The following is a 72,089-nucleotide window of genomic DNA, read 5'->3' as shown; positions in this document are numbered from 1 at the left end:
AGTGAGAGTGGAGCTGGGAGGATAAAAGAGAGTGAGAAAGAGCGAGAGTGATGGTGGAGCTGGAAGGATAAAAGAGAGCGAGAAAGAACGAGAGTGAGAGCAGAGCTGGAAGGGTTAAAGAACAAGTGAAAGAACGAGAATGATAGCGGTACCGGGAAGAGAAAAGAATGAGAGAAAGAGGAGAGTGAGCAAATAGCCGGGAGGATAAAAGAGAGCGAGAAGGGGCGAGAGTGAGAGCGGAACCACGAGGATAAAAGAGCGAGAAAGAGCGAGAGTGAGACCAGAGCCGGGAGGATAAAAGAGCGAGGCAGAGCAAGAGTGAGAGTGGAGCCGGGATGATAAAAGAGCAATAAAGAGCGAGCGTGAGAGCGGAGCCGGGAAGATAAGTGAACGAGAAAGAGTGAGAGTGAGGGCCAAGCTGGGGGGATAAAAAGCAAGAGAATGAGCGAGAACTCGTGCAGAGCGTGAAAGACTAATGAATGAGAGAAAGATGAGAGTGAGTATGTAGCTGGGAGGATAAAAGGGAGCGAGAAAGAGTGAGAGTGGAGCCAGGAGGATAAAAGAGTGCAGGAAAGAGCGAGAGTGAGAGCAGAGTGGGAACGATAAAAGAGCATGAGAAACAGTGAGAGTCAGAGTGCAGCCTGGAGGATAAAAGAGAGCGAGTAAGGTTGAGAGTGCTAGTGGAGCCGGGAGGATAAAGGCGCGTGAGAAAGAGCAAGTGAAAGTGGAGCCGGGAGGATAAAAGAGAGCGAGAAAGAGTGAGAGTGTGAGAGGAACCGGGAAGATAATTGAGCGTGAGAAAGAGCAAGAGTGAGGGTGGAGCATGGAGGGCAAAAGAGGTTATGAAAGAGCGAGCATGTGAGCAGAGCTGGGAGGATAAAAGAGACCAAGAAAGAGTGAGTGGAGCCAGGCGGATAAAAGACAGCGAGAAAGAGTGAGAGTGAGGGAGGAGACGGGAGGATAAAAGAGAGCAAGAAAGAGCGAGCGTGTGAGCAGAGCCGGGTGGATAAAAGAGAGCGAGAAAGAGCGAGAGTGAGATGGGAGACAGGAGGATAACAAATGAGAGAATGAGCGAGAACAAGCGCAGAGCCGAGAGGATTAATGAATGAGGGAATTCAAGAGTGAGCAAGTAGCTGTGAGGATAAAAGTGCATGAGAAAGAGCAAGAGTTAGTGCGGAGGCTGGAGGATAAAAGGGAGCGAGAAAGAGCGAGAGTGAGAGAGGAGCCGGGAGGATAGAAAAGTGTGAGAAAGAGCGAGAGTGGGAGTAGACACGGGAAGATAAAAGACAGTGAGAATGAGTGAGATTGAGAACAGAGCCGGGAGGATAAATGAGAGTGTGAAAGAGCCAGAGTGAGAGTGGAGCCGGGAAGATAAACAAGAGCAAGAAAGAGAAACATTGAGAGGAGTGCGGAGCCAGGAAGATAAAGATAGCAAGAAAGAGCGAGAGTGAGAGCGGAGCCAAGAGGAGAAACGAGAACGAGAAAGAGCGAGAGTGAGAGCGGAGCCAGGAGGATAAACGAGAGCGTGAAAGAGCGACAGTGAGAGCGGAGCCGGGAGGATAAAAGGGACCGAGAAAGAGTGAGAGCGGAACCAGGAGGGTAAAAGAGTGCGAGAAAGAACAAGAGTGAGAGTGGAGCCGGTCAGATAAAGGAACGCGAGAAATAGCGAGAGTGAGATAGGAGACGGGAGGATAAAAAACGAGAGAATGAGTGAGAACAAGCGCAGAGCTGAGAGGATTAATGAATGAGGGAAATTCGAGAGTGAGCAAGTAGCTGTGAGGATAAAAGTGCATGAGAAAGAGTGAGCGCGGAGCCTGGAGGATAAAAGGGAGCGAGAAAGAGCGAGAGTGAGAGCGGAGCCATGAAGATAAACAACAGTGAGAAAGAGAGACAGTGAGAGCGGTGCTGGGAAGATAAAGAGAGTGAGAAAGAGCGAGAGTGAGTGTGGAGCCAGGAGGGTAAAAGAACGTGAGAAAGAGTGAGAATGAGAGCGGAGCTAGGAGGATAAAAGAGCGAGAAGGAGCGAGAGTTAGAAAGGAGCCGGTAGGATAAAAAACAAGAGAATGAGTGAGAACAAGCGAGAGGATTAATGAATGAGGGAAATTCAAGAGTGGGCAAGTAGCTGGGAGGTTAAAAGTGCATGAGAAAGAATGAGCGTGGAGCCTGGAGGATAAAAGGGAGCGAAAAAGAATGAGAGTGAGCGCGAAGCCTAGAGGGTAAAAGGGAGCGAGAAAGAGCAATAGTGAGAGTGGAGCCGGGAGGATAAAAGAGCGAGAAAGAGTGAGAGTGCGAGAGGAACCGGAGAATAACAGAGCGAGAAAGAGATAGAGTGAGAGTGGAGCCGGGAGGATAAAAGAGAGCGAAAAAGAGTGAGAGTTGAGCCGGGAGGGTAAAAAAACGAGAGAATGAGTGAGAACTAGCGCAGAGGATTAATGAATGAGGCGGATAAATGAGAGCAAGAAAGAGCGAGAGTGAGAGAGGAGCTGTGAGCATAAAAGAGTGAGAAAGGGCGAGAGTGAGAGCAGAGCCGGGAGGATAAATAGCGTTAGAAAGAGTGAGATGGAGAGAGGAGCTGGGAGTATAAAAAAACAGTGAATGAGCAAGAGCAAGAGCAGAGCCGAGAGGATTAATGAATGAGAGAAAGACAAGAGAGAGCAAGTAGCGGGGAGGATAAAGGACAGTGAGAAAGAGTGAGAATGAGAGAGGAGCCTTGAGTACAAAGGACAGCGAGTAAGACCGAGAGTGAGAGCGGGGCCACAAAGAATGAGGAGAGCGAGAAAGAGTGAGAGCAGAGCCGGGAGGATAACAGTGTGAGAGAAAGAGCGAGAGTGAGAGTGGAGCCGGGAGGATAACAGTGTGAGGGAAAGAGCGAGAGTGAGAGTGGAGCCGGGAGGATAACAGTGTGAGAGAAAGAGCGAGAGTGAGAGAGGTTCCGCGAGTACAAAGGACAGCGAGAAAGAGTGAGAGTGAGAGCGGAGCCAGGAGGATAAAAGAGCGAGAAAGAGCGAGAGAGGAGCCAGCAGGAAAAACGAGAGCAAGAAAGACCGAGAGATAGAGCAGAGCCAGGAGGATAAAAGAGAGCGAGAAAGAGTGAGAGTGAGAGTGGAGCCGTGAAGATAAACAAAAGCGAGAAAGAGAGACAGTGAGAGCGGAGCCAGGAAGATAAAGAGACCGAGAGCGGAGCCAGAAAGATAAACAAGAGCGAGAAAGCGAGACAGTGAGAGCGAAGCCAGGAAGATAAAGAGAGCGAGAAAGAGTGAGAGTGAGAGCGGAGCCAGGAAGATAAAGAGAGCGAGAAAGAGCGAGACAGTGAGAGCGAAGCCAGGAAGATAAAGAGAGTGAGAAAGAGTGAGAGAGGAGCCGACAGGGTAAAGGAGCACAAGGAATAGCGGGAGTGAGAGTGGAGCCGGGATGATACAAGAGCTCGGGAAAGAATGAGAGCAGAATGAGGGAGGATAAAAGAGCGAGAGAAAGAGCAAGAGTGAGAGAGATGCCGCGATGAGAAAATGGAGTGAGAAATAGCGAGAGTGAGAGAGGAACCGGGAGGATAAAAGAGTGCAAGAAAGAGCAAGAGTGAGAGCGGAGGTGGGAGGATAAAAGAGAGTGAGAAATGGTGAGAATGAGAGCGGAGCCCTGAAGATAAACAAGAGCAAAAAAGAAAGTCAGTCAAAGCGAAGCTGGGAAGATAAAGAGAGCGAGAAAGAGTGAGAGTGAGAGTGATGCTGGAAAGATAAAGAGAGTGAGAAAGAGCGAGAGTGAGAGCGGAGCCGTGAACATAAACAAGAGCGAAAAAGAGAGACAGTGAGAGCGGAGCTGGGATGTTAAAGAGAGCGAGAAAGAGTGAGAGTGAGAGCGGAGCCAGGAGGATAAAAGAGTGCGAGAAAGAACGAGAGTGAGAGAGGAGCCGGCAGGGTAAAGGAGCATAAGGAATAGCGAGGGTGAGAGCGGAGCCGGGATGATACAAGAGCTTGGGAAAGAATGAGAGCAGAATGAGGGAGGATAAAAGAGTGAGAGAAAGAGCAAGATTGAGAGAGGAGCCGTGATGAGAAAATGGAGCGAGAAATAGCGAGAGTGAGAGAGGAACTGGTAGGATAAAAGAGCGCAAGAAAGAGCAAGAGTGAGAGCGGAGCTGGGAAGATAAACAAGAGCGAGAAAGAGAGACATTGAGAGCGGAGCCAGGAAGATAAAGAGAGTGAGAAAGAGTGAGAGTGGAGCCGGAAAGATAAACAAGAGCAAGAAAGAGAGACAGTGAGAGCGGGGCCAGGAAGATAAAGACAGTGAGAAAGAGGGAGAGTGAGAGTGGAGCCAGGAGGATAAATGAAAGTGTGAAAGAGCGAGAGTGAGAGAGGAGCCAGGAGGATAAAAGAGTGAGGCGGAGTGAGAGTGAGAGAAGAGCCGGTAGGATAAAGGAGCATGAGAAAGAGCGAGAGTGAGAGCGGAGCCGGAAGGATAAAAGGGAGCAAGAAAGAGTGAGAGTGAGAGCAGAGCCGGGAGGGTAAAAGAAAGCGTGAAAGAGCCAGAGTTAAAGCAGAGCTGGGAGGGTAAAAAAGCAAAAGAAAGAGTGAGAGTGAGAGTGAGAGTTAGAGTGAGAGTGGAGCCGGGAGGATAAAAGACCACAAGAAAGAGCGAGACGGAGAGAGGAGCCGGGAGGATAAAAAATGGGAGAATGAGTGAGAGCAAGAGCAGAGCCGAGAGGATTAATGAATGAGAGAAAGACAAGAGTGAGCAAGTAGCGGGGAGGATAAAGGACAGCGAGAAAGAGCGAGAATGAGAGAGGAGCCTTGAGCATAAAAGAAAGAGAGATGGTGAGAGCAGAGCCGGGAGGATAAAAGAGCATGAGAAAGAGCGAGAGTGAGAGCGGAGCCGGGAGGACAAAGGAGAGCGAGAAAGAGTGAGAGTGAGATTGGGGCTGGGAGGACAAAGCAGAGCGAGAAAGGGCAAAAGTGAGAATGGAGCCAGGAGGATAAAAGAGAGTGAGACAGAGCAAGAGTGAGAGCGGAGTTGGGAGGATAAAAGAGAGCGAGGATGAGTGAGAGTGAGAGCAGAGTTGGGAGGATAAAAGAGAGCGAGGATGAGTGAGAGTGGAGCCGGGAGGATAAAAGAACACGCGAAAGAGTGAGAGTCGTGCTGGGAGGTTAACAGAGTGAGAGAAAGAGCGAGTGTGAGAGAGGAGAGCAAAGAAAAAGAGAGCAAGAAGGAGTGAGAGTGAGAGTGGGGCTGGAAGGACAAAAGGGAGCGAGAAAGGACAAGAGTGAGACTGGAGCCAGGAGGAGAAAAGAGAGCGAGACAGAGCGAGAGTGAGAGCGGAGCCGGGAGGGTAAATGCGCGAGAAAGAGCAAGAGTGAGATTGGAGCTGGGAGGATAAAAACCAAGGAAATGAGGGAGACCAAGAGCAGAAGCAGGAGAATAAAAGAATGAAAGAGAGATGAGAGTAAGGAAGGTGCTGGGAGGATGAAAGAGCGAGAGAATGATCAAGAGGGAGAGTGGAGCCGGGGTTATAAAAGAGAGTGAGAAAGATCGAGAGTGAGAGCGGAGCCAGGAGAATAAAAGAGAGTGAGAGAGAGCAAGAGTGAGCGCGGAGCTGGTAGGATAAAGGAGCATGAGAAATAGTGAGAGTGAGATAGGAGACGGGAGGATAAAAGAGAGCAAGAGAGAGCGAGAGTGAGCGCGGAGCCGGTAGGATAAAGGAGCATGAGAAATAGTGAGAGTGAGATAGGAGACGGGAGGATAAAAGAGAGCAAGAGAGAGCGAGAGTGAGCGCGGAGCCGGTAGGATAAAGGAGCATGAGAAATAGTGAGAGTGAGATAGGAGACGGGAGGATAAAAAATAAGAGAATGAGCGAGAGTGAGAGCAGAGACTGGAGGATAAAGAATGAGAGAATGAGTGAGAACAAGCAAGAGGATTAATAAATGAGGCGGATAAACAAGAGTGAGAAAGATCGAGAGTGAGAGAGGAGCCGTGAGCATAAAAGAGTGAGAAAGGGTGAGAGTGAGAGCAGAGCTGGGAGGATAAATAGCATGAGAAAGAGTGAGATAGAGAGAGGCAGCGGGAGGATAAAAAAACGAGAGAAAAAACAAGAGTGATGGTGGAGCCGGAAGGATACAGAGAGTGAGAGAGAGCGAGAGTGAGAGCAGTGCCAGGAGGATAAAGGAGCATGAGAAATAGGAGACGGGAGGATAAAAAATAAGAGAATGAGCGAGAGTGAGAGCAGAGACTGGACGATAAAAAAGGGGAGAATGAGTGAGAACAAGCAAGAGGATTAATGAATGAGGCAGATAAATGAGAGTGAGAAAGTTCGAGAGTGAGAGAGGAGCCGTGAGCATAAAAGAGTGAGAAAGGGTGAGAGTGAGAGCAGAGCTGGGAGGATAAATAGCGTTAGAAAGAGTGAGACTGAGAGAGGTGCCGGGAGGATAAAAAAACGAGAGAAAGAGCAAGAGTGATGGCAGAGCCGGAAGGATACAGAGAGTGAGAGAGAGCGAGAGTGAGAGCAGTGCCAGGAGGATAAAAAAGCAAAAGAAAGAGTGAGAGTTAGAGTGAGGGTGGAGCTGGGAGGATAAAAGAGCGCAAGGAAGAGCGAGACGGAGAGAGAAGCCAGGAGGATTAAAAAACGAGAGAATGAGCGAGAACAAGAGCAGAGCCGAGAGGATTAATGAATGAGAGAAAGATAAGAGTGAGCAAGTAGCGGGGAGGATAAAGGACAGCGAGAAAGAGCGAAAATGAGAGAGGAGCCTTGAGCATAAAAGAAAGTGAGAGTGAGAGCAGAGCTGGGAGGATAAAAGAGCACAAGAAAGAGTGAGAGTGAGGACGGAGCTGGGAGGATAAGAAAGCGCGAGAAACAGTGAGAGTGGAGCTGGGAGGACAAAAGCGAGTGAGAAAGAGTGAGTGTCCCCGGAAGTATAACAGGCTGAGAGGAAAATCGAGTTTGAGAGAGCAGACGTGAGGACAAAGGAGAGCGAGAAAGAGTGAGAGCGGAGCTAGAGGGATAAAAGCGAGCGAGACAGTGCAAAAGTGAGAGCGGAGCCATAAGGATACAAGAGCGTGAGAAAGAGCGAGTGTGAGAACGGAGCCAAGAGGCTAAATGAGCGCAAGAAAGAGTGAGAGTGGAGCTGGGAGGGTAAAAGAGCACGAGAAAGAGCGAGAGTGAGAGTGGAGCCAGGAGGATAAAAGAGAGCGAGAAAGAGCAAGAGTGAGAGCGGAGCTGGGAAAATAACAGATAGCGAGATAGAGCGAGAGTGAGGGCAGAGCCGCAAAGATAAAAGGGATCGAGAGTGAGAGTGGAGCCGGGAAGATAAAAGAACGTGAGAAAGAGCGAGATTAAGAGGGGAGCTGGGCGGATAAAAGAGAGCGAGAAAGAGTGAGAGAGAGGGTGGAGCTGGGAGGACTAAAGAATGCAAGAAAGAGTGAGAGTGAGAGTAGTGCTGGAAGGATAACAGAATGAGATGAACAGCGAGTGTGAGAGTCGAGCCGTGAGGACAAAGGAGAGAGAGAAAGAGCGAGAGTGAGACTGGAGCCAGGGGGATAAAAGAGAGTGAGAGCGGAGCCGGGAGGATAATAAAGTGCGATAAAGAGTGAGAGTGAGAGCGGAGCCGGGAGGATAAGAAAGTGAGAATGGGAGAGAAGACACGAGGACAAAGGAGAGCAAGAAAGAGTGAGAGCGGAGCTGGGAGGATAATAGAGCGCGAGAAAGAGCGAAAGTGAGAGCGGAGCTGGGAGGATAAAAGAGAGCGAGAAAGAGTGAGAGGTAGAGCGGAGCTGGGAGGATAAAAGAGAGCGAGACAGAGCGAGAGTGAGAGCAGAGCTGGGAGGATAAAAGAGAGTGAGACAGAGCAAGAGTGAGAGCAGAGCTGGGAGGATAAATGAGCTCAAGAAAGAGTGAGAGTGGAGCCGGGAGGATAAAACAGACGAGAAAGAGTGAGAGCGGATCCGGGAGCATAAAAGTCAGCGAGAAGGAGCGAGAGTGAGATCGGAACCAGGAGGATAAAGAGCACGAGAAAGAGCAGGAGTGAGAATGGAGCCAGGGGGATAAAAGACTGTGAGAAAGAGTGAGAGTGAGAGCGGAGCAGGGAGGATAAAAGACCGTGAGAAAGAGTGAGAGCAGAGCCAGGATGATAAACGAGAGCGAGAAAGAGTGAGAGTGAGAGTGAAGCCGGGAGAATAAAAGAGCACGAGAAAGAGCGAGAGTGAGAGCAGAGCCAGCAAGATAAAAGAGTGAGAAAGAGCAAGATTGAGAGTGGAGCCAGGAGAATAAACGAGAGCGAGAAAGAGCAAGAGTGAGAGCGGAGCTGGGAAAATAACAGACAGCGAGATAGAGCGAGAGTGAGGGCAGAGCCGCCAAGATAAAAGGGATCGAGAGTGAGAGTGGAGCCGGGAAGATAAAAGAACGTGAGAAAGAGTGAGATTAAGAGGGGAGCTGGGCGGATAAAAGAGAGCGAGAAAGAGTGAGAGTGAGAGTGGAGCTGGGAGGACTAAAGAATGCAAGAAAGAGTGAGAATAGTGCCGGAAGGATAACAGAATGAGATGAACAGCGAGTGTGAGAGTCGAGCCGCGAGGACAAAGGAGAGAGAGAAAGAGCGAGAGTGAGACTGGAGCCAGGGGGATAAAAGAGAGTGAGAGCAGAGCCGGGAGGATAATAAAGTGCGATAAAGAGTGAGAGTGAGAGCGGAGCCGGGAGGATAATAAAGTGCGATAAAGAGTGAGAGTGAGAGCAGAGCCGGCAGGGTGAAAGAAAGCAAGAAAGAGCGAGAGTGGTGCCAGGAGGATAACAGAGTGAGAGAAAGAGCGAGCGTGAGAGAGGAACCATGAGCACAAAGGTGAGTAAAAAGTGCGAGAGTGAGACTGAAGCCAGGAGGATAAGAAAGCGCAAGAAAGAGCGAGAGTGGATCTGGGAGGACAAAAGAGAGCGAGAAAGAGTGAAAGTGAGAGCGGATCCAGGAGGGTAAAAGAGACCGAAAGGAGCAAGAGTGAGAGCAGAGCCGGGGGGATAAAGAGCACAAGAAAGAGCGGGAGTGTGGACGGAGCTGGGGGGATAAAAGCGAGAGAGAATGAGCGAGAGTGAGAGTGAAGCCGGGAGGATAAGAAAGTGAGAGTGAGAGAGAAGACACGAGGACAAAGGAGAGCAAGAAAGAGTGAGAGTAGAGCCGGGAGGATAAAAGAGAGCGAGAAAGAGTGAGAGGTAGAGCGGAGCTGGGAGGATATAAGAGAGCGAGAAAGAACGAGAGTGAGAGCAGAGCTGGGAGGATAAAAGTGTGCGAGAAAGAGCGAGAGTGAGAGTGGAACCATGAGCACAAAGGTGAGTAAAAAGTGCGAGAGTGAGACTGAAGCCAGGAGGATAAGAAAGCGCAAGAAAGAGCGAGAGTGGATCTGGGAGGACAAAAGAGAGCGAGAAAGAGTGAAAGTGAGAGCGGATCCAGGAGGGTAAAAGAGACCGAAAGGAGCAAGAGTGAGAGCAGAGCCGGGGGGATAAAGAGCACAAGAAAGAGCGGGAGTGTGGACGGAGCTGGGGGGATAAAAGCGAGAGAGAATGAGCGAGAGTGAGAGTGAAGCCGGGAGGATAAGAAAGTGAGAGTGAGAGAGAAGACACGAGGACAAAGGAGAGCAAGAAAGAGTGAGAGTAGAGCCGGGAGGATAAAAGAGAGCGAGAAAGAGTGAGAGGTAGAGCGGAGCTGGGAGGATATAAGAGAGCGAGAAAGAACGAGAGTGAGAGCAGAGCTGGGAGGATAAAAGTGTGCGAGAAAGAGCGAGAGTGAGAGTGGAGCTGGGAGGATAAAACAGATGAGAAAGAGCAAAAGTGAGAGCGGATCCGGGAGCATAAAAGACAGCGAGAAGGAGCGAGAGTGAGTTCAGAGCCAGGAGGATAAACGAGAGTGAGAAAGAGCGAGAGTGAGAGTGGAGCAGGGAGGATAAAAGACCGTGAGAAAGAGTGAGAGCAGAACCAGGATGATAAACGAGAGCGAGAAAGAGCAAGAGTTAGCACAGATTCGGGAAAATAACAGAGAGCAATAAAGAGCGAGAGTGAGAGCAGAGCCGGCAAGATAAAATAATGTGAGAAAGAGTGAGATTGAGAGTGGAGCTTGGAGGATAAAAGAAAGAGAGAAGGTGCGAGAGTGAGAGCCGATCCGGGAGCATAAAAGACAATTAGAAGGAGTGAGAGTGAGATCAGAGCCAGGAGGATAAAGAGTGCAAGAAAGAGCAAGAGTGAGAATGGAGCCGGGGGAATAAAAGAGAGCAAGAATGAGCGAGAGTGAAAGTGGAGCCAGGAGGATAAGAAAGCGTGAGAAAGAGTGAGAGTGGAGCTGGGAGAAAAAAAGAGAGTGAGAAAGAGTGAGAGCGAAGCCGGGAGGATAAAAGAACGCAAGAAAGAGTGAGAGAGGAGCCGAGAGGATAAAAGAGCACGAGAAAGAGCGAGAGTGAGAGCGGAGCCGGGAGGATAAAAGAGCATGAGAAAGAGCGAGTGTGGCCCCGGAGTACAACAGACTGAGAGAAAAATCGAGCAGAAACAAGGAGAAAAGAGAGCGAGAAAGAGCGAGAGTGAGGGCGTGACCGGGAGGATAAAAGAGCGTGAGACAGAGCGAGAGTGAGAGTGGAGCCAGGAGGATAAATGAGGCCAAGAGGGACCGAGAGTGAGAGCGGAGCTGTGAAGATAAAAGAGAGTGAGAAGCAACGAGAGTGATAGCGGAGCCAGGTGAATAAAAGACAGCGAGAGGGAGCAAGAGTGAGAGTGGAGCCGGGAGGCTAAAAGAGAGCGAGAAAGAGCCGGAGTGAGAGAGGAGCTGTGCGCATAAAAGAAAGTGAGAATGAGTGGGAGTGAGAGCGGAGCCAGGAGGAAAGAAGAGCATGGGAAAGACTGAGAGTGCGAGCACAGCCCAGAGGATAAAAGATAGCAAGTAAGATTGAGGGTGAGTGTGGATTTGGGAGAATAAAATAGAGCGAGAAAGAGCGAGAGCAAGAGCGGAGCTGGTAGGATAATAGAGAGCAAGAAAGAGTGAGAGGAGAGCCGGGAGGGTATACGAGTGAGGGAACGAATGAGAGTCAGAGTGGAGCCGGGAAGAGAAAAGGGCACGAGAACGAGTAACATTGAGAGTGGTGCCAAGATGGTAAATGAGAGCACGAGAAAGAGTGAGAGTGAGTGTGGAGCCTGGAGGATAAATGAACGAGAGAAAGAGGGAGGCCAAGAGCAGAGCTGGGAAGATAAAAGAGCATGAGAAAGAGCAAGAGTGAGAGCGAAGCCGGGAGGATAAAAGAGAGCGAGAAAGAGTGAGATCAGAGCCAGGAAGATAAAAAAACGAGACATAGAGCGAGAAAAAGAACAGAGTAGTGAGGCTAAAAGAATGAGAGAAAGACGAGACTGAGCAAAAAGCTGGGAGGATAAAAGCATGCGACAAAAAGCGATTCTGAGAGCGGACCGGGGAGAATAAAAGGGAGCGAGAAAGAGCGAGAGTGTGTGGGGCCGGAACGATAAAGCTCCATGAGAAAGAGCGAGATCGAGAGCAGAGCCGGGAGGGTAATCAAGCTTGAGAAAGATAGAGAGGGAGAGTGCAGACTGGAGGATAAAAGAGCGCAAGTAAGAGTGGGAGTGAGAGCAGTGCCGGGAGGATAAAAGAGCAAGAGTGAGAACGGAGCAGGGAGGATAAATGAGCGAGAGTGAGAGCGGAGCCGGGAGGATAAATGAGCGAGAGTGAGAGCGGAGCCGGGAGGATAAATGAGTGCGAGACAGAGTGAGAGTGAGAGCGGAGCAGGGAGGATAAATGAGCGTGAGAAAGAGCAAGAGTGAGAACGGAGCCGGGAGGATAAAAAAGTGAGAATGAGAGTGGAGCAGGGAGGATAAAGGAGCACGAGGAATTGCGAGACTGGGAGCAGAGTCTGATCCCAGGGCTGTGGGGCAGCGTTTAAACTAGCGTGGCACAGGGATGGGAACCTGAGTGCAGAGACACAAGAGATCGAAACAAACATAGGAATGAAGAACAGGAAAGTAGAAAACACAAGTGGAAGGCAGAAGAAACAAGGCCTAGCAGCAAATAGGGCCAGAGTATGGAAAATGTGTAAAAATGTCAAAATGACAAGTCTAATGGCACTGTGTCTGAATGCACAGAGAATTCACAATGAGGTAGGCGAGTTAACAGCGCAAATAGATGTAAACGGGTACGATATGATTGCAATTGTGGAGACATGGCTGCAGGGTGACCAAGGCTGGGAGCTGAATATCCAAGGATACATAATATTAAGGAAAGACAGGCATAAAGGAAATGGAGGTGGGGTTATGTTGTTAGTTAAGGATGAAATCAGTATGATAGTAAGAGAGGATATTGGCTCAGAAAATCTAAATGAAGAATGGGTGGAGCTAAGAAGCAACAAGGGGTGGAAAACATTCATGAGAGATGTCTATAGGCCTCCAAACAGTAGTGATAAGGTGGGGGGGTGGTATTAAACAGGAAATTAGAGATGCATGTACAAGGGTGCTACAATAACCATAGGTAACCTTAAACTACATATAGACTGGGCAAACCAAATTAGCAATAATACTGTGGTGAATGAATTCCTGGAGTGTGTATGAGATGGATTTTAGACCAGTATGTCAAGGAACCAAGTAGGAAACAGGCTATCCTAAATTTGATATTGTGCAATGAGAAGGTGTTAATTAATAATCTTGTTGAGCAGGGTCCTTTAGGGAACAGTGATCATAATATGTTAGAATTCTTCATTAGGATGGAAAGTGAAGTAGTCCAATCCGAATCGAGGTTCTTAAATCTAAACAAATAAAATTATGAAGTTATGAGATGTGAGTTGGCTAAGATAGATTGGGGAACTTCATCAAAAGGCATGACAGTGGATAGACAATGGCTAATATTTAAGGAATGAATATATGCATTGCAACGGTTACACATTCCTTTCTGGCGCAAAAACACAACAGGAAAAGTGGCCCAACCATGACTAGCAAAAGAAATTAAGGATAGTATAATCTAAAGAGGAGTCATATAAAGTTGCTAGAAAAAGTAGCAAGCCTGAGGATTGGGAACAGTTTAGAATTCAGCAAAGGAGGACTAAGAGATTGATTAAGAGGGGAAAAATAGAGTATGAGAGTAAACTTGCAAGGAACATAAAAGTAAACCGTAAAAGCTTCTAAAAGTATGTAAAAAGAAAAAGATAAGTGAAGACAAATGTGGCTTTCTTACAGTCTGAAACGGGAGAATTTATAATAGAGAACAAGGAAATGGCAGAGCAATTAAACAACTACTTTAGTTCTGTCTTCATGAAGGAAGGCACAAATAACTTCCCAGAAATACTCGGGAACCAACCGTCTAGTGAGAAGGAGGAATTGAAAGAAATTAGTATTACTAAAACAATAGTGCTGGAGAAATTAATGGAACTAAAAGCTGATAAATCTCCAGGGCCTGATAATCTATATCCCAGGGTAGTAAAGGAGGCGGTCATAGAAATAGTGGATGCGTTGGTTGTCATCTTCCAAAATTCTATAGATCCTGGAACAACCAGCTAGATTGGAGGGTGGAAAATATAACCACACTATTTAAAAAAGGAGGGAGGGAGAAAACAGCGAATTACAGGCTGGTTAGCCTAACATCAGTAGTAGGGAACATGCTTAAAATATCATGTTTTTGATAAACCTGCTGGAGTTTTTTGAGGATATAACTATTAGGATAGATAAGGGAGAACCAGTAGATGTGGTGTATTTGGAGAATTGGTTGACAGACAGGAGACCGAGTAGGAATAAATGGTCTTTTTCAGAGTGGCAGGCAGTGGCTAGTGGGGTACCACAGGGATCATTGCTTGGGCCCCAGCTATTCACATATACCAATGATTTAGATGAGGGAACCAAATGTCATATTTCCAAGTTTTCTGATGACACAAAACTAGGTGGGAATGTGAGCGGTGAGGAGGATGGTAAGAGGCTTCAGGGTGATTGAATGAGTGGACAAATACATGGCAGATGGAGTATAACATGGATAAGTGTGAAGTTATCCACTTCAGTAGAAAAAACAGAATGGCGGAGTATTATTTAAATGGTGATAGATTGAGAAATGTTGATATACGAAGGGACCTGGGTGTCCTTGTACACCAATCACTGAAAGCAAGCATACAGGTGCAGCAAGCAGTTAAGGCAAATGATGTGTTGTGCTTTTGTTGCAAGAGGATTTGAGTACAGGAGCAAGGATGTCTTACTGCAGTTGTACCAGGCCTTGGTGAGACCACACCTGGAGTATTGTGTGCAGTTTTGGTCTCCTTACCTAAGAAAGGATATACTTGCCATAGGAGGTGTGAAGCGAGTGAAGGAGTGACTCATTGTGCACATCCTTGTTCGAAGGGAATGTCAATTCATAGAATCAGTCACAGATTAGTTGCACCTCATTCACAGTCCTCCTGATTTTATTGTCATTATAAACAATCCACGCTGAGACATGGCATTGCTAGAATTAACCTTATGTACATGGATTATTATTTTAAATTATTACTCCCTCTTATTGTATCCAAAATCCTTACGTTGGTAACACGGGCAAGCATCCCCTGCCCCATGCTATGCCCAATCTCAGCCGGAATCAGTGAGTACTACTGTAATAATCGCAGGAACTCGCATAACATTTGCGGCGAAACTAGAATGTTTATTGCAACAGGATTTCTTTAAGTGCAGGATTTCTATTTATTCCTTCACCAAAGACTTTAACAGAACCAAAACTTCTCACTCTGGGAAAAGCTACATAAAGCTGTCCATGCATAAAAACAGGCTCAGGGTATAAATACAACTCCTGTCACAAGACTGGCCCTTGTGACTTGTTTACAGTCATTGGATATGAGAGTCTAATTGGAACTGTTTTCTCCACAGTCGAAAAGGCAGCTTTACATTTCATGGGCTCAATATTATTTGAGGAATACACGCTCTTATTTCCTTGAAACCTGCCTGTTATTACCTCAGCATCTATTATCCTAGAAAACAGCTTCCTAACTATCAATCTTATTCCATTTATTTATGAAGGGTTCCTTTATTTAGGATTCAAGTTTTGTTGCAACATGATAATTGCTCCTTCTTTAAATCTAAGTTTGTGCTGTGAAATGTCCATTGACTTTGGACTATGAAGGGTACAGACTGTTATCATCTTCTTGTCTGTAGCCTCAGTGCTGTCCCATGACCGCTACTAGCTAAAAGGACAAGAGCAGCAGATACATGGGAACACCACCACCTGGAAGCTCCCCCTCCAAGCCACTCACCACCCTGACTTGGAAATATATCGGCTGTACCTTTCACTGTCGCTGGGTCAAAATCCTGGAACTCCCACCCTAACAGTACTGTGGGTGTACCTACACCAAATAGACTGCAGTGGTTCAAGAAGGCAGCTCACCACCGCCTTCTCAAGGGCATTTAGGGATGGGCAAAAGGCCCTCCCTGTCAGATCCTTCCTACACACCAGGAGTCTCACCCCCTCGGCATGTTGCCCTCGAGGTGGCTGTGGTGGGGAAGAGACCGTTGTTCACCTCCTGATGGATTGTGCCTTTGCAAAGAAGGTCTGGAGAGAGATGCAGTGGTTTCTGTCGAGGTTCACCCCGAGCAGTTCTGTGACACAGGACTCTGTGCTCTACGGTCTGTTCCCAGGGACACACACTGAGACAAACATCAACTGCAGCTGGAGGATCAACTCGGTGAAAGACGCTCTTTGGTCTGCCCGAAACTTGTTGGTCTTCCAGTGCAAAGAGTTGTCCCCGACCGAGTGTTGCAGACTGGCACATTCCAAGGTCCAGGACTACGTGCTGAGGGACGCACTAAAGCTTGGGGCAGCCGCCGCAAAGGCGCAATGGGGAAGGGTCGCTGCCTAAGACCTTTCTGCCACAGTGCACCGAGGGACTGGGAACTGTTTAAATCCCCTCGGGCTGTACAGCTCAAAATGAATGTCTGCAAATTATTGTAATATTCATTTATTGTATTGATGCATTTCGTGATACACGTTGTAAAAGTTGAACCTGATTGTATTTTTGTGATGGTGATTTTGAAATGGTTTGAAATGTTGTTGAAGATATTTTGTGAATAAAGCATATTTTTGCAAAAAATATGCCTAGTCAGCAATGCCCACATCCCGTGAATGAACAAAAAAAGTGATGCATTCTTTTAATTCTCCTGACAGCTTTATAAAACTTTATTATTCAAATCTAGCGAATCTTCATTTTTAACACAAGAATAGCTTTTGAATAACAAGTTGTATCAGATAACTGTCTCTACTGTTTTGCCAAAATTAACCAATCCCAACATCTCATAAACCCCTCCCATGATGTCCCAATCCCACTTTTGCCATACCTGTAGCATATTGAAAATTGCACTGTACATTGTGTCAACTTGAGGCTACCATACACACATGTACCAGCAGAGGGAGTCTGCTAGGAAGAGTAAATAATAAAGGATCCATCGTTCATTGTTCTAATTCTGAATGTCTCTGGCTGACTACATAACTATTTATGTCCCAAGATCTTCACAATCCCCATTTCCCTCATCAGTCCCATCCAATCCTTCATGGAAACAATCACACCAGCCAGGATAACTTTGTTGTTTGACTCCCTTTACCTGCCACTGTTTTTGCTCTCCACCACACCCCTCTGCCACCACCCTGCTGCCACTGCTACCACCGCCATCAACCATTGGCAACCATACATGCATCGCACTCCCCAGTCCTCCCCGCCCTTGCTCTGTGCCCCTGCATGTACCAGACTCCACCCAGCAAATAAATACACCAATGTGGCCCTTAAACTAACCAATCCCAACATTCCGGGTGGATAAAATTCAGACATTATTATTATAGAATATTAATGACAAAGCCTGATATTTCTACTTCCTCCAATGGTGGCGCTGCTGTGCCATCTCTCAGTTAAGAGCAGGACCAGGATGGCTGCCATCCTTTTCCAAAGGAAGTGGGAATGAGACAAGTAAATAAACAAAAGATGGGTCTGGAGGAGGTGTGAATGGCAGAATGATGAACATTTTCTGTCTGAAAGCGAAATAAACAGAAAAAGAGAAACAAGAGGTAAAAAATAAAACCATTGTAGTAAAACAAAAAAAAAACAAAATGGGGGCAGATCTAAAAGTGTGGCACTCAATGTTGAGTCCAGAAGGATATAAAGTTCCTAATAGGAAGGTGAGGTTTTGTTCTTCCAGCTTACATTGAGCTTCATTAGAGCACTGCAGCAGGCCAAGGACAGAGAGATCAGTGTGAGAGCAAGATGGAGAATTGAAATGACAGGTGATGGGAAGCTAGGTGTCACACTTGCAGACTGAACAAAAGTGTTCCGTAAAGCAATCACCCATTCTATGTTTGATCTCCCCAGTGCAGAGGAGACTGCATTGTGAGCACTGAGTACAGTATAATAAATTGAAAGGAACATAAGAAAATTGCTATTTCACTTGGGAGGAGTATTTGGGGCCTTGGATGCTGAGAGGTAAAGGGCAAGTGTTGCATTTGCATGGGAAGGCGCCATGGGAAAGTGAGGGGGTGTTGGGGGAGTCATTGAGTGGACAATGGTGTCACGGGGAATAGTCCCTTCGGAATGCTGAAAGGAGAGGGAAGGGGAAGGTGAGTTCAGTGGTGGCACAGTGCTAGAGGTGGCAGAAATGGCAGGGGGTGATCTGTAGAGGATAATGGGGTGGAGGGTGAGGACAAGGGGAACCCTATCGTGGTTCTGAGAGGGAGGGGGGAAAGGGTGAGAGCAGAAGTATGGGACCCTGTCAACCAAGGTGTGGGGTGGAATTCTCAGTTGAGGACAAAGGAAGAAATATCAGAAGCTTTGGTGTGGTGGATTGTATCATCAGGACAAACATAATGGAGGTGGAGAAACTGGAAGAATGGAATGAAATCGTTACAGGAAGTGAGGGGTGAAGTGTAATCAGTGTAGCTATGGGAGTCAGTGGGGGTCCTAGTGAATATTGGTTGTTAGCATATCCTCAGAAATGGAGTCAGGGACGGCTAGGAATGGAAGGGAAGAGTCAGATATGGGCCGTATGATGGTGAGAGAAGGTTGGAAATTAAAAGCCAAGTTGATTAAATTTTCCAGTTCATACTGAGAGCAGGACATGGCACCGATACAGTCATCTTTGTTTCCAAAGGAAGTCCTGATAAAAGGTCATTGACTTGAAAGTTTAGGCTGGATTTTCATGGTCCTGTTCAGGACTAACAAGAATCAGGCAGGAAAATAAAATGGCGGCTGAGTTGCGGATCCAGAAGGCCCAACCCCATTTCCAGCGCGGGCCATTTTTACCAATGTGGGAAAGGGGGTGGGTCAGGAGCCCCACACGCTGTTGTTTAGAAGCTGCTGGCACTATTCTAGAAATCGGCCTTTCAGAACCTCTGGAACTTTCATCGAAGTGACCATGTTTTGGAAGCCCTCCCAAATCACACCAGCAGAGTGGAGGCATGAACCATGGATTGCAGGTGGGAAGAGTCTAAAAGGTGAGTAAAAATTGTGTTGCTCTCCTTTACAGCTCATCATGCAATGTTATAGCTTGAGTTATACCTATGTTTACTGAAGTGAGTGATGACAGTGCTGTGATTGGGAAAGGTAAGTGACCATTAAATAATGAGGCTGCCAGGCTGTTACATCTGACAATTGGCAGGCTATCATGTGAAATAATGGCACTGTAAAAATGGGAAAGACTTCTGATGCATTAGAATAAATTATCCACTGGATAAAGTGCTATTCTGCAATGTACAATATCGAAAGGCCAGCCCTTTGTAAGATCCAGGGTCATTTGTTTAAACTCTTCCCATGGCTTTCATTCATTCATTGCAGTATAGCTCAGTCATCTATTTGGCTGTCTGAAAGCTTTGACTGATGTCTGAGCCAATGGTTGCCTTCTGAGGCACTAGTGGATTCTTTAGTGCAGAGTTTGTTTATTCTGCTGCCCAGGGGAATGTGAGTGTGATGGCTTTGACAGAGTTATGAGCTTCTGAAAAGGATAGTGGATTTTTAAGCCCCTATTCAAGTGCTGTTTGTTTGTTTTGACAGATTTATAAGCTTTTCAATGACTTCCAGATGTTATTATAGACCTTGTGAATTATATTTATTAAATTGGGTAATGGGTGAGTGGGTTAGGGGAGTAGAGGGTGTTGGGAGGGTGAAGGAGGATTTGAAGGGAGGTGAGGGGGTAGGGAGGTTAAGGGAGTGGGAGTGAAGTCAGCTTTACGCTGGTCTGAAGAACTGGACCGATGTTTCTGGGAACTGAGGCGGGCCATTTAACCTGGCTGCCTCAGCACAGCCAGCCTCCATCTCACCTCCCAACTCCAGGCTACCCCAGGAGATGAAAATCCTGCCTTCTGGCACTGCTGGCACGGAGGCGGGCATACAACATCGGGATTAATCCCAACTCCCAACGCCAATGGGAAAATTTCAGCCATTAACTCTATTTCACCCTCTGCAGATGCTGCCTGACCTGCTGAGTACTTCCAGCATTTTCTGTTTTTATTTCAGATTTACAGCACCTGCACTATTTTGCTTTGTCTTGGCTGTAGTTGTACTTTCCTGCAGGAGTGGGACTGTAACTTTGCCAACCTGTTACAAAAAACATGCTAAATGATGTACTGGGGCCATGTCCCTGGTCCATTGGCCTGGGGTCTTGAATCGACTGGACACGTGAATACCTATCAGGCTGCTTTGAGCATAAGGTTGACCGACTTTCCATCCCATCAAATTAAACTGAGCCTGACCATGTCTCCATCATGTCTGTGCATGGGCAGTCTGGCTTTACTCACTAGGTACTGGGAAAACTGGCCCATCAGTTTGCCTGCATAGATTGTTACCATCTCTGTAGCCTCACCACAGGGTCCTGGCTATACTTAGGTAATAGCACAGTCCAAAGAGTGGATCAGAGATATATTCCTTGTTCCTAATGCTTACCTACCTTGGATCAGTGTTAGCATGTTTGTCACTTGAGTCAAAAAGTCATGGGGTCCAAGTCCCACTCCACAGGCTTGAGTAACATAATCTGGGCTGACCATCCCTGTGCAGGAATGAGGGAGTGGTGCACTGTTGGAAGAGAGGTTAAACTGAGGAGCCATATTCCCCCTCAGGTGGATCTAACAGACCCATGTGCCATTCTCTCAAGGAGAACAGGGGGAGTTCTTCCTTGTGTCCTGGCCAATGTTTATCTCTCAAACGACATTACTAAAATAGATTATCTGGTTGTGGGATCTTGCTGTGCACAGATTAGCTGTCATGTTTCCCCATTTTACACCAGTGACTGCTACACACACACACACACACAAACACAAACACACAATCTCTCCAAAGATAATACATCATCAGTAAAAGGCCCTTGGGACTTCCTGAGATTTGGAAGGTGCTCGATAAGTACATGTCTCTCTCTCTTTATCGCCCTAGTGAACACATGGGGCAAGATGAATGGAATGAAATACAGCTAAAAGTAAAATAAAATATAAAAACTTAGGTGACATGTCCGGCCCTGGGGGCCAACTTTTTCCTTTAATTTGTCCTTGGGATGTGAGTATCACTGGCGAGGCCAGCATTTGTTGCCCATTCCTAATTGCCCTTGAACTGAGTGGCTTGCTAGGCCATTTCAGAGGGCCAATAAGAGTCAACCACATTGCTGTGGGTCTGGAGTCACATGTAGGCCAGACCGGGTAAGGATGGCAGATATTCTTCCCTAAAGGAACCAGATGGGTTTTTATAACAATCTGATAGTTCCATAGACATCATTATTATATTTTATTACAGATTTATTGATTATTGGGATATAATTTCTCCCAGTTGCCATGGTGGCAGCCTTCGTCCAGGCCTCTGGATTACTAGCCCACTAACATTACCACTACTCTACTGTTCCCCCTCGTTCAAAGTTGCCACATTAATAGCTCTTTGAAATGATGGAGTAAAGGGGAAACAGTGGGATACTAGCCAACATGTAGTTGTAATAAACTTGATGTACCAGACAGGTCTCTTACTTGAAGCAAATAGCTTTATTTACAGAGCTCTTGTTGAAGCTACATGCTTGAACCAGCTGTGCCCCTAAGATAATCACGTGACCCCTAAAACAATAGGAAAGCAGAACAGTAGTATATTCTAAAAGCTTCAGTTACATTTTCTTCTCAACATTGTTATGAGTTTGTGCTGGGATAGAGTGGGAATGGAGGGCAGGATTCACCCTTCCCGCTCTTTATAAAATGTAAACACTTTCATGTTTATATTTTTCATCTATATCACAGAAAGAAAACCTTCTGTGATATATTCATCAACCAGCTCCCAGCAGGCTGTAAGGCCTTGTTCTGGATAATTACATTAAGGATATAAAATAAAATGTGAGCCTATTCTCTTTCTACTATGCACTTCATTACAATCAATCATGAGAGAGGGTCAGGAGAGGTCGCTCGGTCACCGCGAGGACCTGTTGGTTTCCTTTTCACACTGATTGTTATAAAAGATTTTTTTTTTGAAAAGTCTGTTAAAAATATTCATGTTAAAAATGCTTGAAGAGATTTGAATGTGAACTCATGCGACCGATTTCAAATTGGAATGCAGCTCTGTGCTCACTTCACCTCCAACTAACAGCTGCTGCCTTTAGGAACCTCAAGATGGCAGCATCACCTGTCAGAAACATGGCCCCTTCTAGATAATGCATCACTCTCAGTATGAGCAGTCCTTTACTGAGCCTCTGCATCATTCTCCCTCACTCTCTCTCCCCTGTTCTTCCTTTCAGCTCTCACACCCCCTCTCTCATTCTTTCACTCTCTCTCCTTCTCCCGTTCTCTCACTTAATTCACTTTCAGCTTTTACACTCACTATCTCTCTTGCTCCCCACCCTCGTGCTCTCTTTCAGCTCTCACGCTCTCTCATTCTCCCTTTCTCTCTCTCATGCTTCCTTTCAGGTCTCTCTCTCTCTCTTTCTCTCTCTCTCTCCCTCATCCTCCATTTCTCTCTCTGGGTCCCTTTCAGCTCTCACACTCCCTCGCTCACTCTTTCTCATAGCAACATAGGAACAGGAGGAGGCCATTCAGCCCCTTGAACCTGTTCCACTATTTAACCAGACCATGGCTGATCTTCTACCTCAACGCCATCTTCCTGCACTATTCTTGTATCCCTTGATGATCGCTATCTATAAATCTCTCGACCTCTGCCTTGAACATACTCAATGATTGAGCCTCCACAGCCCTCTGAGATAGAGAATTCCAAAGATTCACCAATTTTAGTCCTAAATTGCTTACCTGTTATTCATGCTCTCTTCCAGCTGTCACACTCTCACTCTGTCTCTCTCGTTCTCCCTCACTCTGTCTCTTGTGTTCTTTTTCAGCTCTCCCACTCATTTTTTCTCTCTCTCTCTCGTTCTCCCTCACTCTGTCTCTCATGCTCTCTTTCAGCTTTCACTCTCCCTCTCTCACACTCCCTCTTTCACACTCCCTCTCTCACTCTTTCTCATGCTCCCTTTCAGTTCTCACTCTCACTCTTTCATTCTTTCTCATACTCACTCACACTCTCTCTCTCATGCTCCCTTTCAGATCTCACTCTCTCTCTCTCACTCTCTCTCTCTCTCTCGCTCTCTCACTCAATGTGTTGTCCCTCATTTTATCTTTACCATTAAGAGTCTTGTAGGCCTCACTTCCTTGTTGACACACCAAGTTGCCTGGTCATGCACAATCAATCTTCTTGTGTTTTGTTGTTGAACTTAGCACAGAAAGTTATGGTTGGCGTTTAATTGACAAGTGATTCTTGCAATTTCATTCACTAACACGGCTTAACCTGCATCCTCTAATTTAGACTTAATTCTCATGGGAAATACTACTGGGCCTCTTGTATTGCCCACATACCCATGATCCCTGAGCTGCTAGTCCAGCACCATAACCAACACATTGTTGCATTATTGATTATTAACCAATTGGACACTTGAAGAAAGATCTAAGCCTCATGACAAAGAATGTTAGATAGCCTTTTGGGATCAGTCACTCTTAAGGACTTTTCCTACTGAGATGCAAAGGCTGGATTAGAAGGGAAGATGCTTAATTCCTGGAGTGCTTTAAAGATTCACCACCCTCTGAGTGAAGAAATTACTCCTCATCTGTTTTAAATGGCTTACACCGTATTCTGAGACTCTGTCCCCTGATTCTAGCTAGGGGGAACATCCTATCCACATCTACCCTGTAAGAATTTAGTAAGCTTCAATGAGATCATCTCTCATTCTTCAAAACATGAGAGAATGCAGGCCCAAACTGGCTTGGGATTGAGATAACACTGGTTCCTCTCTCTTCCACTGACTGCTTCCAAATGATTAATTTCAATCACTCCCTTTGGGCTGCTCTCCCAATTCCAGTTGAACGCCGATCCTATTGTGAATTGCTGGAAACAGATTTAGAATATTTCTATGGGCGCCTTGACTCACTGAGCCAGCTCTGCCATTTTATTCACCCTGCCCGCCCTCTTACCTTTTTAATCCCAATTTCCTGCCCTTTCTCTCTATACCGAGGAAAGAAGCATTGTGGGGGCAGGAGATTCCTCATTACGCGTGCACTTTGGACCTGATCACAATTGACCCCCCCGACTTCCAACTCCCAGTTTGACCACATTGTAAAAATACCCTTAATAATGCTTTTCATCCTCATCCCTTTAACACCTTGAGCCATTTTAGTCATGTGGCAGGCACCAAAATGTCAATCCTTGATATTGTTCTCTTTGGGGGAGACGGTGGTGTGGTGATAATGTCACTGGACCAGTAGTACAGGGGCCCAGGTTAATCGTCTAGCAGTATGCATTCAAATCCCACTACGACAGCGGGTGGAATTTAAATCCAATTAATAAAACCTGGAATTGGAAGCTACTCTCAGTGATGGTGACCATGAAACTATCATTGATTGTTGAAAATCCCATCTGGTTCACTCATGCCCTTTAGGGAAGGAAATCTGCCGTCCTTACTGGGTCTGACCTACATGTGACGCCAGACCTACAGCAATGTGGTTGACTCTTAATGGCCCTCTGAAATGGCCTAGCGAGCCACGCAGTTCAAGGGCAATTAGGGATGGGCAACGAATGCTGGCCTTGCCAGTGACGTCCACATCCCCATGAAACAATAAAAGGCGTGAGGCCAGACCCTTTGGCAGCTCATTGGATCGGCCATGACTGCAGCCCAGGCCTCACCTTGGAGGAGGCAAAGGGTTAATGAAATGGCCAAATTGGATTGAGTTGGGCATGAATATATTTAGCGGCTACAGAAGCTGAAAGATGACGGACGCACCACTCAATCGACACTCAATCCAGTTCAAAAGCGGCTCCGATTTCTTTTCAAACAGAAACTCTGCGCCCTGCGAGGATTTAAATGCTTTCCTGGTCAGAATGTAGCTCTGGTTCTTGTTGTGTAACCCTTCCCCTCCCCCTTCCCCCTCCCCTCCCCCCACCCCACCACAGCACGTCACAGGAGCTGTCTTCGGCTTTTCATATCCTTAATTACCTGCTTCCCGATTTAGAAATGATTCAATCCCCCACAGAGCGTCTCGGAAAAAAAAAAATCCCCTGACAAGTCAGGGGAAAGTGACACCAAATGAGATTTACATCAATGCCGCACATTCTCCTAATTACAGATGTCTTTGCCAAGTACAAAACACAGCTACCTGAGCAGAGTCTCACATTGATATTTCAGGCTCTTTTTCTTAAAGGTGAAATAGAAACACAACCCGTCCAATGGGAGCCAAATTCTGACTGGCCTGTCAGATTCCAGCACGTCCTGCCCCTTCTAACCCAGAGCTTGCTGCGTGCAAGCCCCCTTTGACCCCCACTTTTCCGATCACCTTCTCCTCCCCACCACCCTGCCCCACCTCGCAATATTTCACCACATTGAAAGGGGCAAGCTGCTGTAAAGTGCATCTGAGGTCACGAAAGGCGTGACACAAACGCAAAAGCAAAATGCTGCGGAGGCCGGAAATGAAAACAGAAAACGTTGGAAATACTGGCAGCGTCTGAGGAACAGAGTTAATATTTCAGGTCTTTGACCTTTCATCGGGACAAATGCATGATTTTTTTTGTTCTTAAATAATAAAATTATTCTAATATATAATGCCTAATTATTCCTTAGGAATGTAAATATCCAGGATGAATTCTTTCTTAATTATGATGTAAAGCATATATACCCGTGAGTAACACATAAGCAGGGTCCCCTTGTGGTAATATTGGCTCCAAGATAAAATGTCTGCTGAGGTACCATCGGATGGCAGAACAGGTGAGAGGGGCTTCTTTTATTTATTCATTCACGGGATGTAGGCATCGCTGGCTAAGCCAGCATTTATTGCCCACCCTTAATTGCCCTTGAGATGGTGATGGTGAGCTGCCTTCTTGAACTGCTGCAGTGCATCTTGTAGATGGTACACACTGCTGCTACTGTGCATTGATGGTGGAGGGAGTGAATGTTGAAGGTGGTGGAAGGAGTGTCAATCAAGCAGGCTGTTTTGTCCTGGATGGTGTTGAGCTTCTTGAGTGTAGTTGGAGCTGCACTCATCCAGGCAAATATTCCATCACATCCTGACCTCTGCCTGGTAGATGGAGGACAGGCTTTGGGGAGTCAGGAGGTGAGTTACTCGCCACAGAATTCCCAGCCTCTGACCTGCTCTTGTAGCCACAGTATTTATATGGTTAGTGTAGTTCAGTCTCTGGTTAATGGTAACCCCCAGGATGTTGCTAGTGGGAGATTCAGCGATCATAATGCCATTGAATGTCAGGCGATGGTTGGAATCTCTCTTGTTGGAGATGGTCATTGCCTGATACTTGTGTGGCACAAATGTTACTTGCCACTTGTCATCCTAAGTTTGGATGTTGTCCAGATCTTGCTGCATAGGGACTGAATTGCCTATTCCTTTCCTTATGTAACCACTCTCCTATGAAATTGAGTTGATTGACCCTTGACAGACTCGATAACCTACCGAGCCTCTCCTGATGCCTTCCTGATCTCCCTTACTAATGGAAAGCGCCATGTGAGGAACTAGGGCAGGTTTCTAGCTGCCAACAGGAGGTGGGTTTCGGTGCAGGTGGACAGGTGTTGGTGGGGGGCGGGTGGGGGATGCGGTTAAAGAACTGAAAAATGGCATCAGGTCAGGAACCAGACATGATCTCACCCACTTCCTGGTTGAGCCCGAGTGGGTTTGCAGATGAGCGGGGCGACCCATGCAGCTGTTGGGTCATGTAAGTCATTAAAACATGCAGAGACAACTGTAACTTTAAGCCAGCATTCTGGGTTTCCCACGCTGTGTGAAATCCACCCGGGTCATTGAGGCAAGTGCACAGTGGGGAAAGCTTCTTCAGCGAAACTGACAAGCTGGGGAGCCTCTGATCAGTTTCACTGAGGTGCTCCAGCCATGGCCGGGTGAGAGGCTGGGGTTCAAAGCAATTCTTCGGAGCGTGTGCTCTCGCTGCGGGACAGGCGATCTCCAACCTCTTGGTAGTCAGCTCGCCTGTCCTGCACTTCACTCACCTTGATGCGCACGTCACGGCTGCCAGCCATAACCGTGGCGTGGGAACAGCTTCATGCAGCCCCACCTTGAACCTCTGAACAGCACTAACAACATCAACAGGGCCAGGGCAACTCCGGCTGCCATTTCCTGAGCCACATGCTGCTCTACAGGACCGAGAGGTTGGGCACAGAGATCCAGTTTGAAGGAGGCGAGACCACCCCCTGCCCCCCCTTCAAAGGGTCTACAGACAGAGTGTCAGTAATCTTGACATGTCTGAGCCTCACAAGGCTCAGGTGTCACAGCAGATGACCTGCAGCTTCCTGGACCGAGAGCTCCTACTCAACGGAGCAAGTGGGCAAGTCTGACGGTGTCCATCAGTGGAGGGCCACCACCCACGACCCCCACCCGCCCCAACCTCTGGGTCTCTGCCTCTCCCTGAAGTTCTGCCCCTGTAGGGGGAGAAAGTAGAGAGCTGTGAGTGGGAGAGATGGACTGCGTGGAGAGGAGGGAAGGACAACATTTGTGGAGGACGACTGTGAGGAATGGGTGTGAGTTGGCACAAAGGTGAGGGTGAGTGTGAGTGTGAGCGCTGGCTGCTTGGCTGGACTTGTGAGGAGGTGCCTGGAGAAAGAGGAATGTGTCCAGCTGCAAGGTGTGTTGTCCTGAGGAGAGTTATGCAGGAGAACGCTGGACAATTCAGAGTGTGGGGCGTGGCATCTGAAAGTGTTATGCCACTTACCTGCCTCGTCCTCCCGAGGTCCTGGAACCTCTCGGTGCACTGTCTCCAGGTTGCAGGGAACACAGTCTTGCTGCTTGATTATTTCCACTCACCCCACTTGGTTAGAGAGGCAGCCCTCTTCCTTCTGACTTTGACAAACATTACCTCATTTCCACCCCTCAGCTCCAGGAGCAGCACCTACTGGTAACAGTCCGAAACCCAGTGTGCAACCTCCCCAGGTTTCCCTCCACTCCTGTGGCTATTGAGGCCACAGGAATCAATGTACACTCCAGTCATTGTGACCCCTGTCAGGCTCCCTTTAACTAAAAATCCTCCCTTTGACCGATTCAGTGTGTCACTTCACCTGTCCTCTCTGATTGGTCAGGAAACCTGGAAACAGGGTGTGAAAGCTCAGTTAAAAAGCCCGGGAAAAGTCAACTTAGAATTGCTAATTGATTCCTGGCTCGTAACTGGCCTCCTCAGTGCACAAAGCTCTGTTTAGATAAAATTCTGCTCGATATTGTTCAGGCTAAAATGACTAAAGCTTTGTTTTCATAGAAACATAGAAAATCGGAGCAGGAGTAGGCCATTCGGCCCTTCGAGCCTGCTCCACCATTCATTATGATCATGGCTGATCAGGGAGAAAGATTGTACAGAAGCAACCAGCAGATTACATTATTTGGCATATCTTTATCCACAGCTTGTTCCAAAACAATAAAAGTTTTACAGCCTTTGCTATCGTCTATAGTGACTTGAAACCATGTTTAATGAAAAGCTTCCATATGCAAGACATGCCTCACAGCATTCAACCTCGACGCTAACCTGAACACTGGCATAAGCATGCATCATGGGGCTTGAATGAGAGCCCAGACTCTCATAAAAGGATTAACTCTGTTTACACAGCTGGGGAAAAGTGTGGACTTTGCTTGATTTACATATATGAGGTTATAATAAGCTTTTTGTGATCTCTTTTGTCAATGGCTTAATGTTTATTTGTACAATGGTTAAGGGATGTCAAATGCTTATAGCTTTTGTTATTGATACTTTAACGGTCTGGCTGATTGACACTTGTATAGGGTTCTAGCAACAGCAGTTTTCTTTTCATAAAATTATGAATGGGTAGTTTTTGGCAGTTTCACACATGCCATTGTTACTATAGGGGTCATTGGTTCTGTATAGAGTGTATACTGGGTGAATGGGCATGGAAGGGCCATGAGTTGGCATGGGTGCAATAAGGGACCATGGGGGGGGGTGGTGGGGGAGGGCATGAGATGGCATTTAGTTGGCATGGGGAGTGGGTGGGGGATGATGGGGTGTGAAGTGCGAGGGCCTAAAATATATCCAAACTACTGGGACCAAGCCCCAGATAAACGAGATGGGCCTTTTAACCACCCCGCCTTGGCACTCGCCTTTCTCACCTTTAACCTGTGCCCAGGATTGGCGGTTCTGACTCTATCCCACACACGCTTCCCCGGATGGAAAATAATGGGTAAAGGGGCACTTTATACCAAGGTGGGTTTGCCAAGTTGGGAAACTTCCCGACTCCAGCTACCAGCCTCAGTAGCAAAAAATTGGCCCTAGGTGTGGCCTAACTAAGGTTTGCTGCAGGTTTAGCACAACTGCCCATAATTAATTTTCAATTCTATCTCTCTAGAAATAAAGCCTCGTTCTGGGTTTGATTGTTTATGACCTTGTTGACATGTGACACAACTTTTACTGATTGATGTATTTGTACTCCGAGATCCCTTTGTTCCTGCGTCCCACCTAAACTTGCACCGTCCGAATAATAAACCTTGCTACCAAAATGTATCTGCTCCCCTTTATCTGTGTTGAACTTCATTTACCAATTATCTGCCCATTTCGCAAGTTTATTAATGCACTCTTGTAAGTGACCCTCAGCATTGACTACCCCCTGCACTCCACAATTTGGTGTCATCTTCAAATTAGAAATTATTTTTTCGATTTCACAGCCCAAATCATATTATGCACTTTCCTGTCTATCCCTTCATGGTCCTATTCCCATCATAGCCTTCATCCATCTTATCGCAGGCGTCTCGTGCATTCAGATAAAGAACCTTTAATTTCATTTCATTACTTCTCTCACCTATGTACAATTTTAGCTAAGCACCCTGCCACTTCCTGCCCCATTCAGCTTGTCTTTACCCACATCATTGATACTGTTCCGATGCCTCGAGCTTTCTCTTTGTATTGTATTGTATTGGTAGGGGGGAGGTGGAAGAGGTCAATTCAGAAATTCAAAACTGGGATTGTGATGGGTAAGGGTAGTGAGAATAATGGAACCAAGGAGGGTTGCTGGAGTTAAGATACAAATCAGCCAATTGCATGGCAGAACAGGTACGAGGGGCTGAATGGCCTCTGCCTGTCCCCACACTCCACATAAGGTTGGCCATTCTCTGGGTTTTGCAACTTGAGGCGAAAGCTTCAATTTGGCCCAGCCGCTGGTAATTTTACACTTACCACAAGGTGGTGCTTTGGTCCTGTTGTTTACTCCAGCTTGGAATCTTTTCTCTGATGCATGGCTCAGTCTCCAGCTTCCTTGAGCGGATTTAAAAAGGTGCCCGGGGAGAACTCAGATTAACCTTGGTGGATGGGACAGGGATTGTTTAAGGGTTGTTTTAACCTCGCATGGGATTGGCCTGGTCCTCCCTCATTTCACTTCTGTTTTTCAGTTATCCTTATTTGCAATAGTGAAGCAAGAAAGTTTGAGTGTATTGAGATATCTTTTGTTTGTCCTGGGCCAATCCTAATGTTCTGTTCTGTTGCATTCACAATAAGGTAGACGAATTAACAGCGCAAATAGATGTAAATGGGGACGATATGATTGCAATTGTGGAGACATGGCTGCAGGGTGACCAAGTAATGTAACCCCACTATTGAAAAAAGGAAGGGAGAGAACAGCAAATTACAGACCGGTTAGCCTAACATCAGCAGTAGGGAAAATTCTAGAGTCTAATGTAAAGGATGTGACAATAGAACACTTTGAAAATATCAACGGGATTGAGAATTGGTTAGCAGACATGAAACAGAGAGTAGGAATAAATGGATCCTTTTCGGAGTGGCAGGCGGTGACTAGTGGGGTACCACAGGGATCAGTTCTTGGGGGCCTCAGCTATATATCAATGATTTAGATGGCACAAAACTTGGTGGGAATTGTCTTGTTTTGTGTTTCTTTTTATAATGATACACACAGGCCGTCGACATTGTAGCTGAGATAACTTTATTGATAACACATTTTCCTAACATGAACACATATCTGCAGTGCCTGAACTCTATCAAGACTGGCTCCAACATGTGCTATCTGACCTTCAACCCCAGGTCAGGTGACTCTGTATATAGTACAGAGTACCGTATAACATCTAATACTGGAGCCCACTATCACAATCAACTATTGGCATGACATTTCCCTTTTTTAAAAAAAACTTTTATACAACTCAAGTATACCAACTCTCATCTATTCTTTCTCACTCTATTTTGATCAGTCTGTTTTGTCTTTTGCTCATCTCTATATCTCTATGGTTTTTTCACAATTCATCCACTGGATGTTCTGAATGGTGACAGAGGTGATTTTGAAGGACGAGGGGCCTTCTCCAGCTCTGTGTCACTATCACCCCTGGATAGTTTGTCTGGTTATCTGTTGCTTCACTGATGCATTCTGGTTTTGATCTTCAGCTACACTTTCCGGCTCAGAGCAGGGTTGCGTTTCATTTATTTTCCGTAAGAATTTCCGGTTTCTCCTGTACTGTTGTCCATTTGGAGTCTGCACTATGTAAGACCTTGGTTCTCCTGTGATTCCTGTGACAGCAGCAGGATTCCAGGTCCCTTCAAGCTGAATCCTCACCATGTTCAGGTCAGGTAGAGGTTGGGCGCCTCGATCAAAGTACTGTTTCTGCTTCTGCTGTCTCAGTTTGAGCAGGTCCTGCACACTGTGGAGGTTAACAGTTGGGGTGCAGTTGGAAGCTTAGTTCTTAGTCCTCTCCCCATCAGGAGTTGTGCTGGAGACGATCCAATGCCCTCTAATGAGTATTCCTGAAATCCAGCAGAGCCAGGTTGAGGTCTCTTCAGTCTGCCTTTGCCTTCTTCAACAGGTATTTTAAGGCCTGCACAGTACGTTCTGCCATTCCGTTGGATTGTGGATATTTGGGACTTGACGTGGTAAAACTCTCAGTCCTGTGCAAATTTGTGAAACTCAATGCCTGAGAATTGTGGACCATTATCTGAGATGAGCACTTCAGGTATGCCGTGGCAATCAAAATTGATTTTAAACAATTTATTATAGTGATGCTCTTACAATCATTTCTCAGCAGCACAGACTCAAAAAAAACTTTTGAGTAATAAACTACTGCTAGTAGGTACTCACTGTTGTCAAATGTGAACAAGTCCACTCCAATTTTCTGCCAGGGTCTCTCTGGAACACTGCACTCACATTCACCATTTTCCTCATTTGTGCTTCCATTCCGAGCTAATACATTACATCTTGAGCACTTCTCCTGCATGTTTCTTTGCCGAGGTGACTTTCATGTATGCGCTGCAGCATTTCTTTCCTCAGTGTTGCAGGAATTATGATCTTTTCTCCCTTGAAAAGTATTCCTCCTGCCACATTAAGTTCCTCACGAAAGTACAGCAGAAGGGGCTCCGCTTCGATGTGTGGGCCAGCCAGTTTGCACAATCTGCTGCAGTTTTCTCAGGATGGCGTCGTTCTTGGCTGTTTCCCTGATCTCATCCAGTTTGGTTACAGCCACAGTTAAGTTCTTTGTCAGCATGTAAACCTGTGCTTCCATTTCTTTAGCCTCTTCCTCCATGATGGGTAGGTATGCACGTGACAGGGTGTCTGCAATGTACATTTCCATGCCTGTTTATATTTAACTCTGAGCTGGTATTTCTGTAGACGCATTAGTCATCTTTGGATTCTTGGTGGTATGTACCTCAGGGGCTTTTTGAGTATAGCTTCCAAAGGCTTATGATCAGACTTTATCTCCACGTCTTTGCCATAGACAAACTGGTGGAAGCAATCTAGGCCAAACACAATTGCTAGCATTTCTTTCTCTACTTGCGCATACTGCTGCTGTGTTTCAGTCATTGCCTTTGAAGCGTATGCGACTGGTGCCTCATTTTGCAAGAGGACAGTTCCCAGGCCAGTCTTTGAAGCGTCCACTAAGATCTTGACTGGCTGACTGACATCGTAACACTTTAACACTGGTGCCTGGGTCAGTGTTCTCTTCAGACTGGTCAAAGCTTCCTGGTGACTTTGTACCCAGTGCCATTCCACGTCATTTTGTAGAAGTTCTCTGAGAGGTGCCGTCAGATCTGACATGTTCAGAATGAATTTCCCAAGATAGGTCACCATTTACAAAAACCTCTCCAAGTCTTTCTTACGTTCTGGGGTGGCATGTTCATGACTGCTTTGATTTTACACTGGTCTGCCTTCAGTCCGTCACTTGTTAGCACATGTCCCAGGTACTTGATTTCATGAAGACCTATTTTGCACTTTTTCTTCTTCAACTTGAGATTTCTTTCTCTAGCTGTGGCCAGCCTGCCTCAGTCTGTGGTCGTGTTGTTCTCGTGAGGCTCCCCAGACTAGCGCATCGTCGATATAGGTTTCCACGCCCTCTAACCCTTCAAGCAGCTGCTTCATTGTTCCGTGGAACACCTCTGCTCAATCAATACCAAAAGGTAAGTGTAAAAACCTATATCGCCCATATGGTGTGTTGAAGGTACTGTAATAGGAGCTGCGTTCATCCAGTTTGACCTGCCGGAAGCCTGAACTCCCATCCAAGACTGAGTAGTATTTAGCATCAGCTAGTTTACACATGATCTCTTCTACTGTGGGCCGCTTGTAATGATCTCTTTGTACTGCCTGGTTTAGGTCTCTGAGATCCAGAGAGACTCAGAGATTCCCATCTGATTTTTCTACAATTACAACTGGTTAACCCACTTCCTCGGTTCTTCAATTTTCTTGATGATGTGAAGTTTCTCCATTCTGTTCAACTCTGCTTTCAGTCGATATCTCAACATCACTGGTATTTTTCTGTGTCATGGTTTCATCAATCTTGATGGTGTGTTCCCTGGACATCGTTCAGTGGTGACAGTCATTATTCTCTTGATTAGCTTCAGATTTTCACAAGCTTTGATTCCAAGAATGGGTTATGCATCAGTTTTCACCACTAAGAATGGAAGTTCTTGAGACTGTTTTTTGTCGTTTAATTTGTGTGCACTTGCCTCCTACAGCATTTTCTTTTACCTCTATAAGTAGACAGCTTCACTTTTGTTTTAGTTAACTGTTTTTCTTTGCTTATCTCATAATACAGGCTATTGGGAATGGCATTTGCTTGTGCACCTGTGTCAAGCTTGAAATTCATCATCATGTTGGCAATTTTTAAATCAACCTTCCATTCATCATCTTTGGAATTTGTTGTTACTGCACCAATGAAAAGTTCAGTTTCAGTGTCTGTGTCAATCGTGTGCACTTCCTTCGATTTACACATCTTAGCGAAGTGATTTAGTTTATCATTGTTCTTACACTGCTTTCCATAGGCTGGGCAATTATGTGATAAATGCCCTGTTCCACATCAGCTGCATTAAATGTTTTAATAGCAGTTTTGTTCTTTTTACCTTCAGGCTGCCTATTTGTTCTTTCCCGGGGCTGTTTCTGTTTAACTGCATCCAACTGCTTGACTGTGTATGGCTTATCATCTTCTGTCATTTGTTTAATCTGGCATTTCATTGTCTCTGCCACTCTGCAGATATTTATTGCTTTCTCCAGCGTGGGATCAACTTCTCTCAAAAGCCGTTCTCTCAGAGAGTCATTTGTGATCTTGCAAATTATTCAATCTTGGGTGAGTGATTCTTCAAGATCTCCAAATTCACATGATTTAGCTTGTTTTCTCAGCTCAGTTACATACTGACTAATGTCACTGCCTTGCCTGCACATAAAAAGTCGGTAGCTTTCATACGTGATGTTTTCCATTATTTATTTCAAGTCATTTTGTTTCTCATCACTTTCAAAACGTGAATGTGTTTTAGACTTTTAGGGCTTCTGCCCCTGCAAAGTGAAGATGGAAGACTGTACCTGAGAGTCTTTTTTTATCACTGCCCCTCATGTGAGGTACATCTCGAATTGTTGCCGAAACCACCTCCAGTTTTTGGCGAGATTGCCCTCCAAACTGAGCTCTGCCGGTGGTTTCAGAACCTCCATTGTTGCATTTAGTTTACTTCTGACACCATGTCTTGTTTGTTTTTTTAACTGATGCACACAGGCTGTCGACATTGTAGCTGAGCTAACTTTATTGATAACACATTTTCCTAACATGAACACATATCTGCAGTATCTGAACTCTATCAAGACAGACTCCAACATGTGCTAACTGACCTTCAACCCTCAGGTCAGGTGACCCTGTATATAGTACAGAGTACCGTATAGTATCTAATACTGGAGTCCATACCCACAATCAGCTAATATCATGACAGGAATGTGAGCGATGAGGAGGGTGTTAAGAGGCTTCAAGGCGATTTGGACAGGTAGAGTGAGTGGGCAAATACATGGCAGATGCAGTATAACGTGGCTAAGTGTGGAATTATCCACTTCGGTAGGAAAAACAGAATGGCCGAGTATTATTTAAATGGTGATAGATTGGGAAATGTTGATGTACAAAGGGACTTGGGTGTTCTTGTCCGCCAATCACTGAAAGCAAGCATGCAGGTGCAGCAAGCAGTTAAGAAAGCAAATGGAGGAGCCCAGCACATCAGTGCAAAATACAAGGCTGAAACATTTGTTTCAATCTTCAGCCAGAAGTGCCGAGTGGATGATCCATCTCGGCCTCCTCCGGAGGTCCCCAGTATCACAGGTGCCAGTCTTCAATCATTTCAATTCACTTCCTGTGATATCAAGAAACGGCTGAAGGCACTGGATACTGCAAAGGTTATGGGCCCTGACAATATTCCGGCAATCGTACTGAAGACTTGTGCTCCAGAACTTGCCGCACCCCTAGCCAAACTGTTCCAGTACAGCTACAACACAGGCATCTACCCGGCTATGTGGAAAATTGCCCAGGTATTTCCTGTAGACAAAAGGCAGGATAAATCCAACCCGGCCAATTCCCGCCCCATCAGTCTACTCTCGATCATCAGTAAAGTAATGGAAGGGGTCATCAACTGTGCTATCAAGCAGCACTTGCTTAGCAATAACCTACTCACTGATGCCCAGTTTGGGTTCCGCCAGGGCCATTCAGCTCCTGACCTCATTACAGCCTTAGTTCAAACATGGACAAAAGAGTTGAACTCCTGAGGTGAGTTGAGAGTGACTGCCCTTGACATCAAGGCAGCATTTGACCGAGTGTGGCATCAAGGTACTTTAGCAAAGCTGGAGTCAATGGGAATCAGGGGGAAAACTCTCCACTGGTTGGAGTCATAACTAGCACAAAGGGAGATGGTCGTGGTTATTGGAGGTCAGTATTTCTCAGCTCCAGGACATCAGTTCCTCAGGTAGTGCCCTCGGCACAACCATCTGCTTCATCAATGACCTTCCTTCCATCATAAGGTCAGAAGTGGGTATGTTCGCTGATGATTGCACAATGTTCAGCACCATTCGCAACTCCTCAGGTACTGAAGCAGTCCATGTCCTAATGCAGAAAGACCTGGACAATATCCAGGCTTGGGCTGACAAGTGACAAGTGACATTCATGCCACACAAGGGCCAGGAAATGGCCATCCCCAACAAGAGAAAATCTAACCATCACACCTTGACATTCAATGGCATTACCATCACTGAATCCCTCACTATCAACATCCTGGGGGTTACCATTGACCAGAAGCTGAACTGGACTAGCCGTATAAATACTGTGGCTACAAGAGCAGGTCAGAGGCTGGGAATCTTGCAACAAGTAACTCACCTCCTGACTCCCCAAAGCCTGTCCACCATCTACAAGGCACGAGTCAGGAGTGTGATGGAATACTCTCCACTTGCCTGGATAAGTGCAGCTCCAACAACACTCAAGAAGCTTGACACTGTCCGGGACAAAGCAGCCTGCTTGATTGGCACCACATCCACAAACATTCATTCCCTCCACCACCGATGCACAGTAGCAGCAGTGTGTACCATCTACAAGATGCACTGCAGCAATTCACCAAGGCTCCTTAGCAGCACCTTCCAATCCCACAAACACTAGCATCTAGAAGGACAAGGGCAGCAGATAGATGGGAACATTACCAGCTGGAAGCTCCCCTCTAAGCCACACACCATGCTGACTTGGAAATATATCACCGTTCCTTCATTGCCGCTGGATCAAAATCCTGGAACTCCCTCCCTAACAGCACTGTGGGTGTACCTACACCACATGGACTGCAGTGGTTCAAGAAGGCAGCTCACCATCATCTTCTCAAGGGCAACTAGGGATGGGCAATAAATGCTGGCCCAGCCAGCGACACCCACATCCTCTGAATGAATTTTTAAAAATGGTACGTTGGCCTTCATTGCGAGAGGACTTGAGTACAGCAAGGATGTCTTACTGCAGCTGTACAGGGCCTTGGAGAGACCACACCTGGAGTATCGTGTGCAGTTTTGGTCATAGAGGGAGTACAGCGAAGGTTCACCAGACTTATTCCTGGGATCACAGAATTGTCGTATGAGGAGAAATTGGGCCAACTAGGCCTTTACTCACTGGAGTTTAGAAGAATGAGAAGAGATCTCAATAAAACGTATAAAATTCTGACAGGGATGGGCAGGCTGGATGCAGGGATGATGTTTCCTCTGGCTGGGAGATCTAGAACAAGGCGTCACAAACTCAGGATACGGGGTAGACCATTTAGGACTGAGATGAGGAGAAACTTCTTCACTCAGAGGGTGTGAACCTGTAGAATTGTCAATCACAGAAGGCTGTGGAGGCCAAGTCACTGAATATATTTAAGAAGGAAAGACATACATTTCTGGACTCTAAAGGCATCAAGGGGTGTGGGGAGAGAGCAGGGGTATGGCGTTGAGATAGAGGATCAGCCATGATCATATTGAATAGTGGAGCAGGCTCAGAGGGCCAAATAACCTATTCCTGCTCCTATTTTCTATGCTTCTATGTTGTGTGGTTGAGGTCTAGACGGGGGTTTTGGGGATTGTCTATTCTTTCAAAGTAAGCTGCTTGAGTCTGTAGTTTCTCCAAACCATTACTTCTATTTACAGCAAGTATTTACACATTTGGACCTCTACACTAGGCTGGAGCTTCTCCTCCTTCCAGATCTCTCTTACTTCCCAGTCATGTGATCTGACATCATGTATGTTTCTAACGTTAACCCTTTATTCTACACCTAATGGGACTCTTTAGTGACATTGTGACTTGTCAGGCTGGTGGTGTGGGACATCGTGACTGGGCTATTGTCACAGAATTTCTTCACTGCTTCCTCAGTGCAGAGGTTAAAGTGGCTTCTTAATGATATTCTACCATTTGGGGTCAGCTGGTGAAGTGGGGGTGGAATGGAATTTACTTGACTATTTGATCTTGTGCTAACCTTAACCCTAACCTTAGCTCTAAGCTGGTGTCTAGATATTCAGGCTCTGCTGGTAGTCTGCAGGTAGATATACACATACTCACACGCTCACACAAACACACATACACATGCACACACAAACACACATGTGCACAGAAACACACACACACAGGCACACAAACACACATGTGCACATACACACATATATGCACACAAAGATACACACACCAATGCGCACGCACACACACACATACACAGATGTACATGCATACATGCACATGTGTGCAAACGCAGACATGCGCACACACATGCACATAAACACATGCAAGTACACATGCATGCACACACACACACACAGTAGATAAACACAGTCACAAACACTCACAATCTCTGACACACAATGTACACAGCTACAGATAGTGAGACAGGGGCATATGTATACACGTACACAAATAAATATACAAACATGGATAAAAATAAAGTAAATATAAATGTAGGCAGGGACATGGTTGCATTTTAACACAGATGCACACAGACACAGACATACACACAGACACCATAGCCCAGAACTTCTGTGGAGTAACAATCACTGTCAGGTTGCCTCTCGGCTCCTTTTCACTTACCCGGGTCGAGAACTGCACATTTCCTGCCCAGACTTCCGACCCGGACCCCCTGAGAAACGTGGAGCGTTGCTGCTCCTGGTGTCCTTCCAGTGCAGAGCAGGATCATCGCAGGAAACAATGGCACACCCCCCCCACTCCCCCCGGTTTGACGGTGCTAGCTGCCATATTCCGGTAAGTTTAAATGTCCCAAAGACTCTTTGACAGGAAAGAAGCTAAGTGCGTAAGGTAAGTGGGCAGGATAGGTTGTGTGGGGGTGGTGGGGGGGATGGGTGTCACAGTGTCAGGAAGGGTGGGAGTTGTCTGGTAGTGGGGGGGGCAGTTGGGGGCTCGGGGGCAGGGCAGGGCCAGGTGGTGTTGGGGGTGGCATTGGGAGTTCAAGTGCAGGGGCTGTTCAGGGCAGTGTTCGAGAATCAGGTGGGGGGTGGGGGTGCGGTTGGGGAGGTGCGGGGGATTGGGGAGGTGTGGGGGTATTTGGGGGTTCAGGTGGAGGGTGGTTGGGGGTGAGGGCAGTACTTGGGGGGTGATTGCGGGTTGCGCAGGGTTAGTTGTGGGGTCAGCTGGAGGTAGGGTGGTCGGTAAGCAGGTGGATAGTTGGGGGATCTGGTAACCAGGAAGTTGGGGGGGTCGGTGAGGTCTGGTGCTCAGGGGTGAGGCGTAGTCAGGGGTGGAGGGGGTTCGGTGGTTGGGTAGTAATGGGTCGTCGGTGGGGGCCATGGGGTGTGAGGGTGGTCAGTGTTTCGGGGGCAGGGTGGGGTCAGGCGGTCAGGGGGAGTGAGGGCTGTCAGTTGCAAGGTGAGGGTGGGCACCTCTGGGGAGAGTGGGGTGAGCATTGCTGTGGGTTCTGGAGTGCTTTGACACTCCAACTGATTTACTTACAGAGCTTTGCTGGTTTTAGCCCTGCTGTGAAAAAGTCAAAGTAAATCCATGTAAAAACATGGATGAGGATAAGGTGAATTGCCGAAATCTGTGTGGTTCTGGCCAGCCACAGAGCAATCTGGGTCAGGTAAAACGGCCAATCAGAAGTTTAAACGTACTAGGGGTGTAATAACATCTGGACCTGAGAAGGGTCCCACACCTATCTTCCGGGGTAACTCTGGTCTCCGACCATCCAGAGACAGGAGGGTCTGGGCCAATACCTGCAGACATGCAGAAACTATTATGGATCAAGATAAATATATTAGCACAAAAACACTGTCTCGTGCACATCAGTTCAAATGCCAACTCTCTTGAATGCAGCTGCATACAAAAGCAATTACACAGAGAGAGAGACTGACTCAAGATACATCTATAAACTGACTCAGTCACACATAAATCATCAGCCCAACCAGGTGTATCAGGGAGTGTTGGGTAGAGCTGCAGTACCATGACTGAACCATCAGAGGGCAGGAGAAGCTGTAGGGACAGGGATGGGCCCAATGCCTCTACCTCCAGCAGAGCCCTGCTTCCAGCCCTGCAGCCATCTATTAAAGGACTCCTCCTACCTGCCCTGCTTGCCACAGATTCTTAAATTCATTTCTCCACAAGGAAGTGCTTTCCTGTCATGATGAATTGTGTAATAATGCTCAAACCTTGTATAATCAGTGATCTGTAATTCAGAAGTAAAGAGAGAGAGATGATCAAAGTGGGCACACCCTTTAAAAGTCCAATCAAAGGCAAACGATTCTCTTATCTGTGCTCCCAAAGATCCTCTCTTTTTAACAGTATTGGCATGGCGGAAGGCCATTTCAAGAACATAACTGAACATAAATTCACTGAATTGATTTGAACTCAATTATAGTGTAAACAGGTTAATTCAAGGTTTGAACAACTCTGTCTTCTCCTGTCAGGATAGTCCTCACTCTAACACAAAAGAGCCTGAAACCTATTGACCATTCTATCTAGGAGCCAGTATTACCAGCACACTTTCTCTCTAAATTCATTAACCCCTGAAGGGACGGTGACATTCAACATTATCAACTCCTTCTATGATCAGAACCAGTAGTCAAGTCAACTGAGAGCAAAGCAAGTCAAGACACAATTCTCAGACTGATCCCAGTAGAGATCAGTGAATACTGTTGTAGGGTGTTGGTTATGGTTCGTTAGGGCTGAAGAAGTCTTCGTAGTCATACGTAGGTCTTTATTGACTGTTAGGACTATTTACAAATATACAGTAAGGGGTACAAGCTAGGAGCTGCCTCCATGCTGGCTGGTACACACGGCTCTGTCCAACAGTAGACTGACCCTTGGTGCAGGTTATGTGCTCTCTCACATCACTGTGTGGGCAGTACTGTGCTCAGTCCCACATTAACCCTATACGTACCAGTATGCTACAAATACTGGGAGCAGGATTTTCTATTTTGGAGAGGAGGTGCAGTGGTGGGCAGGTTTGGCAGTGTGTGTCCCGGTGAGCCGTGTAGCAGGAATTCACACCCACATTCGCAAGCTCATCAAATATGCGTAGGCGAGTAGCTCTCTGAATCACATGAGGGGGACGGTGGTGGGAACTGATTCGTCCACCCCGCCATTACCTAATGGGGTCAAGGGTCCGGGCGCCACATTTAAACGCCACCTGAACACACACATTCACTCTCTCCAGCCCAGCTGTGTAGAGGAAGCGTTTCGATATGGCTGCGCCCGAGACAAAACCCTGCACCAAGGATCAGCAATGACTCCCTTGTGGCCCTCATCCGTGGAGTCCGCCAGCATCGGGATGTCCTCTACCTGAGGGATGGCTCTAGGGGGCCCACCAGCCACACGTTGCCGCCCTGGGAGGCGATTGCAAGGGAGGCCAGCTCATCAGTCGCCCGCCCGAGAAACACAATCTAGCGCAGGAAGAGGATGAATGATCTCACCCGCTCCGCCAGGGTAAGTCATCCTTCAGCTCGCTCCAATCTTACACTCTCATAATGGCAGAGGGTCACACTGCTCAGGGGCCTCACACAATATTAGCGGGGGAGACATCAGCTCTGATTGTATCGTGGACACTTTAACATCACCAGAATCTCATCTATCGTTCTGCACAAACTCCATCCTCAGCCCTCACTGGGGTGGAGGGCTCAGCCCACGCAGCGGGCACACACGCTCCCCAGCCTCTCCTCCATCTCTCCTCATCACATCCCATCCATTTGTCTTCATGCAGGCCAAGCTTGCCTACGGCAGGAGGGGGAAGGACACCAGGTGGGAGGAGGGGCGGCCAGCATCCTGGAGCTGACCAAATTCGAGGAGGATGCTGTCAAATTGGCAAGGGAGGATGGAGATCACTCCTGTGGGGGAGGCGAGATCGGCCTCTCCCAGCAACCCAGTACGGATGAGCCCTCCGTAAGCTGATCACATCCAGACATTCTCAGGGAGTGAGGTGTGACGTTGTATTCAGCCTGTTCATGAACTAAATCTGTCTTCTCTCTCTTACAGGCAGCAGCAGATCCAGACAGACCAGCACATCCAACATAAGCCCCAGCCCCAGGCCACCTCAGAGGAGGATGATGAGAGTCCATTTGAAGAAGACCAGTCACTGCGTTCACCTGCACCCTCCTCCTGCACAGAGACACACACCCCAGTGGGTCATAGTTCTAGATTCGGCACGGGGGTCACATTCCGGGGGACACCTCACTGACATGTCTCCACAGCAGTCGGGGGCAGTGACAGCCCCAGGTCTCTGGCACTCGGAGGACTGCTGGAGAACAGGTACCCGCTGAGTCTGAGTCAGATGAAGCAGCCGTCACAAAGATGCTGGAGATACAGCGACCGGCGGCGGAACATCAGGCAGAGATGCGGGAAGCAGTTAACAGGCCAGAGCGAAGGGTAGAGGAGTCCGTCCGCATTCTCCCTGATATCATGGCTCCGACATACGAGCGCCTCGAGGTCTCCATGGGAACGGTGGTGGCCATCTTGGAGACCCTGGTCCAGTAGATCCTGCCGGATTTGTTCTCAGGCCTGCACTCCATCGCTATAGGCATTGGCAGGGTCCATCAGTGGCTAGGCAAGAGGGGGGTGCAGGGCACCTTGACCACCCACTCCAGGTGCCCCTTCTCCTCAAGGAGTCAGGCAGGGGTCCTGCACACCCACAGGGAGGAGGACCAGCAGCTGGACACCCCAGTGCCATCCACTCAGGTGACTCCAACAGTGGCCAGGTGATCCCAATCCCCTCTGCCTTTGACCCCATCACCTCCAGCTGCTCAGGCCCAGGAGGCTGCACCTGCCCTGCAGCAGGACACCCACAGCAGGCCACAGCTCTCAACCCTCTCGACGATGCCTACTAAAGTCATCAAGGACAACAGGGCATAGCAGTCAGCAGGCTGCCTCCACCTCCGCTGCGGATGTCAGGGATGCACCTAGAGGTTTCGGTAGGGTTAGGAAAATTAAGAAGCTTTCAAATTGCTTCTGGGTCATGAATGCACCCTTGCAAATACATTTGCTGTTCATGAAAATGGTCTTGTCATTTGAAAGTGTCATATACAACTATGTGCCCTCTTATTGCGAGGGTGAGCCAAGCTCCCACTCAGTGATCGCCTCCCTTTGTGAGCCTCACATTCATGTGATGTGTAGCTGGGTCATGATAGTTACTCGACCCCTGAGTTATGTCAGGGAGGTGTGTCAAAGTCTTCAATGGAGGTGTCTGCAAAAACCTCTACTCCTTACAATACAGCATGGAGTTCGGCATCCTCACTAGCCATGGAGGGGTAACTGTAATTGTCTCTCCAATGGAGAAGGCTGCCTTCATTGGAAGTGCCAAAGCACAAGACCTCCAACCGTATCTCTGTGTCCGCTAGAAGTTTCTCATTAAGGTGGTGATAACTGCATCAAATCCATTGACACAGCGTTTGTACTGTCGTGTCCTCTTTCACTTCCCAGAGCGCATGGGTTCACCACTGACCTATCCAAAGGTTAGAGCCTGGTGAATCATGAGGGTTGAAGGGGAAAGTCCGAATGCTGAACTTGCTCTCAATGTTACTGGTTGTAAAGGCCTTTCAGTGCACTGCCATGGCACTAAGGGACAGAAGGAATTTGGCCGTGTCCCATTGCCTGCACCTTACTCCTCCTGGAGTCTTGTGGTTAACAATGTGGCACGGGTGCATCTTACGTGTTGTGTTTCTTCGAGGGCATCATCACATGGAAGCTGACCACCTCCCTCTTCAGATTCCTGCCCTTCCTGCTCTTTGTCGTCCGAGGAACTCTCATTTCTCCCTCTGGCAAGGGTTCTCCCCACTTTGAAGGGCCAGGCTGTGAAGGCGTAATGAGACCGTGGTTACACAGGACACCCCCTGTGGAGAGCGCTGCAGAGCCCCACCTGAGCAGCCCAGACATCAAAAGCACAAGATGCCAATGGTCTGCTTGATGATGGATCGTGTCGAGCTGTTGTACCTCTCCTCTGAGTGACTTAGGGGACGACGTATGACTGTCATGAGTCATTGTTTGAGTGGCACCCCTTGTCCCCAAGCAGCCATCCTTGTAACCGCTGAGGCCTTTCAAGTATGTGAGGCACTTGGGAGTAACTCAGGATGTGGGTCACGGGGACTCTAGGGAAGCCTGAGATAGCTGCGAAACCCAGGAATCTAGTGGCCTGGCTAGCTTCATCGAGTGTGAGCTTCACATAATGATGAGCCTTACTGTAGAAGGCATCTGTCATCTCCTTGACACATTTATGTGCTGAGGATTGTGAGATGCTGCATAGGTCCCCTGTAGACCCCTGGAATGATCTGCAGGTGGTGACCTTCAGGGTCACTGGCAGGGGATGCCCTCCCAGTCCATGGGGTGTTACCTCCTCCCACTGAATGTGGCAGATATGATCCACCACCTCTCTTCTCAAGCACAGACATCATGGCATTGCCTCTGGCTCATCTCCAGACCCTTGGTCATGCGAGTCACCTCCATGGGATGGGGCTATCCTCTGGGTGTTGTTTAGGGCCCCTGGGGCATGGACCTGAGGCTGGGCCTCCTCCCGAAGCTGGGCGAGGCAGCACCAGGCCCTTCTCCCCCTCCTCAATTAGAGCACTGCTATCAGGAAGGCAGCATTGAGCACAGGCTCCATTATTAAACCCTCCTTCTCCCTGTGGACTGATAGATCCAACAGATTAATGAAGACGGGGCAAACACAGTAGCCATCCCACTCACAAACACAAAGTCACTGTCACGCCTTAGAGCTACGAGTTTTTCACTGATACAGCCTTGTATCTGAGCCACAAACTCACAGATCAAGGTGACCACGATGCCGACCCTGATATTTGACACCTCGATCCCACAGAGCTTGTGAGTGGTTTGCACATATTCATGAAATGGGCCACCTCAGCAAAGGCACTCCGGCAATCTCTGGCCTGGTATGCCGATGAAGGTTAGCTTACTCTTCAGCAATGGCTGGATGCCCTTTGGCCCGTTACCCCCGCCAATTGGAGAAAGCACATTAGAGGCTTTCATTGATGATCTGGCTGATATGTAGCTGCTGTGCCCCCTCAATGGTTGCCTGCGTTTCCATTCTCACATCCCTCTCTGTTAATGCTGAAATGGAGCAATGGTATTGTGAAGCCAATGACTCCTGCAGTCTCTTGTCAAGGTGCACCGAAAGGCAGTGGCTCCAATTGCACCTCCTCAAGGCAGTCTTCCTCTTTTCTCTCAGCTTGGACTCTGTTTCAATGTTGTGACTGAGCAGTGTGAGGGTGCCCCCTGGAAGGGCCCCTGGGTCCAGCCGTGGGCTCCTCCCACACTGCCTCAGACCTCTCCCGTGCAGATTCTGTTCCAGTTTCAATTTTAAGCTGCGCAACAGCTTCGGGCTTTCAAGATGGCTGCATTTTTATTTTGACTCTCCCCCTGTCAGTGTTCAGGCCCCTCCAATCTTCCTGGAACCTCCGGTTATTCTCCAGCCTCCCCCAGTCATCCTCTTCCCATTGCCATTGTGGTTGACATCCCAACCCACCCCCCACCCGAACCCATCACCGTTAATGTCCCCATGCCCAATGTGGGTCTTACTCCTCCCCATCTCGAGGCTGTGTGCACAGCTACATATAGAGGAGACCCCCCCCCACCAGTAGATTTTCAAATACCCACCCTCTGAATTAAGTATCCCCCTTTACAGGCTGTAGATGCCTCTCCTAACCCTGACCATCCCATCTGCAGCCCCTACCAAGACAGACAAGCCACTGACTATAAAACCCAAGCTGTGCCTTATCCCAACTGAGTACACAGGCCTTGCCCCTCCCTAGCGTGGGACAATGATGTGTGTGCCATGCATAGCCCTGTAACATGGCTCGCAAAGCCCCAGGACAGCCTTTCACCTCTCACCCCAGCCTCTTGGCCCCAGTCCTAGGACTATGACTTTCTTTCAATGAGTTCTCCCATTCCTTCTTTACCGATCACAACACTGTCTCCCTCCCCTCCCACCTCCATGAGTCTCTCTGCAACCCATTCCTCTTGTGTCACACTACCATAACAACCCCCCGGCTTCCCCCGGCTCCAGCCTGGTATTGTGAACTCTGTGTGTATCCCCTCGCAGAGGTTGGTTAGCCCAGTTGGCTGGATGACTGCTTTGTGATGCAGAGTGACACCAACAGCACGGGTTCAATTCCTGTACGGGCTGAGGTCATCCATGATCCTTCTCAACCTCGCCCCTCGCCTGAGGTGTGGCAACCCTCAGGTTAACCTCACCACCAGTTGTCTCTCTGTGATAGGAGGGCAGCCTATGGTCCTCTGGGTCTGTGGTGACTTTCATTCTGTTCAATTCTCATCCGTTCCCCTCTGTGTCTGTATTTTAGTCTCCCATATCAAGCTCCAGCTTCGTCACCCTTGGACTCCCCTCTGCTTGCCATTGTCTCCCTCCCCCCACCTCCAACCCCACCATTTCCCATTGCACCCCGCCCTCCGTATTCCTTCTTCCCCTTCCCAACCTCAACATTGCCCCCATGTCTCCCAAACCCCCCTCTAATCCCACCATTTCCCACTGTCCCTGTGTCTCCTTCCTGCCCTCCCTAATCCCACCATTGCCCACTGTCCCCACGTCTCCTTCCTCCCCCCCTCTAACCCCACCATTGCCCACTGTCCCCGTGTCTCCTTCCTCCCCCCCCTCTAACCCCACCATTGCCCACTGTCCCCGTGTCTACCTTCCTCCCCCCCGTTCAACCCCACCATTGCCCACTGTCCCCACGTCTCCTTCCTCCCCCCTTCTAACCCCACCATTGCCCACTGTCCCCACGTCTCCTTCTTCCCCCCATCTAACCCCACCATTTCCCACAGTCCCCATGTCTCCTTCCTCCCCACCTCCAAACTCGTCACTGTCCATTGACCCCATGTCTCCTTCCTGCCCACCACCCCTCCCCCTCTGCCTCCGCCCAGTCACAGTGCTGGTCTCTGTCTTGTATGCAGCCTTGCCTGAGCCCCACGGAACACACCCTCCCGGAGTACAGAGGGAGCCAGTGAGCAGACCAACCTTACAGCCCCCACCAGTGAGCGTCTCACTGTCTTTGATGAGATCCCAGAGCAGCGCTGTTACAGGTGGGCTTTGAATGAATCTCAAAGTCACGAGCAAAGTGAAGGCTGACAGGAATCGTTTGGCTAAAACAAATATGGGTCCATTACAGGCAGAGTCAGGAGAATTTATAATGGGGAATAGAGAAATGGCAGAGAAGCTAAATGATTACTTTGTGTCTGTCTTCACTGAGGAAGATACTAGGAAATCTCACAGATTTAGGATCCAAGGGACTACGGAGAATGAGGAGTTGAAAGAAATTAGTATTAGTAAGAAGGTTGTATTGGAGAAATTTATGGGAGTGAAGGTTGATCAGTCCCCGGGACCTGATATTCTGCATCCCAGAGCGTTGAAAGAGGTTGCTATGGAGACAGTGGATATATTGGTGAGCATTTTCCAAAATTCTATAAATTCTGGAATGGTTCCTGAAGATTGGAAGGTAGCAAATGTCATCCCACTATTTAAGAAGGGAGGGAGAGAGAAAACAGGGAACTACAGACCTGTTAACCTGACATCAGTAGAAAGGAAAATGCTAGAATCTACTTTAAAGGATGTGATAAATGGAAACTTGAATAACCATGATCTGATTGGGCAAAGTCAGCATGGATTTGCGAATGGGAAATCATGTTTGACGAGCTTGTTGGAGTTTTTTGAGGAGGGTACTAACAAAATTGATAAAGGAGAGTCGATGGACATAGTATACATGGATTTTCAGAAGGATTTTGATAAATTCCCCCATAGGAGGCTGCTTAGCAAAATAAAAGCACATGGGCTAGGAGGCAATATGTTGTCATGGATTGGTTAATAGGCAGAAAACAGAGAGTAGGAATAAATGGATCATTCTCGCGTTGGCAGGCTGTGACTAGTGGGGCACCGCAAGGATCAGTACTTGGGCCCCAGTTGTTCACAATATATGTCAATGATTTGGATGTGGGGACCAAATGTAATATTTCCAAGTTTGTGGATGACACTAAGCTAGGCGGGAATGTGAGGAAGATGTAAAGTGGCTACAGGAGGATTTAGACAGACTTAGTGAGTGGGCAAGAACATGGCAGATGGAGTATAATGTGGAAAAATGTGAGGCTATCTACCTTGGTAGAAGGAACAGATGTGCAGAGTATTTCTTAAATGGTAAGGGATTAGAAAGTGTAGATGTACAAAGGGACCTGGGTGTCCTTGTCAGTAAGTCACTGAAGGTTAACATGCAGGTGCAGCAAGCAATTAGGACGGCTAATGGAATGTTAGCCTTTATCACAGAGGATTTGAGTACAGGAATAGTGAAATCTTGCTTCAATTGTATAGAAGCTTGGTTAGACTGCACCTGGAGTACTGTGTGCAGCTTTAGTCCCCTTACCTCAGAAAGGATATTATTGCCAGAGAGGGAGTGCATTGAGGGCTCACCAGACTTGTTCCGAGGATGGCAGGACTGTCTTATGAAGAGAGATTGGGGAAACTGGGCCTGCATTCTCTAGAGTTTAGAAGTATGAGAGGTGACCTCATTGAAACCTACAAAATACTTAAAGGGCTAGACAGGGTAAATGCAGGTAAGATATTTCCCCTGGTTGGGGCGTAAAAAACCAGGGGTCACAAATTTAAAATGAAGGGGAAGCCACTTAGGACTGAGATGACGACAAAGTTCTCTGCTCAAAGGGTTGTGAATCTTTGGAATTCTCTACCCCAGAGGGCTGTGGCAGCTCAGTCATTGAGTATGTTTAAGGCAGAGATTGATAGATTTCTGGTTAACAATAATGTAAAGGGTTATGGGGATTGTGTGGGTAAAAGGCATTGAAGTCTTCAATCAGCCATGATCATATTGAATGGCGAAGTAGGTTGGCTGGGCTGGATGGACCTTCTCCTGTTCCTATGTTCCTATGCACAGTACTTATATCCAAGCATGATTCAGACCGGTCTAACTTCCCGCTAGAGATGGGAGGGGCAAGGTAATTCCGATGAGTCGTGTTTTTAATGAGCATTCATGATGTGGTAATGCTCGCAAATGGCGTTCCCAACATGGAGCAGTGGGAAACGTGACCCGCCAGCAGCCCTCCATGAATGTGATGAGATGAAAGTTGCAAACTGATTTCCCTCTGGTGGGAATAGATTTTTGGCCTCTCTAGGAATTTTATGCTCCCGCCCACAACGAAACCAGCCCGAAGCTGGAACGGAAAATTCCACCCTGGGAATGAGTTACAGACTGGAATCTAATCGATGGGTTTGGGTGGTTTATATATAGAATAACAGATACCCGGGAGTGAGTTATAGACTGGAATCTAATCGAGGGGTTTGGATGGTTTATATATAGAATAACAGATACCCGGGAGTAAGTTACAGACTGGAATCTATTCAAGGGGTTCGGGTGGTTTATATATAGAATAACAGATACCTGGAAGTGAGTTACAGACTAGAATCTAATCGAGGGGTTCGGGTGGTTTATATATAGAATAACAGATACCTGGGAATGAGTTACAGACTGGAATCTAATCAAGGGGTTGGGTGGTTTATATATAGAATAACAGATAGCCGGGAGTGAGCTACAGACTGGAATCTAATCGAGGTGTTTGGGTGTTTTATATACAGAGTAACAGATACCCGGGAGTGAGTTACAGACTGGAATCTAATCGAGGGGTTTGGGTGTTTTATATATAGAATAACAGATACCCGGGAGTGAGTTACAGACTGCAATCTAATCGAGGGGTTTGGGTGTTTTATATACAGACTAACAGATACCCGGGAGTGAGTTACAGACTGGAATCCAATTGAGGGGTTTGGGTGGTTTATATATAGAATAGCAGATGCCTGGGAGTGAGTCACAGACTAGAATCTAATCGAGGGGTGTGGGTGGTTTATATATAGAATAACAGATACCCGGAAGTGAGTTACAGACTGGAATCTAATCGAGGGGGTTTGGGTGGTTTATACATAGAATAACAGATACCCGGGAGTGAGTTACAGACTGGAATCTAATCGAGGGGTTTGGGTGCTTTATATATAGAATAGCAGATGCCTGGGAGTGAGTTACAGACTGGAATCTAATCGAGGGGTTCGGGTGGTTTAAATATAGAATAACAGGTACCTGGGAGTGAGTTACAGACTGGAATCTAATCGATGGGTTTGGGTGGTTTATATATAGAATAACAGATACCCGGGAGTGAGTTACAGACTGGAATCTAATCGAGGGGTTTGGATGGTTTATATATAGAATAACAGATACCCGGGAGTAAGTTACAGACTGGAATCTATTCAAGGGGTTCGGGTGGTTTATATATAGAATAACAGATACCCGGGAGTGAGTTACAGACTAGAATCTAATCGAGGGGGTTTGGGTGGTTTATACATAGAATAACAGATACCCGGGAGTGAGTTACAGACTGGAATCTAATCGAGGGGTTTGGGTGCTTTATATATAGAATAGCAGATGCCTGGGAGTGAGTTACAGACTGGAATCTAATCGAGGGGTTCGGGTGGTTTAAATATAGAATAACAGATACCTGGGAGTGAGTTACAGACTGCAATCTAATCGATGGGTTTGGGTGGTTTATATATAGAATAACAGATACCCGGGAGTGAGTTACAGACTGGAATCTAATCGAGGGGTTTGGATGGTTTATATATAGAATAACAGATACCCGGGAGTAAGTTACAGACTGGAATCTATTCAAGGGGTTCGGGTGGTTTATATATAGAATAACAGATACCCGGGAGTGAGTTACAGACTGGAATCTAATCGAGGGGTTCGGGTGGTTTACGTATAGAATAACAGATACCCGGGAGTGAGTTACAGACTGGAATCTAATCGAGGGGTTCGGATGGTTTATATATAGAATAACAGATACCCAGGAGTGAGTTACAGACTGGAATCAAATCGAGGGGTTCGGGTGGTTTATATATAGAATAACAGATACCTGGGAGTGAGTTACAGACTGCAATCTAATCGAGGGGTTCGGGTGGTTTATATATAGAATAACAGATACCTGGGAATGAGTTACAGACTGGAATCTAATCAAGGGGTTGAGTGGTTTATATATAGAATAACAGATACCCGGGAGTGAGCTACAGACTGGAATCTAATCGAGGTGTTTGGGTGGTTTATATATAGAATAACAGATACCCGGGAGTGAGTTACAGGCTGGGATCTGATCGGGGGGTTTAGGGGCCTTACATATAGAATAACAGACACCCGGGAGTGAGTTGCAGGCTGGAATCTAATCGAGGTGTTTGGGTGGATTATATATAGAATAACAGATACCCCAGAGTGAGTTACAGACCTGAATCCGATCAAGGAGTTTTGGGTGGTTTATATATAGAATAACGGATACGTGGGAGTGAGTTTCAGACTGGAAACTAATCGAGGGATTCAGAGGTTGATCTATAGAATAACAGATGCCCGGGAGTGAGTTACAGACTGGAATCTAATCGAGGGATTTGGTTGGTTTATATATAGAGTAACAGATACCCAGGAGTGAGTTACAGATTAGAATCTAATCGAGGTGTTCGGGTGGTTTATATGTAGAATAACAGATACCCAGGTGTGAGTTACAGACTGGAATCTAATCGAGGGGTTAGGGTGGTTTATATATAGAACATATACTGGAGTGCTGCTTTGGTCTGCACTGGAGTGCTTCAGTTGGAGTTTGGTGAGAGGGGGAGTACAGTGAAGAAGGGAGGAGGGAGCCTTTCATTTTCTACCTTTCCTCCGTATGAAGAGTGGACGCCTTGGTAAGTAGGATCTGGTGAGCATTTCTTCTGTCCTTAATATTCTCTAAACTAGAGGAAGGAAAAGTAAAGGGAATAATTTAAGCTTAAGCCATAACTTAATAACTTAAGCTTGGCCAAGTGGAATGCTCCTTCTGTGCGAAGTAGGAAGTCAGGGACACTTCCAGTGTCCAGGGCAAGCACATGTGCAGGAAGTGTCCCCAGCTGCAGCCACTTGAAATCCACATTTCGGAGCTGGAGCTGCCACTGATTTCACTGTGGAGCATCTGCAATGATGTCATCTTCGTGGGTAGCATGTACAGTGAGGTGGTCATACTATGGGTAAAGAGTACACAGGCAGAAAGGGATTGGGTAACCGCCAGACGGAGTAAAAGCACTAGGCAGGTAGTGCAGGTGACCCCTAGGTCCATCTCCCTTTCTAACAGATTTTCCGTTTTGGATACTGCTGGGGGAGATGGTTTCTCAGGGGAATGCAGCAAGAGCCAAGGCTCAGCTGCACAGGGGCTGAGAAGAAAAAGAGTGGGAGAGCAATAGTGATAGGGGATTCTATCGTAAGGGGAACAGACAGGCGTTTCTGCAGCCACAGGTGTGACACCAGAATGGTATGTTGCCTCCCTGGTGCCAGGGTCAGGGGTGTCACTGAGCGACTGCAGTACATTCTGAAGGGGGAGGGTGAACAGCCAGAGGTCGTGGTACATATTGGTAACAACGACAGAGGTAAAAAGAAGGGTGAAGCCCTGCAAGCAGAATATAGGGAGCTAGGAAATAAATTAAAAAGGACCTCAAAGGTAGTAATCTCAGGATTACCCCCAGTGTCACGTGCTAGTGAGATCAGGAATAGGAGAATAGACCAGATGAATGCATGGCTGGAGAGATGGTGTAGCGGGGAGGGATTTAGATTCCTGAGGCATTGGGACAGATTATGGGGAAGATGGGACCTGTACAAGCTGGACAGGTTGCACCCCAGCAGGACCAGGACCAAAGCAGAAAATGCTGGAAAAACTCAACAGGTCTAGCAGCATCTGTGGAGAGAGAAACAGAGTTAACGTTTCGAGTCCATACGACTCTTCTTCAGAGCTAAAGAGAAGTAGAAATGTGATTAAATTTATACTGTTCAAGGTGGGGTGGAGCAGGTGAAGCTGGATAGAAGGTTTAACCTTCTGTACTCAGCAAAGGACTCAGTTTCATACCTCCCTCCCTCACCTCAATGAATTTCGGGCTCAGCACGATGCTGAACTCTTCTTCCACCGCCTTCGTCTCCGTGCTCACTTCTTTGGGCCGGAGTCCTCCATCCGTTCAACGGATGCTTTTACCCACCTCCAATATTCTCCCTCCACCTGGACCCCTCCCTCTGGCCTTTTATCTGCTCTTGATCTTCTCATCGAGAACTGTCGGCGTGACATCGGCCATCTCAATTTCTCTGCTCCTCTCACCCACTCTAACCTGTCTCCTCCTGAACCTGCCGCACTCCGTTCTCTTCGGTCCAACTCTGACTTTGTTATCAAACCTGCCGATAAGGGTGTGGTGTTGTTGTCTGGCGTACTGACCTCTACCTCGCAGAGGCTGAGCGCCAACTCTCAGACACTTCCTCCTACCTCCTCCTGGACCATGGCCCCACCACCGAACATCAAGCCATTGTTTCCAGGACTGTCACTGACCTCATCTCTTCTGGAGATCTTCCCTCCACAGCTTCCAACCTCATAGTCTCCCAACCTTCCTCTCCCTCCCAGAACCATGACATGGCCCCCCTTGTCCTCACTTTTAACCCCACCAGCCTCCACATTCAAAGGACCATCTTCTGCCATTTCCGCCAACTCCAGCATGATGCCAGCACCAAACACATCTTCCCCTCACCCCCCCGTCAGCATTCCGTAGGGACCGTTCCCTCCGGGACACTTCTCCATCACCCCCAACCTCATCCCCCTCCCACGGCACCTTCCCATGCAATCACAAAAGGTGCAACACCTGCATCTTTACCTCTTCCCTCCTCAACATCCAAGGGTCCAAACATTCCTTTCAGAAGAAGCAGTGCTTCACTTGCACCTCCTTCAATTTAGTCTACTGCATTCGCTGCTCCCAATGTGCTCTTCTCTACATTGGGGAGACTAAATGCAGACTGGGTGGCTGCTTTGCAGAACACCTCCGGTCTGTCCGCAAGCATGACACAGACCTTCCTGTCGCTTGCCATTTCAAAACACCACCCTGCTCTCATGCCCACATGTCCGTCCTTGGCCTGCTGCAATGTTCCAGTGAAGCTCAACACAAACTGGAGGAACAGCGCCTCATCTTCTGATTAGGCACTTTATAGCCTTCCGGGTTTAACATTGAGTCCAACAACTTCAGACGATAAACTCTCTCCTCTATCCTCACCCCTTTTTTAGATCCCTTTTTTCTACATTCATTTTTATTTTTATCCACTTATTTTTATTTTTATTTATTTATTTATTTATTCATTATTTTATCCCCTTTTTTTAATCCCCCCTTCCATCCCATTTTCTATCCTTTTTTTCCCCACCACCGTCTTCTCCCCCTACCCCATCCCCAAAAGGGCCATCTGTTACTTGTTCCATGTTGTTCTTTTCAGAGTGTTACCCTTGTTCTGCTATAATCATATTTTGCTTCCTAACCTTTACTCCACCATCAACACCTTTTTTAGCACTAACCGCAACCATTAACAATCCCTTTGTCTTTTAGTTCATGACATCTTTGCCTCCTTTGCCCCCGCCTATCACTGGCCTTCTATCCAGCTTCACCTGCCCCACCCCCCTTAAACAGTATAAATTGCATCACATTTCAACTTCTCTTTAACTCTGAAGAACGGTTAAATGGACTTGAAACATTAACTCTGTTTCTCTCTCCACGGATGTTGTCAGACCTGCTGAGCCCTTCCAGCATTTTCTGTTTTTGTTTCAGATTTCCAGAATCTGCAGTATTTTGCTTTTATCTTAGGACCAGGACCAATATCCTCGCATGGGGTATCTGCTGGTACTGTGGGGGAGGGTTTAATCTAGGCTGGCAGGAGGATGGGAACCTGAGTGGGGAGAGAGGGGAACAAAGGAACAAAGACAGGAATGAAAGACAGAAAAGTAAAAAGTAAAAGTGGAAGGCAGAGGAGACAAGGGCTAGCAGCAAATAGGGCCAAAAAATGTGTAAAAATGTTAAATAAAACAAGTCTAAAGGCATTGTATTTGAATGCAGGGAGTATTTGCAATAAGGTAGATGAACTAACAGTGCAAATAGATGTAAACAGGTATGATATGATTGCGATTGTGGAGACATGGCTGCAGGGTGACCAAGGCTGGGGACTGAATATCCAAGGCTGCTCAATATTTAGGAAAGACAGGCAAAAAGGAAAAGGAGGTGGGGTTACGTTGTTAGTTAAGGATGAAATCAGTGCGATAGTGAGAGAGGATATTGGCTCAGGAAATCTAGATGTAGAATCAGTCTGGGTGGAGCTAAGAAGCAACAAGGGGCAGAAAACATTAGTGGGAGTTGTATATAGGCCTCCAAACAGTAGTGGTAAGGTAGAGGACAGCATTAAACAGGAAATTAGAGATGCACGTAACAAGGGTGCTACAGTAATCATGGGTAACCTTAAACTACATATAGACTGGGCAAACCAAATTAGCAATAATTCTGTGGCAAATGAATTCCTGGAATGTGTACAAGATGGATTTTTTAGACCAGTATGTCGCGGAACTGACTAGGGAACAGGCTATCCTAGATTTGGTATTGTGCAATGAGAAGGGGTTCATTAATAATCTGGTTGTGTGGTGTTCTTTAGCGTACAGTAACCATAACATGATTGAATTCTTCATTACAATGGAAAGTGAAGTCAGGTCCTAAATCTAAACAAAGGAAACTATGAAGGTATGAGGCATGAGTTGGCTAAAATTGATTGGGGAACATCATTAAAAACTGGATAGACAATGGCTAACATTTAAGGAATGAATGTATGCATTGCAAAGTTAGACATTCCTTTCTGGCTCAAAAACACAACAGGAAAAGTCGCCCAACCATGACTAACAAAAAAAATTAAGGATAGCATTAGATCCAAAGAGGAGTCATATAAAGTTGCTAGAAAAAGTAGCAAGCCCGGGGATTGGGATCAATTTAGAATTCAGCAAAGGGGAACCAAGAGGGGGAAAAGTAGAGCATGAGAGTAAACTTGCAAGGATATAAAAGCAGACTGTTAAAGCTTCTATAAGTATGTAAAAAGAAAAAGATTAGTGAAGACAAATGTAGGTCCCTTACAGATAGAAATGGGAGAATTTATAATAGAGAACAAAGAAATGGCAGAGCAATTAAACAACTACTCTTTCATTCTGGCTTCATGAAGGAAGACACAAATAACTTTCCATAAATACTAGGGGACTGAGGATCTAGTGAGAAGGAGGAATTGAAGGAAATTAGTATTACTAAAAAAACAGTTTTGGAGAAATCATTGGGACTGAAAGCCAATAAATCCCCAGGGCCTGATAATCTACATCCCATGCTAATAAAGGAGGTGGCCATGGAAATAATGGATGTGTTGGTTGTCATCTTCCAAAAATCTGTAGATTCTGGAGCACTCCCAGCAGATTGGAGGGTGGCAAATGTAACCCCACTATTGAAAAATGGATGGAGAGAGAAAACAGGGAATTACAGACCAGTTAGCATAACATAAGTAGTAGGGAAAATGCTGGAGCCTATTATAAAGAATGCGATAACAGGACATTTAGAAAATATCAAAGGGGTTACACAAAGTCATCATGGATTTATGAAAGGGAAATCATGCTTAACAAACCTACTGGAGTTTTTTGAGGACATAACTAGCAGAATAGATAAGGGCGAACCAGTGGATGTGGTGTATTTGGATTTTCAGAAAGCTTTTGATAAAGTCCCACATGAGAGGTTAGTGTGTAAAATTAAAGCACATGGTTTTGGGGGTAATAGATTGGCATGGATTAAGAATTGCTTGGTAGACAGGAAACAGAGAGTAGGAATAAATAGCTCTTTTTCGGATGGGCAGGCCTTGACTAATAGGGTACCGCAAGGCTTGGGCCCCAGCTATTCACAATATATATCAACGATCTGGATGAAGGAACCAAATGTAATATTTCCAAGTTTGCTGATGACACAAAACTTGGTGGGAATGTGAGTGATGAGGAGGCTGTTAAGAGACTTCAAGGCGACTTAGACAGGTTGAGTGAATGGGCAAGTACATGGCAGATGCATGGCAAGTACTTATGTGGATAAGTGTGAAGTTATCCACTTCGGTAGGAAAAACAGAATGGCAGATTATTATTTAAATGGTGATAGATTGGGAAATGTTGATATACAAAGGGACCTGGGTGTCCTTGTACACCAATCACTGAAAGCAAGCATGCAGGTGCAGCAAGCAGTTAAGAAGGCAAATGGTATGTTGGCCTTCATTGCGAGAGGATTTGAGTACAGGAGCAAGGATGTCTTACTACAGCTATACGGGGCCTTGGTGAGACCACACCTGGAGTATTGCATGCAGTTTTGGTCTCCTTACCTAAGAAAGGATATACTTGCCATAGAGGGAGTGCAGCGAAGGCTCACCAGACTCATTCCTGGGATGGCAGGATTATCGTATGACGATTGATTGGGTCGACAAGGTCTGTATTCACTGGCGTATAGAAGAATGAGAGGGAATTTCATTGAAATGTACAAAAGTCTGACAGGGATGGGCAGACTTTTTAAAAATTTATTCATTTGATGTGGGCATCACTGGCTAGGCCAGCATTTGTTGCTCATCCTTCATTGCCCTTGTTTAGAGGGCATATATGAGTCAACCACATTGCTGTGGATCTGCAGTCACAGATAGGCCAGACCAGGTAAGGACAGTAGATTTGCCCTGAACTAGATGGGCTTTTTATGGCAATTAGCTATGCTTTCATGGTCATCATCAGACTTTTAATTTCAGATTTTCATTAAATTCAAATTTCACCATCTGCTATGATGGGATTTGAACCTGGTTCCCAAGAGCATTACCCTGGATTTCTGAGATGGTCAGTGACAATACCACTGTGCCACCACCTTCCCCAAGACTGGATGCAGGGATGATGTTTCCTCTGGCTGGTGGGGTCTGGGACAAGGGGTCACAGTCTCAGGATACGGGGTAGGCCATTTAGGACTGAGATGAGGAGAAACGTCTTCATTCAGAGGGTGGTGAATCTGTGGAATTCTCTACCACAGAGGCTGTGGAGGCCAAGTCACTGAGTATATTTAAGAAGGAAGTAGATAGATTTCTGGACTATAAAGGAGTCAAGGGGTACAGGGAGAGAGCGGGAGTATGGCATTGAGGGAGAGGATCAGTCATGATCATATTGAATAGTGGAGCAGGCCCGAAGGACTGAATGCCTTACTCCTTCTCCTATTTTCTATGTTTCTATGTTAATAACAGATACCCAGGAGTGAGTTAAAGGCTGGAATCTAATCAACGGGTGCAGGGTGGTTTATATGAAGAATAACAGATGCCCAGGAGTGAGTTACAGGCTGTAATTTAATTGAGGGTTTGGGCAGTGTATATATAGAATAACAGATACCCGGGAGTGAGTTACAGGTTGGAACCTAATCGAGGGGTTCGGGTGGTTTATATATAGAATAACAGATACCCGGGAGTGAGTTACAGACTGGAATCTAATCGAGGGGTTCGGGTGGTTTATATATAGAATTACAGATTCCCGGGAGTGAGTTACAGACTGGAATCTAATCGAGGGGTTCGGGTGGTTTATATATAGAATTACAGATTCCCGGGAGTGAGTACAGGCTGGAATCTAATCGAGGGGTTTGTTTAATTTATATTTTTATAATTTATATTTATAATTAGCTCTACCTTTGCTGCATACAGCATCAAAACCTTGTCAATAAAATATTGCTTAATGACTGTGTTATACACATAGCTGACTGAGCTTACATAACCCAAGCTGACATTCCAGTGACATACTGAGCGAGGGCTGCATTCTCTGAGGTGCCACCTATTGGATGAGAAGATGAGCAGTTGAATTGTTACATGTTTGATTATGTGTGCCTGTTGGCTGTTTTATGCTCATGGTGCGTGATTAGTTAAACCTGAGTGTGGATTCAGAGAAAATTAAACAAAATGTAGCGAGAGCTGGAAGCCAAAGTTAGAAACATGGAGTAGACAATTTAACGCATTGAGTAAAACTCTTGTAAATAAAGGGTGGAATTCTGCCATCGGGACTAAGTCCCCTGGTGGCAGGTCACCCACTGCGGAGGCCGACATGAAATCACACCCTACTTCTAGCCCCAACGTAGTTAATTATGCATCCAGGGGTTTTGTACCATCTTCCATTCTGGGGTGGGCTTGATGGCACATGTCTGGCCGTCACATGTGGGCACCATATCAAAAAGGTACCAGGACCTCCACAATGTCAGACCAGAAACAGAGAGATGTCTGTAAGGTTATCCACCAACCCAGCTCTGAAATTTAGTGACACCCCCCTGCACGTCCTCCTGGGCCATGTCGAGATGTGCAGGAATGAGCTGTACCTGCCCGCTGGGAGGAAGTGGTCAAGCAGGGGTACCAACGCTGCATGGACACAGGTGGCCATGCCGTCAATGTCCAGGGGGTGTGCAAGAAGTTGGCAACACAGCGCTGGAAGAGAATGAACAACATTATCCATTCTGCCAGGGTAAGTCTCATCCGATGACCGCATAAACCACAAAGACTCCAGAACGTCAGGGTCCCAGGCCCAGTGGCAATGGCACGTCCGACCTTACAGACCCACAGCAGTGCATCCACACTGCAGTGGAGTGCCCACTGTGCCCCCTTCACCCTTCAGCACACATGGAACACTGCATGGAAGGGGGTGGGGGTTGGTTGGGGGTGGCAAGGGAGGTGGATGGGGAAACGGCTTAGTCACAGAGGGAACCAGCAACCTCTGCAAATCACATGCTTGTCTGAGCCTTCCCCTTGCATGTGGATTTGCTCAGCGCTCTGGAGGGAGCTGGACCACAACGCTTCTGCCCAATTTGCACCGGTGATGACCTGCCACAAAAGCGGGCTAACTTATGAGGGGGGTTATGATAAACGAACCAATTTCCACTGCTCCAATCCATCTCACATGCAACTCCTCTCAAACATGTTCTCTTCTGTGAGCAGGAGAAGCTCCATCACAAACGCGGAGAACGTGAGAAGACGGGAGCGGTGGGGGGGTGACTGTTTTTCAGATCGCTGACGGAATTCGAGGAGATGGCATTCGAGCTCACAGGAGTGGAGCAGGACAGAGCCATTGGCGATGGGGAGCTCAGCCTTGGGCATTCACCGAGTAAGGATTCATCCATTCAAAACAAACCTGAGGGTCGTATGTGCCTCCATGTTGGAGGCAGCTGATGATGTTACTTGCACTCTTCTGTCTCACTGACAGGGTGCCTCCAGGAAGCAACCAAGGCCCGAGGAGGAGGAGGAGGAGCAGGACTACCCATCAGGCCTCAGCCCCAGACCCAGCTCAGAGATATGCCAGGAGGGAGTGGAAGAGGAAAGCTCCTCACACCTGTAGAGACATCACAACAGTCACTTTCACCCTCCACCAGCTCAGGGACACACACCTCGGTGGGTATTAGTGCTGGTTTAGGAAGGGTCTCACAATCTGGTGGTCACCACATGGACATGTGTCCGCTGCAGGAGGAGGCAGCTTCAGCTGAGCTCGCTGGCACTCGGAGGACTGCTGGGGAAGGGGCATCTGTGAGGTCCGAGCCAGGTGATGAGCCTCTGGATTCGGCCTTCCAACTCATCCTGGAGAGTCAGCAAGAGGTGGGGGAACATCATGCAGAGCTGTTGGAAGTATTCAACAGGGTGGCACAGGAGTCAGAGGAGTCCGTCTGTCTGCTCTCTGATGAAGTGGTGCCCACATGTGCGCGTATGGAGGTCTCCATGGGGAAGATGGTGGATGCCATGGAGACCCTGGTCCAGCAGAACACCCAGTATCTGCCGGACATGTGCGCGGACCTGCACTACATCGCTGTTGCCATGGGTGAGTTTCCGCAGCGGCTATGCACCCTCCAAGTGCTCCTTCCCTTCAAGGAGTCAGGCCGGGGCCCTCGGGCACCTGAAGGGAGGAAGAGCGGCAGCTGGACACCCCTGGGTCATCCACTCAGGAATCTCAGAGGCTGTCTTCTCCCTCCGAGTCGCCTTTGCCTGTGACCCCCTCAACCTTGTCCTCTGTCACCGCAGAGGGAGCAGCTGGCCCACAGGAGGACAGCCAAAGCAAGTCGGGATCCTCCAGGTCTCTGCTCTCCCGAGGACCCACACCGAATTCATCAGCAGTAACAGGGCCAACCATTGCACAGGCTGTCTCCACCCCTGCTGCAGATGTCAGGGCTGTTTTGAAGTGGCAACATAAAATCAAAAACATTTGATCTCAAGTGGTTTCATGGGTGAACACGGTCACTGGATTAGCTGCAAATATATTCACTCTCACTAAATAATGTCTACAGTTGTCATTCAGCATCATTATATGGGCTTAGTGAGACTTCCCTCTACCCCATCACCCACCCTCTCCAACACTAGCAGTTCAGCTACACGCAGCCAGCCCATGAGTGATTCTGGAGGGGGAAGTGTGTGTGTGTGTGTGGCAGAGCCTCTCGGAGCCCTGTGCAAGCACTCTCCCAAGCACGTGGATCCTTCATCCATCACACACATCTAACTATCCCAAGCGTTTCCAATGCTGCTGCTGGGGTTCTCTTTCAGTTGTCCACCTGAGCTGACCTGACTCGAAACGTTAACTGTATCCCTCTCCGCAGATGCTGCCAGACCTGCTGAGTTTTTCCAGGTATTTTTGTTTTTGTTTTGGATTTCCAGCATCCGCAGTTTTATGCTTTTATCTTAGTGAGCTGACCTGCATCTCCGCCCACCCACTGATCCCTCTCCCAGGCAGCGCTGTGCCCATCCAACACGAGGCTCCGCTCACTTTCGATATCACAAGGATGACAGTGTCAGATTTCTGAGGAGCTCCTCCACCATTTCCCCTCCCCAAGACACCCATGCCCTTTCCCTCATTATAATAGACTCCCCTGGTATAATCTTCAACCTCCCCACCATCACCATCCAGCCCAAACCCTTCTCATTTCAGGCTGTCCAGGTGAACGTGCACATTCCCTACCTTCCAGAGAACCCCACCGCCATGGTGGACAGCATCGGAAGATCCGGCTGATAATTCTGGGCCTCCCTCCGAAGCTCCCCCTTCCCCCCCTCACCTCCCCTCCCCCCCTCACCTCCCCTCCCCCGCCTGCCATTGATCCCTCCGGTGACGGTATGGGAGAATTCAGACCAAAGTTCCTGCGCCCACAGAGCTGGTGTGTCATCTCTGCATAGATCCAAGATATCAAATGTACAACAAAATCCCACTCCCGTGCCTTTTCCCCATAGGTCTGCAATGTTTTTTCCCATTCAAATTTTTATTTGATTCCCTTTGGAAAGTAAGTATTGAATCTGCTTTCAACACCCTTTCAGGCAGCAGGTTGTGGAGCTTTACAATTTATGGTGGAAAAAGGACCTTTCCTCATGTTCTTTAGCCAATCACCTTAAATCTTTTTCCTCTGGTTACTGACCTTTCTGCCACTGGAGACAGTTAGCCCTCGTTCACTCTATAAAAAGCATTCATAAATGAGGAGAGGCAATATAAACTGAATGGTGCAATTTTAAAGAGGTTACAGGAGCAGAGAGACCCATGGGTTCATGTACACAAATCACTGCAGGTGTCAGGACACTTTGATAAAGCTGTTAAAAAAAGCATATTGGATCCATGACTTTATAGATACATACATAAGGTCCAAAGCAATGAAATTAGGGTATACCTTAAACAATCACTGGTTAGGACTCAGTGTTGTGTTCACTTCTGGGTGCCACGCTTTATGACAGATCTCAGGCCCTTGGAGAGGGTGCAGAGGAGATTTCCCAGAAAGGTGCCAGGAATGAGGGACGTCAGTTAGATGGGGGAAATGAGAGAAGTTGGGTTTGTCCTTAGACTAGAGAGTGTGAAGGGGATATTTAATAGAGCTCATCAAAATTACAATGGGCTTTGGTGTATTGGAGAGGGGAAACCTATTCGCACTGGCAGGAGAGTCGGTAACCAGAGGACCCAGGTTTAAGGTAATGGACCATGGAAGCGGAGGGGGATTTTCTTTTACACAGCCAGCTGATATGATCAGGCATGCTCTGTCTGAAAAGGTGGTGGAAGTGGATTCAATAGTAACTTCCAGAAGGGAATTGATTCTCAAGGGGAAGATTTACAAGGCTACATGGGAGAGAATAAGGGTGGGCCTAAATGGATAACTCTTTCAAAGAGCTGACACAGGCCCAATGGGCTGAATGACCTCCACTTGCACTGTCCCATGGCACGGGCTGAAGAAGAGCAGGGGAGCTCGCCCTGGTGCCCTGGCCAATATTTATCCATCAACCAACAGCAGTGAAACAGATCATGTCGTCACAATCACATTGCTGTATGTGGCAACTGGCTGCTGCATTTTGTACACTGCACTTCAAAAGTCCTTCAGGGGATGTAAAGTGCTTTGAGATGGGAGGTTTTAGTGACAAGTTTCGGCTGGAGAAGCTGGGGTTGTTCTCCTTGGAGCAAAGGAGATAGATCGAGGGGTGATTTGATCGAGGTGCACATGATGATGACAGGCTTGGATAAGGTAGAGAAGGAAAAGCTGTTCCCATTGGCTCATGGTACAAAGACTAGGAGGCACAGATTTAATGTTTTGGGAAAGAGATACAGGGGAGACGTGAAGGAGAACATTTTACACAGTGAGTGGTAATGACCTGGGACTCGATCACTGCCCACAAGGGAAGTGGAAACAATCAATGATTTGAAAAAGAAACTTGATGGGGATTTGAAGGGAATAATCTCTCAGGGCTATGGGGTTAGAGTGGGGGAATGGGACTGACTGAATTGCTCCCTGGAGAGCTGGCATAGTCTCGATGGGCCGAATGGCCCCCGACTGTACCATAAAGACTGTATTAGTTCACATGCTGAGGTTGTGAAAGGGCTACAGAAATGCAAGTTCTATCAACACCGCCCCCCCCCCCCTTATTGAGCTAGTCTCGTTCAACTACAGTAATTAAGCCCATCAGGTAATGCACTGGAAATTACAGCATGCTGTCAATGCCTGGGGCACAGGAAGCTTCAGTTGTTGCACAGTAAAACTTAACATCAACCTGTCTGATGGATGAATAAAGAAAACACTCGCTTGCACGGAACTTTAATTTTCATTGTCAGGGGTATGGAAGGAACAATTACTCAAGGGCGCCAAATAATTTTCTTGTTTAATAGAATTACTGATCCAGCACAAGAACAATAAAAGAAAATAAAAGAGATTGTGATTCCACCACCCCCCCCAGATAATGTAATAGGGAAGCATCAGTAGATCCCGACTGTAGGTTGATGGTTGTTTGGAATCTGGATCGCTGCAATCTCTTGTATCCCTCAGTCCTCCACTGGCATCCCCTCAACACAGGTATGATGCGCATTCCCAAGCATTGGATGCTTGGTTGTTGTTCACTTGACATTGTGACCAGGTGTATAAACACCCAAAGTGTTCAGAAGATGTACGTTTCTTTGCTCTTACAACCAGGAATCAATCCCACTTGAATGTGTTAAGAGCAATTGGAACAGTGTTAAGTGTTCTGACAGTAACAGATAATAACAAAAACATATTGCAACTATCCAGCACTGTCATGGCCATGTAAAAGGCATTTCCTTAAAGTGGTCCATCAGCTAAGAATTTATGTCTGTATATATTTTTTTATTCATTCATGGGATGTGGGTGTTGCTGGCTGGGCCAGCATTTATTGCCCATCCCTAATTGCCCTTGAGGTGATGGTGGTGAGCTGCCTTCTCGAACCGCTGCAGTCCATGTGGTGTAGGTACACCCACAGTGCTGTTAGGAAGGGAGCTGCAGGATTTTGACCCAGCAACAGTGAACGTACGGCGATGTATTTCCAAGTCAGGATGGTGAGTGGCTTGGAGGGGAACTTCCAGCTGATGGTATTCCCATGTGTCTGCTGCCCTTGTCTTCCTAGATGGTAGTGGTCGTGGGTTTGGAAGGTGCTGTCTAAGGAGGCTTGGTAAGTTCCTGCAGTGCATCTTGTAGATGGTACACACTGTTGCCACTGTGCGTCGGTGGTGGAGGGAGTGAATGTTTGTGGATGTGGTGTCAATCAAGTGGGCTGCTTTGTCCTGGATGGTGTCCAGCTTCTTGAGTGTTGTGGGAGCTGCACTGATCCAGGCAAGTGGGGAGTATTCCATCACACCCCTGACTTGTGCCTTGTAGATTGTGGACAGGCTTTGGGGAGTCAGGAGGTGAGTTACTTTCCACAGGATTCATAACCTCTGACCTGCTCTTGTAGCCACAGTATTTATATGGCTAGTCCAGTTCAATGGTCAATGGTAACCCCCCAGGATGTTGCTAGTGGGGTATTCAGTGATGGTAATTCCATTGAATGTCAAGGGGTGATGGTTAGATTCTTTCTTGTTGGAGATGGTCATTGCCTGACACTTGCATAGTGTGAATATTACTTGCCACTTGTCAGCCCAAGCCTGGATATTGTCCAGGTCTTGCTGCGTTTGGACGTGGACTGCTTTAGTATTTCAGGAGTCACAAATGGTGCTGAACATTGTGCAATCGTCAGCAAACATCCCCACTTCTGACCTTATAATGGAAGGAAGGTCATCGATGAAGCAGCTGAAGATGGTTGGGCCGAGGACACTATCCTGAGGAACTGCTGCAGTGATGTCCTGGAGCTGAGATGATTGACCTCCAACAACCACAACCAACCTCCTTTGTGCTAGGTATAACTCAAATCAGTGGAGAGTTTTCCCCCTGATTCCCATTGACTCCAGTTTTGCTCGGGCTCCTTGATGCCACACTCGGTCAAATGTTGCCTTGATGTTAAGGGCAGTCACTCTCACCTCACCTCAGGAGTTCAGCTCTTTTGTCCATGTTTGAACCAAGGCTTTAATGAGATCAGGAGCTCAGTGGCCTTGGCTGAATCCAAACTGAGCATCAGTGAGCAGGTTATTGCTAAGCAAGTGCTGCTTGATAGCACTGTTGACGACCCTTTCCATTACTTTACTGATGATGGAGAGTAGACTGATGGGGCAATAATTGGCCGAGTTGGATTTGTCCTGCTTTTTGTGTATAGGACAATACCTTGGCAATTTTCCACATTGCCAGGTAGATGCCAGTGTTGTAGCTGTACTGAAACAACTTGGCTAGGGGTGCGGCAAGTTCTGGAGCACAAGTCTTCAGTACTATTGCTGGAATATTGTCAGGGCCCATAGCCTTTTCAGCATCCAGTGCCTTCAACCATTTCTTCATATCATGTGGAGTGAATCTTATTGGCTGAAGACTGGCATCTGTGATGCTGAGGACTCCGGAGGAGGCCAAGATGGATCATCCACTCGGCACTTCTGGCTGAAGATTGATCCAAATGCTGCAGACTTATCTATGTATATAGCCCACCTTTTAATTTGTGAATGGTTCAATTTAAAAATAACCCAGCAGTCAAGCTTTATTCTGAAATAAGATAAAGATTAGTTTACTAAACTATATCAGAAAGGGGAGGCAGTGGCGTAGTGGCATTGTCACTGGGCTCATACTCCAGATGCCCAGAGCAATCATCTGAAGACTTGGGTTCAAATCCCAACATGGTAGATGGTGTAATTTGAATTCAATAAGGTCTAATGTTAACCATGAAACCATTTTTATAAAAACCCATCTGGTTCACTAATGGGAATGAAATCTGCTGTCCTTACCGAGTCCAGCCTACATGTGAGTCCAGACCCACAGCAATGTGGTTGACTCTTAACCACTCAGTTCCCCAAAGCAATTAGGATGGACAATAAATTCTGGCCCAGCCAGTCATGCTAGTGCTGTAGATCTGACAGCATCTGCGGAGAGGAATACAGTTAACATTTCGAGTCTGTATGACTCTTCATCAGAACTAAGGGAAAATAGAAATGAGGTGAAATATAAGCTGGTTGAGGGGGGGTGGGATCTTTGGCAATCTCTTCTTTGCCTCCACCTATCACTGGCCCTCTTTCCAGCTCTACCTGTCCCTACCCCTCTCAACTAGCTTGTATTTCACCTCATTTCTATTTTTCCTTAGTTCTGATGAAGAGTCATACGGACTCGAAACGTTAACTGTCTTCCTCTCCACAGATGCTGTCAGACCTGCTGAGTTTTTCCAGCTATTTTTGTTTTTGTTTCAGATTTCCAGCATCCGCAGTATTTTGCTTTTATGCTAGTGCTGTAGCTGTAATGGAACAGCTTGGCTCAGGGTGTGGCAAGTCCTGGAGCACAAGTCTTCTTTAAACAAATAAAAACAAGCTATTGCTGAAAGTTACTTCGGTAAAAGTTATTAAGTAAAATATAGATACAAAGCTTAAAATGCAGATAAAGAAAAATAGATATTTAAACATGAGATTTCAAATCAGTCTCTGTGAGAGATTGTTGGGGGTCTGTTGCTTGAATTCCTTATTCCCAAAGTTAAGGGGTTAAAACTTGAGATTTGGTTTAGCAGTTGCAATAGCTTCTGCAGTTGACTGGTTAGTGTTTGCCTCATTCAGGTGGATTCAGCAGGTGTTCAGGGGAGAGAGAAGGTTTCCTATTCCTCACTAATTCTACGGTTACGGCACTTGCAGGTTGCCTGGACTTCTTCAGCAGAAAACAGCAGTTGATTTCTTAAAACACTTTCCTCTCTGATGTCCCTTGGCCAAGAACCCTTTCTGAAGTTGTTTCTCAGAGTTCTTCCTGGGGTTCTTCATGCAAAATGGCTGTTTGAAGCCTGTCTTTATACAGTCCCAAAATTTAAAATGGCTGCTATCACAAATTGTAGAACCAGGCTTCCATATTGGGTTAGTTTGGGGGCATAATCCCATCCATTGAACCTTTTAAAGGTCTCAGCCATTAACTGAATGGTTCCCATTTACCCAGGTTTGAGGAGATAAGAAAGAGGTGTTCAGATCTCCAACGAAGCCACAATGAGTTTCTGTTTACCCTGGATGGAAATTGAACTTCAAATGTCTTCACATGCCTGAATGCGTCCACCTGCAATCCACTTGGATCTTTCTGGAAGCTTGACCACACTGCAGTTGATAAGGTCAGGTGACTGTTGGCAGCCATCTTTAAGGCTTCTTGTGTCCATTTAAAAAGAAAGATTTCATTTTTTAACAAAATCTAGAATATCACAACTATGCGTTCATGACAAGCACCTTCAGCATAGAAAAACATTACAAGGCGCTTCACAGGGGCATTCGTAAACATAATTTCACACCCAGCCACAAAAGGAGGTGTGAGGACAAGCTTGGTCAAAGCGATGGGCTTTAAGGGGTATCTTAAAGGAGAACAGAGAGGTAGAGAGGCGGAGAGGTGCAGGGAGGGAATCCCAGAGCTTAGAGCCCAGGCAGTTGAATACACCGCCATCAATAGTGGAGTGAAAAATCAAGGATGCTCAAGAGGCTGGAGTTAAATGATCACAGAGATCTCAGAGGGTGTGTGGTTAGAAGAGATTACAGAGATAGGGAGGGGCAAGATCATGGAGGGATTTCAAAATCGAGAGATTAATGAACCAGGAGACATTATAAATTACCAAGTACAAGGATGATTCATGAATGGGACTTGTGCTAGTCAGGACAGAGGCGGTGGAGTTTTGGACCATGCATCACCCCACACCCATGCCTCCACCACCCACAAGCTGCTTCATTATAGTTCGCCAGTGATGGGTTCATTCATCCTCATTGTAATATTTGCGGCAAGCGTTCTGAGCTCACTCGGCAGTCCCTAAACTCTCATGTGTAATGTACTCTTCAGGAAATAAGTGTTCCTGTGTGTAATGGACTCATTCCCTAAGTCAAGCCCCTCCAGATATATGAACCTCTGCTCAACCCAACTGTGCCTGCCATTCCAGGCTATTGGGCAGCAGTATTTAGGCTGGGTCATAAACTAGGCATTTGACACAATCCTGTCGGTCTTCCACCTGGAAAGGTAGGTTTGCGTTCACTCCGTTAGGCACTCAATAGATCAACAGCAAGGCCATGGTGGGAGGAGCTGCAAGCAAATTAATCAAGCCAGTCGAGCGGGAGCTCCTGAAACACTCAGTGACGAGGCACAAAACTTCCAGCGGGTCAGCCAATGGCGGGAGTTGTAAGTATAACATCTGGTTCATTAGAATATTGCACAAATTTGCCTTTTGCTAAACTTCAGAAAACTTGAGAATGATCAGCTTGATCAAGATTCGCTGACAAACTCCACTGAGTGGGACAGTGTCCTAACACAAAGTCCAAATGTATGAGAATATTTCATTCTCCAACTCGATATGATACTCGTTTAACAGAAAAACCATCTAAACACTCCAAGATAGGACAGTGTAGAGGGAGCTTTACTATGTATCTAACCCCGTGCTGTACCTACTCTGGGAGTGTTTGATGGGGACAGTGTCGAGGGAGCTTTACTCTGTATCTAACCCCGTGCTGTACCTGTCCTGGGAGTGTTTGATGGGGACAGTGTAGATGGAGCTTTACACTGTATCTAACCCCGTGCTGTACCTGCCCTGGGAGTGTTTGATGGGGACAGTGTAGAGGGAGCTTTACTCTTTATCTAAATCCGTGTTGTACCTGCCCTGGGAGTGTTTGATGGGACAGAGTAGAGGGAGCTTTACTCTGTATCTAACCCCGTGCTGTACCTGCCCTGGGAGTGTTTGATGGGACAGAGTAGAGGGAGCTTTACTCTGTATCAAACCCCGTGCTGTACCTGACCTGGAAGTGTTTCATGGGGACGGTGTGGAATTAAGAAAAAGGAAGGTTATCTTGAAGTTGTGTAGCGTTATTCCTTTCTTCAGGATATCCCAATGTGCTTCATGAAGATTTAACTCCCTTGAGTTGAAGTGACTGTTGCAACCTTTGATGGGATGAATGACCAGTTTATGTGTTTTAACTGTTAGTCGAGGAATGTTTTGGCAAAGGCACATAGGAGTTTCTGGCCCATTTTCAGATATTATGATAAGATCTGTAATGAAGCGAGAGACTGAGACCGTTTTACTTCTATCCAAAAGGAGACATTTAGCTGTGTGTGTAAGTTGCACTCCCTATGACCTGGGAGTGCTTGACACTGGTAATAGAAGCACAAATTGGGAAAGCAGCCAATTCCCAGACAGTTATTTAGACTCAACAAGTTACCTGAAGCTATGGAATTTAAAAAAAAATACAATGTACGCCTGATCTCCATAAATGCAAGAAGCTACATGTGTTAGATTCAACTATCAGGCTGGAATGAAGCAGGGGGAGGAGACAATTGGATGTATTGACAGAGCTGAGAGTAATTCTCAAGTGTTGAGCACAGAGTGAGGAGCGGAAAGCAAAGTATATTTGAAATGCCACAGAAGTCTGACTGCTAAAAAGGTCAATTATGAGGTCCAGCCCAATCCCTACAAGTCTTTTCAACCAATAACATCAACTGCACTGATTAAACAACGGCTTGACATTTCACCACCCATTACCATTGATTGAGGCAACTCTCCATAGTAACAGACTTGTAAACCATATGTATTTTATGCAAAAATCAATGCTCGCATTACTCTGATTCAATTCAGGACAAGCCATAAAGGACCCTCATGAGTCGCCCGAGTGATGAAAGGTTCGGATTTACAGGGTTTTAAAATAAACTTCTCCTTGTCATGTTGACGTGATTCGCTTTGGTCAAAATTAAATTCTCGGCCTGCTGTCGAACGGAGAGTGAAGGGAGTTGGAGTTCAAGCTACAACACAGCAAAAAAATAAATAAAAAAACGGTGTATCAAAGCCAAGCCTGCCAGCACTGGGGAGACGTTAGGAGTGAGACTGATGTTCAGGTGGTGCAGGGCAGATTGTAAACCCATTTCAACGTGGAGATGTGTCTCATTGGTTTCAGACTGAGATATACATTTTTAATGTGACAGGAAGATGGGGTTCAGCAGCTCCGGAACTGCAGCTAATTGTGCTGCGCAGTATCCTCTGCCACAGATACTTGGTTCTTATTCTGACCACATCACATTAATACAGACCACTGAATTGTGGAAGGGGATGGGGGAGGGAAGAAATGTGCATGCAAATGAGTAAAAACCACTGAACAATTGTCATAAGTGATTTTAACTACATTGATATCAATTGGATAGAAAAGATAGGTCTAGAAATTCTGGAATGGATTTCCCACGACGTGTACAGGATTCCTTTCTAACCCAGTATGTAAGAAGCCCAGTAAGAGAGGATTCACTGCTGAATCTAGCAATGGGGAATGAACCAGAGCAGATAAAAGAAGTAAATGGAGGGCAGCATCTAGGTAATAGTGATCACAATCTTATATGCTTTAACCGAGAAGGACAAATGCATGCCAAAGATAATTGAAGGAAAGCTGAGAACCAAACTTGGGTAAATACAAAGGATAACAATATTGGCAAAGAACAATGTGGACCAGCAATCAGAAACATTTTTAAATGGGTTCAACAAAGCCCAGGAACAATATTTTCTACTAAAAAACAAGAAGGAGCTAACCACTTATGAGTCACCATGGGTGAATAAGGGTAAGATCAGAGACATGGGGAAAGTACATGGAGAGTGGAGAGCATGACAAGGGAGAATACAAAGGGACCAGAAGAGAAGTCAAAAACCCAATTGGGAAGGCAAGGAGGAGATACTAAAGTAAATTATTAAAGAACATAAGGCAAAATAGTAAAAATATTTTACAGGCAAGTAAACAAAAAGGAAAATGGTAATGGGATTAGGTAATTGTATTATTGACAGGATAATGTCACAGGCAGTGATAGAGAAATGACAAAAAATATTAAATAATTACTTTGCTTCAGTATTTAGCAGAAAAACCAGACATCTGGACATGCCATCAGTGATGAGATTAGAAATGAAATAGCTTCATTTAAAATTTTAAGACATTAAACAAACTATGATCAAACTTAAAAGAGGATAAAATCCGTGAACAGGACACAATTTAAAAGAATGTGGGGAAGAGTTAACAGAAGCGTTACTACATATTTTAAATAATTCATCAGAAAAGAGGTGTGGTGCCCGAGGGAAGGTGAAAAGCTAATGCAATTCTTATATTTAAACGCGGAAGTAGAACATGACATTTTAGACCAGTCATCTTAACATCGGTGGCGGGACAAAATAATGGAATCCCATCTCGAGGAGGGAATAGAAGAATATCTAGAAACCTAAAGTAATAATAATGAATAGTCAACATGGATTTCAAAAGGGAAAAATCTTGCTTGACCAACCTTATGGGTGGAATTTTACGCCCCCTCCTGCCAGCGGGATTTTCCATCCCTGCCAAAGTCAATGGACTTTTAAACAGCTTGGCACATTTTCCGGTCCCACCACCATGATGGGGCTGTAAAATTCCCCCCTCTGGATTTTTTTGAACAGGTAACAGAGAGAGTAGACACCGGTAAGGCAGTAGATGTAATCTATCTGGATTTTCAAAAGGTCTTTGATAAGTAGACTAATAAATAAGTTCAGAGAATACAGAATCAGGGTACAAGAGGCAAACTGGATTGCTGTCTATCTTCAGAAAGCAGATAATAGGGGTGAAGAGTATTATTCAGAGTGATTGAAAGTGGGAAGTGATGTTCCACAAGGATCAGTGCTGGGAGCATTGCTCTTCACAATTTAAGTTGATAAT

Source organism: Cetorhinus maximus, chromosome 17 (assembly GCF_964194155.1).
Source record: "Cetorhinus maximus chromosome 17, sCetMax3.hap1.1, whole genome shotgun sequence".
NCBI classification, from domain to species: Eukaryota; Metazoa; Chordata; class Chondrichthyes; order Lamniformes; family Cetorhinidae; genus Cetorhinus; species Cetorhinus maximus.
This window is presented reverse-complemented; position numbering follows the sequence as displayed.